This window comes from Tamandua tetradactyla, chromosome 2, assembly GCF_023851605.1.
Source record: "Tamandua tetradactyla isolate mTamTet1 chromosome 2, mTamTet1.pri, whole genome shotgun sequence".
NCBI classification, from domain to species: Eukaryota; Metazoa; Chordata; class Mammalia; order Pilosa; family Myrmecophagidae; genus Tamandua; species Tamandua tetradactyla.
In genome coordinates this window covers 209,805,160-209,874,269 of record NC_135328.1, presented here as the reverse complement: position 1 = coordinate 209,874,269, position 69,110 = coordinate 209,805,160, and the positions used below count along the sequence as shown (strand labels likewise).

Here is a 69,110-nt window from a genome sequence, read left to right as displayed (position 1 = left end):
TGAGAGATTCAGAGAGAGAAAAACTACAAAGCAGAGAGTCCACAAGCCAGCGACCTTTGGAGATGAAGAAGGAAAATACCTCCCGGGGTGCTTCATGAAACAGGAAGCCAGGAGAGAAAGCTAGCAGATGATGCCTTGCTCGCCATGTGCCCTTCCAGCCGAGAGAGAAGCCCTGACTGTGTTCGCCATGTGCCTTCTCACTTGAGAGAGAAACCCTGAACTTCATCGGCCTTCTTGAACCAAGGTATCTTTCCCTGGATGCCTCAGATTGGACATTTCTATAGACTTGTTTTAATTGGGACATTTTCTCGGCCTTAGAACTGTAACTTAGCAACTCATTAAATTCCCCTTGTTAAAAAACCGTTCCTTTTCAGGGATATTGCATTCTGGCAGCTAGCAAACTAGAACACCCAACAACTTACTTTTCAGAAATAGAAAAACCAATAACCAAATTTATCTGGAAGGGTAGGGTGCCCCGAATAGCTAACAGTATCCTGAGAGAAAAAAAAATGAAGTTGCAGTTCTTACTCTGACTTTAAGGCATATTATGATGCTACATTGATCAAAACAGCATGGTACTGGCATAAAGATAGATATACTGACCAATGGAATAGAATAGAGTGTTCATATATAGACCCTTTCATCTATGGACAATTGATCTTTGATAAGGCAATCAAACCAACTCATCAGAGACAGAACAGTCTCTTCAATAAATGGTGCCTAGAGAACTGGATATCCATATGCAAAAGAATGAAAGAGGACCCATATCTCACACCCTATACAAAAGTTAACTCAAAATGGATCAAAGACCCAAACATTAGATCTAACATCTAGATCATAAAACTGTTAGAAGAAAATGTAGGGAAATATCTGATAAATCTTATACTAGGAGGCGGTTTCCTAGACCTTACACCCAAAGCAAGAGCATTGAAGAAAGAAAGAAATGGAAACTCCTCAAAGTTAAACACTTTTGCACATCAAAGAATTTCGTCAAGAAAGTTAAAAGACAGCTGTGGGAGACAATATTTGGAAGCAATATATCAGATAAAGGTCTGGTATCCAGAATTTATAAAGAGGTTTTTCAACTCAACACAAAAAGACAGCCAATCCAATTACAAAATGGGCAAAAACTTGAACAGACACTTCTTAGAAGAGGAAATACAAATGGCCAAAAGGCACATGAAGAGATGCTCAACTTCCCTGGCTATTAGAGAAATGCAAATCAAAACCACAATGAGATAGCATCTCATACCCACCAGAATGGCCATTATCAATAAAACAGAAAATGACAAATGCTGGAGAGGATGTGGAGAAAGAGGCACACTTATCCACTGCTGGTGGGAATGTCAAATGGTACAACTGCTGTGGAAGGCAGTTTGGTGGTTCCTCAAAAAGCTAAATATAGAATTGCCATATGACCTGGTAATACCATTGCTAGGTATCTACTCAGAGGACATGAGGGCAAAGACACAAACAGACATTTGCACACCAATGTTTATAGTAGTATTATTTACAATTGCAAAGAGATGGAAACAGCCAAAATGTCCATCAACAGACAAGTGGCTGAACAAACTGTGGTATATACGTACAATGGAATATTATGCAGCTGTAAGACAGAGTAAAGTTATGAAGTATGTAACAACATGGATGGACCTTAAGAACATTATGCTGAGTGAGATTAGCCAGAAACAAAAGGACAAATACTGTATGGTCTTACTGATATGAACTGACATTAGTGAATAAACTTGGAGAATTTCTGGTAACAGACTATCAGGAGGTAGAGATAGAGTAAGATATTGGGTAATTTGAGCTGAAAGGATACAGATTGTGCAACAGGACTGAATGTAAAAACTCAGAAATGGATAGCACAATACTACCTAACTGTAACTGTAGTACAATTATGTTTAAACACTGAATGAAGCTGAATTTGAGAATGATAGAGGGAGGAGGCCTGGGGGCACAAATGAAATCACAAAGAAAGATAGACGATGAAGACTGAGATGGTGTAATCTGGGAATCGTGGGGTTTGTTCTTATGAAACTTAACCCCACAAAGGATAGGTCAAGTCTACTTAAAATTTAGGCCTAAGAGTCACCCCCAAGAGAACCTCTTTTGTTGCTCAGATGTGGCCTCTCTCTCCAGCCAACACAACAAGCAAACTCACCACCCTTCCCCTGTCTATATGGGACATGACTCCCAGGGGTGTGGACCTTCCTGGCCACGTGGGACAGAAATCCTAGAATGAGCTGAGACCCAGCATCAAGGAATTGAGAAAACCTTCTCAACCAAAAGGGGGAAGAGTGAAATGAGACAAATTAAGTGTCAATGGCTGAGAGATTCCAAACAGGGTTGAGAGGTTATCATAGAGGTTATTCTTACGCATTAAATAGATATCACCTTGTTATTCAAGATGTAGTGGAGAGGCTGGAGGGAACTGCCTGAAAATGTGGAGCTGTGTTCCAGTAGCCATGTTTCTTGATGATGATTGTATAATGATATAGCTTTCACAGTGTGACTGTGTGAATGTGAAAACCTTGTGTCTGATGCTTCTTTTATCTACTTTATCAACAGATGAGTAAAACGTATGGAAAAAGATGAATAATAGAGGGAACAAATGTTAAAATAAATTTAGACTGAAATGCTGGTGATCAGTGAGGGGGAGGGGTGGGGATAATGGTATGTATGAATTTTTTTCTGTTTTCTTCTTATTTCTTTTTCTGAATAGATGCAAATGTTCCAACAAATGATCATGGTGATGAATATGCAACTATGTGATGATATTGTGAATTACTGATTATATATGTAGAACGGAATGATCAAAAGTTACGAATATTTGCTTTTGGTGTTTTTTGGTATTTTAGAAAAATTAATAAAATAAAAAGGAATTTAGGGCAAGCAATGGTGGCACAGTGGCAGAGTTCTTGCCTGCCATGCTGAAGACCCACAGGTTTGATTCCCAGTGCCTGCTCATGCAAAAAAAAAAAAGAGAGAACGTTTTAAAAACAAATAAAAAGGGAATTTAATAAGTTACAAATTTTCAGTTCTAAGGCAGTGAAAATGTCCAAATTGAGGCACCAACAAGAGGTTACCTTCACTCAAGAAAGCCTGATGCCATCTGGAGCACCTCTGGCAGCTGGGAAGACACGTGGCTGGCATCTCCTGGCCCTTGTTCCTGGTTCCATTACTTCCAGCTTCTGATGCCAGTGGTTTCCTCTCTAAGCATCTGTGGGCCTTCACTTAGTTCCTCTGGGACACAACTCTGGGTTCTGGCCTGCTTAATATCTCATGGGAAGGCACATAGTGATGTCTACTGGACTTACCCATGTCTAGGCATCTGCTCTCTCTGTCAGTCCTCCAAGAATCTCCACACATCTGTGTCTCTGTCAGCTCTGAAGCCACTTTTCTCCATGTGTCTGAACCTGAGGTTTCTCCAAAATGTTTCCCTTTTAAAATATTCTAGTAAACTAATCAAGACCCACCCTGAAAATGGATGGACTCACCTCTCCATCTAATCAAAAGGTCACATCAACAATTGGGCATGTCACATCTCCATGTAAGTAATCCAATCAAGGTTTAAACCCTAAACAGTAGGTATGGCCCCATGAGATTGGATTAGGATTAGAACAGGGCTTTTCAGGGGGTACATAATAGTTTCAAATTGGCACACTTGCCCTTTTTGCTATTTCACTACTGCATTAAGATTTTATAACATCATGACGTTTGTATTTCTTAAATAGTTCTTAAACCTATCCCCTAAAATACAATATTATAATATGGAAAAATGCAACTTTAATTGTGGAATGAATCATAAATCCACTTGATGATAAAGGAAAAAAATCAGAGTACCTAAGGAGAGAAAACTACAACAAATTCTGCCATGCAGTAAAATTAATCTAACTATGTACACTTACAAGAATAGTTTTTCCCAAGATTACAAAAGATATGAAATGTACTCCAGTAGGAAGAGATCACTGTCTTTCTTGCAGAAGTTTCAAAAGTTTTGAAGACATAAGTGTTCCACTGTATTAGGAACAATGTGCTGTCTTGAATACTATGTCCATATATTGTGGACTTTCTTGTACTAAAAGGGTTTTATTGCTTTAATTTGTCACAAATAACAAAAAAACTTTTTCTAACCCCAAACTCAGATTGGGGTTTTAGGAATCAAGGTTTGCCAAAGAGAGTAAGAATGTTTGTAAATGGTAAAGCTTCAATGATCTAGAAGCCATTTGTATATATCCCACTACTTTCATAACCAGGTTATTTTGTTTCAGAATGCCTACCCTGTGCCCCACAAATGTCAGCTTTTAACAGGACTCAGACCTAACTCACTGTTTGCTTTTATCTGGTTAGTGACTTGTGTAATACATGTTTTCATCTTAGTTGCAACCAAATCTTATTTTGTTGCTGTTTTATTATGTTTCCATCAGTTCTAAAGTTGTCATACAGAAGGTGACACTCCCAATTCTCTTTGGAAGTCTGTATCAGAGAGCAACAAGCCACACTAATTTATCTCTGACTCCATTCCCCAGGCTTCTCCAGGTCATACTCAAACCCCTTGACTGAGAATGCCCTGAGGGCAGGTGTGACCTGGACCTGTGCACTGATGCACCCCTGACAGTCCCGATATCAGTGCAAGAAAGACTGAAGGGACAATAGGCATAGAACAATAGGCCTAGAGAGTCTTCTTACCTCTGTGCACACCTCCTGAGGTCTAGATTTTCTTTTAGTTTCTTAATAAAGTCCTTTGATGGACAAAGTTTTAAATTTTGATGAAATCCCATTTATCTATTTTCTTCTTTCATTGTTTGAACTTTTGGTGTAAAGTCTAAGAAACCAGTGCCTTACAAACATTCTGAAAATGTTTCCCTCTATTTTCTTCTAGATATTTTATAGTTTGGGTTCTTATATTTAGACGTCAATTCATCTTCAGGTAACTTTTGTTTTTGTATATGGTATGAGGTAGAAGGTCCATCTTCATTATCTTGCAAATGGTTATTGAATTTTCCCAGCCCCATGTGTTGAAAAGTCTATTCTTTCCCCGACTGAGTGGACTTAGCACCCTTGTCAAAATGAATTGGCCATAGATTTGATGGGTTATTTCTGAACTCTCAATCCTGTTCCATTGATGTATTTGTCAGTCCTTGTACCAGTATTGCACTGTTTTGATTATTGTAGCTTTATAATAAGTTTTTTTATTTTAACTTTTTATTGTATAATATAACATATATACAAAGCAAAGAAAGGAAAAAGCAATAGTTTTCAAAGCACTCTTCAACAAGTAGTTATAGGACAGATCCCAGAGTTTGTCATGGGCTACCATATCATCATCTCAGATTTTTCCTACTAGCTGCTCTAGAATATAGGAGGCTAGAAGGAATAAATATTTTTTTATCATCACAATTGACTTTTTTTCCTTTTTTTTTTTTTTGTGAAGAATAACATATACCAAAAAAAGCAACAAATTTCAAAGCATAGCACAACAATGAGCTGTAGAACAAACCTCAGAGTTTGGCCTGGGTTATAATTCCACAATGTTAGGGCTTTACTTCTAGCTGCTGTAAGATACTGGACACCAAAAGAAACATCAATTTAGTGATTCAGCATTCATATTCATTTGTTAAATTCTACCTTCTCTGTATAACTCCACTATCACCTTTGACCTTTCTATCCCTCTCTTTAGGGGCGTTTGGGCTGTGGCCAGTCTACGTTTTTCATGTTGGAAGGGTCTGTCACTTATTTGGGCTAGGGAGATGGAACTAGCTGATGTTCTGGAGAGGCTGGGCCCTCTAGATTTCAGGACGTATCTGGTCCAGGGACCCATCTGGAGGTTGTAGGTTTCTGGAAAGTTACTCTAGTGCATGGAACCCTTGTGGAATCTTGTATATTGCCCTAGGAGTTCTTTAGGATTAGCTGGAATGGTCCTTATTGGGATTTGGCAAGTTATGACAGGAAGCAAGGTCTAACTGAAGCTTGTGTTGAGTGACCTCCAGAGTAGCCTCTCGACGCTATATGAACTCTCTCAGCCACTGACATTTTATTCGTTATGCTTCTTTTACCCCTTTTGTCAGGGCCGAACTCATCCCTCGGAGTCATCTCCTATGCCACCAAAGAGACTTTTACCCCTGAATGTCATGTCCCATGTAGGGGGGAGGGCAATGATGTCACTTGCAGAATTGGGCCTAGAGAGACTGAGGCCACATCTGAGCAACAACAGAGGTCCTCCAGAGTAACTCTTAGACATAGCTATAGGTAGGCTAAGCTTCACTGCTAACCACATAGGCTTCCCAAGAGTAATCCTCAAGATCAAGGGCTTATAATAAGTTTTTAAATTGGGAAGTGTAAGTCCTCCAATTTTGTTCTTTCATCATGTTAAAATAAGAGTACATTTTTTAAAATGTGGTCTTTACAAAATTTATTTACAAGAAGTCCAACATTTGCAATTATGAGGTCACACACCCTCAGGAATAATTTTGCAATCTTTACTAAACTTATCCCCTCCACAGTTTTTATGTTATGTTTTTTTTAACAATCCAACTGGAAATTTGCTGTAAGTGTCTAACCTAGCATTGGCTGAGATCATTATAATTAACATGTCATTGCCACAGGGACTTCATTGTTGAAAATAATCAAGAGTCTCCACATGATAAGAGATGTGGCGAGGACTCAAATCCCCAGCAACTCCGTCTTTTTTAAGGGATAATCTGGGGAGAATCGTTGGGTTTTTTGTTTATGCAAACACACTATTGGTGCTTCCTGGTCCATTCCTGGCCAAATTTTCCTGTGGTTCTTTGCCCAGGTTACTTCCTCTGCTGGCACACTCTCTCCACACCTCCATCTGGCCATCCTTGGCCTCTCCCACAACCCAGCTGTGTTCACAGTGGCTTTATTTCATTTTCAGTTTCTGAAGCTCTGCTGTTCAATACTGTGGCTGCAGAGCCCTTGAAATGTGGCTAACTTGAATTGCGATGTACTGTAAAAGTCCACGTGGGAATACTTACTACAAAAAGGAAAAGAAAATATTAAGAATTGTTCATAGCAATTGCATGTTGAAACAAGACTACTTTGGATATATATTGCCTTAAATAAAATGTATTATTAAAATTAATTTTAGCTGCTTCCGGAGAAGATGGCAGCTTAGTAAGGTGCACGGGTCTTAGTTCCTCCTCCAAAACAACTACTAAAGAACTAGAAACAGTACAGAACAGCTCCCGGAGCCACGACAGAAACCAAACACACAGCGTACCCCATTCTGGACCGGCTGGACCGGCTAAGAGTTTCCGCTGCGGTGAGGTCCCTGAGAGGCGCGCAATTCCCCGGGCCGCGGCAACTGGCAGCCGGAGCTCCCTCCCTCTTTCCCGGGCCAGCTGGGAGCTTTGAATCGGGTTCCCCAAGCCGCAGTGGCCGGCGCCCCTCCCCACGCGCGGCTTCCCAGGCCAGCTGGGAGCCTTGGAGCGGCGGTCCCCCAACCCACAGTGGCCGGCGACCGGAGCCCCTTCCACACACGTGGCTTCCCGGGCCGGCTGGGAGCCTCGGAAAAGCGGTCCCCCAAGCCGCAGTGGCCAGCGACTGCAGTCACTCCCACACACGCAGCTTCCCGGGCCGGCTGGGAGCATCCGAACAGCGGTTCCCCAAGCTGTGGCATCTGGCGCCCCTCCCCGACAGGCGACTTCCCGGAAGGAAAGGAAAGAGTCTCCAACAGTAGTAGAGACTGAGCCCAACCTAACACCAATAGTGGCATTAATGAACAACTTCTGACTACTAAAAATAGGCCCTCAGCTCAGGCGAAACTGATCAAGGCGGAAATCGCGGATTGGGCTAACTGAAAAAGAGGAAAGGGGGCGAAACAGAGCCTTCTGCGGCTGTTTCTATGGAGGCTTTGTTGCCTCTGGGCTCAGCGCTGGGATTACATAGGTTACAACTGCCCCGAACGCAGAAACAGACTGCTTTCAGGGCTCTCTACCACCTGAACTTTCCCCGCGGGAGGGGTGAAACACAACTCAGGTGGAATTCCTCTCTCAAGGAACTCAGATCCCAGGATCTCACAATTTGAAGCCATTAAAACCAACCTACAACCTCTCCTCTGTCTCCACCACACACCCAGCAGCGAGAGTCTTCCAAAGTTAAAGGAGCCACAACATCTTTTGCTGGTGGGACCCGCCGACAGACAAGCACCACATACTGGGCAGGATAAGAAAAACAGAGCCCAGAGACCTCACAGGAAAGTCGTTCAACCTGCTGGGTCCCACACTCAGGGAAATCTGATTAAATGCTCAGAAGCCAGCAAAAAATAACGAATCACACCAGGAAAATTGAAGATATGGCCCAGTCAAAGGAACAAACCAATAGCTCAAATGAGATACAGGAGCTGAGACAACTAATTCTGAACATACGAACAGAAATGGAAAACCTCTTCAAAAACCAAATCGATAAATTGAGGGAGGACATGAAGAAGGTATTGGATCAACAAAAAGAAGAAATGGAAAGTCTGAAAAAACAAATCACAGAACTTATGGGATTGAAAGACACAGTAGAAGAGATGAAAAAAAAACAATGGAAACCTACAATGGTAGATTTAAAGAGACAGAGAATAGAATTAGTGAACTGGAGGATGGAACATCTGAAATCCAAAAAGAAACAGAAACTATAGGGGAAAGAATGGAAAAATTTGAGCAGGGGCTCAGGGAATTGAATGATAATATGAAGCGCACAAATATACGTGTTGTGGGTGTCCCAGAAGGAGAAGAGAAGGGAAAAGGAGGAGAAAAACTAATGGAAGAAATTATCACTGAAAATTTCCCAACTCTTATGAAAGACCTAAAATTACAGATCCAAGAAGTGCAACGCACCCCAAAGAGAATAGACCCACATAGGCATTCTCCAAGACACTTACTAGTTAGAATGTCAGAGGTCAAAGAGAAAGAGAGGATCTTGAAAGCAGTGAGAGAAAAACAATCCATCACGTACAAGGGAAATCCAATAAGACTATGTGTAGGTTTCTCAGCAGAAACCATGGAAGCTAGAAGACAGTGGGATGATATATTTAAATTACTAAAAGAAAAAAACTGCCAACCAAGACTTCTATATCCAGCAAAATTGTCCTTCAAAAATGAGGGAGAAATTAAAACATTTTCAGACAAAAAGTCATTGAGAATTTGTGACCAAGAGACCAGCTCTGCAAGAAATACTAAAGGGAGCACTAGAGTCAGATACAAAAAGACAGAAGAGAGAGGTATGGAGAATAGTGTAGAAAGAAGGAAAATCAGATATGATATATATAATACAAAAGGCAAAATGGTAGAGGAAAGTATTACCCAAACAGTAATAACACTAAATGTTAATGGACTGAATGCCCCAATCAAAAGACATAGACTGGCAGAATGGATTAAAAAACAGGACCCTTCTATATGCTGTCTACAGGAAACACATCTTAGACCCAAAGATAAACATAGGTTGAAAGTGACGGTTGGGAAAAGATATTTCATGCAAATAACAACCAGAAAAGAGCAGGAGTAGCTACACTAATATCCAACAAATTAGACTTCAAATGTAAAACAGTTAAAAGAGACAAAGAAGGACACTATCTACCAATAAAAGGAACAATTAAACAACAAGACATAACAATCATAAATATTTACGCACCGAATCAGAATGCCCCAAAATACATGAGGAATACACTGCAATCACTGAAAAGGGAAATAGACACATCTACCATAATAGTTGGAGACTTCAATTCGCCACTCTCATCAATGTACAGAACATCTAGACAAAGGATCAATAAAGAAACAGAGAATTTGAATATTACAATAAATGAGCTAGACTTAACAGACATTTATAGGACATTACACCCCACAACAGCAGGATACACCTTTTTCTCAAGTGCTCATGGATCATTCTCAAAGATAGACCATATGCTGGGTCACAAAGCAAATCTCAACAAATTTAAAAAGATTGAAATCATATACAACACTTTCTCGGATCATAAAGGAATGAAGTTGGAAATCAATAATAGGCAGAGTGCCAGAAAATTCACAAATACGTGGAGGCTCAACAACACACTCTTAAACAACGAGTGGGTCAAGGAAGAAATTACAAGAGAAATTAGTAAATATCTCGAGGTGAATGAAAATGAAAACACAACATATCAAAACCTATGGAACGCAGCAAAGGCAGTGCTAAGAGGGAAATTTATTGCCCTAAATGCCTATATCAGAAAAGAAGAAAAGACAAAAATTCAGGAATTAACTGTCCACTTGGAAGAACTGGAGAAAGAACAGCAAACTAACCCCAAAGCAAGCAAAAGGAAAGAAATAACAAAGATTAGAGCAGAAATAAATGAAATTGAGAACATGAAAACAATAGAGAAAATCAATAAGACCAGAAGTTGGTTCTATGAGAAAATCAATAAGATTGATGGGCCCTTAGCAAGATTGACAAAAAGAAGAAGAGAGAGGACGCAAATAAATAAGATCAGAAATGGAAGAGGAGACATAACCACTGACCTCACAGAAATAAAGGAGGTAATAACAGGATACTATGAACAACTTTACGCTAATAAATACAACAATGTAGATGAAATGGACAAGTTCCTAGAAAGGCATGAATAACCAACTTTGACTCAAGAAGAAATAGACGACCTCAACAAACCAATCACAAGTAAAGGAATCGAATCAGTCATTCAAAGGCTTCCCAAAAAGAAAAGTCCAGGACCAGACGGCTTCACATGTGAATTCTACCAAACATTCCAGAAAGAATTAATACCAACTCTCCTCAAATGCTTCAAAAAAATCAAAGTGGAGGGAAAGCTACCTAATTCATTCTATGAAGCCAACATCACCCTCATACCAAAACCAGGCAAAGATATTACAAAAAAAGAAAACTACAGACCAATCTCTCTAATGAATATAGATGCAAAAATCCTCAACAAAATTCTAGCAAATCGAATCCAGCAACACATTAAAAGAATTATATATACATCATGACCAAGTAGGATTCATCCCAGGTATGCAAGGATGGTTCAACATAAGAAAATCAATGAATGTAATACATCATATCAACAAATCAAAGCAGAAAAATCACATGATCATCTCAATTGATGCAGAGAAGGCATTTGACAAGATTCAACATCCTTTCCTGTTGAAAACACTAAAAAGGATAGGAATACAAGGGAACTTCCTTAAAATGATAGAGGGAATATATGAAAAACCCACAGCTAATATCATCCTCAATGGGGAAATATTGAAAACTTTCCCCCTAAGATCAGGAACAAGACAAGGATGTCCATTATCACCACTATTATTCAACATCGTGTTGGAGCTTCTAGCCAGAGCAATTAGACAAGAAAAAGAAATACAAGGCATCAAAATTGGAAAGGAAGAAGTAAAATTATTACTGTTTGCAGACGATATGATACTATACGTCGAAAACCCGGAAAAATCCACAACAAAACTACTAGAGCTAATAAATGTGTACAGCAAAGTGGCAGGTTACAAGATCAACACTCAAAAATCCGTAGTGTTTCTATACACTAGCAATGAACAAGCTGAGGGGGAAATCAAGAAACGAATTCCATTTACAATTGCAACTAAAAGAATAAAGTACTTAGGGATAAATTTAACTAAAGAGACAAAAGACCTATATAAAGAAAACTACAAAAAACTACTAAAAGAAATCACAGAAGACCTAAATAGATGGAAGGGCATACCGTGTTCATGGATTGGAAGACTAAATATAATTAAGATGTCAATCCTACCTAAACTGATCTACAGATTCAATGCAATACCAATCAAAATCCCAACAACTTATTTTTCAGAATTAGAAAAACCAATAAGCAAATTTATCTGGAAGGGCAGGGTGCCCTGAATTGCTAAAAACATCTTGAGGAAAAAAAACGAAGCTGGAGGTCTAGCGATGCCGGACTTTAAGGCATATTATGAAGCCACAGTGGTCAAAACAGCATGGTATTGGCATAAAGATAGATATATTGACCAATGGAATCGAATAGAGTGCTCAGATATAGACCCTCTCATCTATGGACATTTGATCTTTGATAAGGCAGTCAAGCCAATTCACCTGGGACAGAACAGTCTCTTCAATAAATGGTGCCTAGAGAACTGGATATCCATATGCAAAAGAATGAAAGAGGACCCGTATCTCACACCCTATACAAAAGTTAACTCAAAATGGATCAAAGATTTAAACATTAGGTCTAAGACCATAAAACAGTTAGAGGAAAATGTAGGGAGATATCTTATGAACATTACAATTGGAGGCGGTTTTATGGACCTTAAACCTAAAGCAAGAGCACTGAAGAAAGAAATAAATAAATGGGAGCTCCTCAAAATTAAACACTTTTGTGCATCAAAGAACTTCATCAAGAAAGTAGAAAGACAGCCTACACAATGGGAGACAATATTTGGAAACGACATATCAGATAAAGGTCTAGTATCCAGAATTTATAAAGAGATTGTTCAACTCAACAACAAAAAGACAGCCAACCCAATTACAAAATGGGAAAAAGATTTGAACAGACACCTCTCAGAAGAGGAAATACAAATGGCCAAAAGGCACATGAAGAGATGCTCAATGTCCCTGGCCATTAGAGAAATGCAAATCAAAACCACAATGAGATATCATCTCACACCCACCAGAATGGCCATTATCAACAAAACAGAAAATGACAAGTGCTGGAGAGGATGCGGAGAAAGAGGCACACTTATCCACTGTTGGTGGGAATGTCAAATGTTGCAACCACTGTGGAAGGCAGTTTGGTGGTTCCTCAAAAAACTGAATATAGAATTGCCGTACGACCCAGCAATACCATTGCTAGGTATCTACTCAGAGGACTTAAGGGCAAAGACACAAACGGACATTTGCACACCAATGTTTATAGCAGTGTTATTTACAATTGCAAAGAGATGGAAACAGCCAAAATGTCCATCAACAGACGAGTGGCTAAACAAACTGTGGTATATACATACGATGGAATATTATGCAGCTTTAAGACAGAATAATCTTATGAAGCATGTAATAACATGGATGGACCTAGAGAACATTATGCTGAGTGAGTCTAGCCAAAAACTAAAGGGCAAATACTGTATGGTCCCACTGATGTGAACCGACATTAGAGAATAAACTTGGAATATGTCATTGGTAACAGAGACCATCAGGAGTCAGAAACAGGGTAAGATAATGGGTAATTGGAGCTGAAGGGATACAGACTGTGCAACAGGACTAGATACAAAAACTCAAAAATGGACAGCACAATAATACCTAATTGTAAAGTAATCATGTTAAAACACTGAATGAAGCTGCATCCGAGCTATAGGTTTTTGTTTTGTTTTGTTTTGTTCTTACTATTATTACTTTTATTTTTTTCTCTATATTAACATTCTATATCTTTTTCGGTTATATTGCTAGTTCTTCTAAACCGATGCAAATGTACTAAGAAACGATGATCATGCATCTATGTGATGATGTTAAGAATTACTGATTGCATATGTAGAATGGAATGATTTCTAAATGTTGTGTTAGTTTATTTTTTTAATTAATAAAAAAAAATGGACAGCACAATACTACCTAATTGTAATGTAATTATGTTAAAACACTGAATGAAGCTGCATCTGAGCTATAGTTTTTTTTGTTTGTTTGTGTGTTTTTTTATATATATTTTTTGTATTTTTTATTTTTATTTTTTCTCTATATTATCATTTTATTTCTTTTTCTGTTGTTTTGCTATTTCTTTTCCTAAATCGATGCAAATGTACTAAGAAATGATGATCATACATCTATGTGATGATATTAAGAATTACTGATTGCATATGTAGAATGGAATGATTTCTAAATGTTGTGTTAGCTAATCTTTTTTTAATTAATAAAAAATAAATAAATAAATAAATAAATAATAAGGGGAACAAATGTTAAAATAAATTTAGTTTGAAATGCTAGTGGTAAATGAAGGTGAGGGGTAAGGGGTATGGTATGTATAATCTTTTTTTTTCTCTGTTATCGTTTTATTTCTTTTTCTGTTGTCTTTTTATTTCTTTTTCTAAATCGATGCAAATGTTCTAAGAAATGATGAATATGCAACTATGTGATGATACTAAGAATTACTGATTGTATATGTAGAATGGAATGATATCTTAATGTTTTGTTTGTTAATTTTTTTTAATTAATAAAAAAGTTTAAAAAAAATAAAAATAAAAATAAACAGGCTCCCCGGCCCTGGAAAAAAAAATTAATTTTAGCTGTTACTATTTACTTTTTTAAAGTGACTATGAAGCATTTTAATTTACAGTGTGATTCGTATTCTGTCTCCATAGCACTAAGCTGGAATGGTAGAAAATTCCAGGCTCTTTCATACTTCAGGGCCATGGTACTGGCAGGCAACCTTATCTTCTTGCCTTTTCTAATACCTGTCCATCTTTCTGATCTCTGCAAATGCCACCTCTTCAAGAAAAATCTGCCTTGACCCTCCAGCCTAGATCTTTCCACCAAGTAATTCTTCTTTGCAGCACTGACCACCATTGCAGTGGATTACCTGCCTGAAACACTAGATAATTTGAATAACATGTGTCTCCCCCACTAGATTCGAATCTCCCCAAAGACAGAGGCCCCAATGTGTCTTGCTCACTGCCCTATCCCTAGCCAGAAATGGAGTGAACTACAATGTTAAAACTCATTTAATTACTTAAAAACCACTTACAAAGCCCTTACTGCATGCCACACACTGTTTCAAATAATTTACATATGTTAACTCATTTCGTCACCAGAGCAGCCCTATAAAGTAGCTACTATTGTAACAGAAGAGGTAACTGAGTCTCAGAGTGACTCAGGATCCATCCCATGTAACCCAACTGACAGGTGGCTGGTCCAGGGTTCAAATCCCAGGTCCCAGCCCTGCAGTGGCCACTTGGGTAGCCACCAGTTACCTGTGATTATTTAAATTTAAACTTAAATGAATGAAAATAAGCAAAATTTAAATCTCTGTCCATTTGCATTAGCCACATTTCGAGTATGCAGTAGCTCATATGACTAATGACTACCACACAGAACAGCAAAGAAATTTCTACTGAACAACTCTGCTCTAGCCCCCGAGTCCTCTCTTTTTGTACCATCAACTATAAGCCGTAAAGATCAGGGAAGGAGGGAGATGGGCATTCTGTTGGCTCTGGTGGTCTTGTAGGAATATGCAGATATATATGGGGTATTTTGGGGGGATTGAATCATGTTCCCCATAAAAGACATGTTCAAGTCCTAACCCCCAGTCGTGTGGGTGGAAACCCATCCATAAATAGGAACTTTGAAGATGTTACCAGTTAAGGTGTGGCCAAAGTAAATGAGGATGGGCCTTAATCCAAAGAGGCTGAAGTCGTCATAAGCAGAGGAAATGAGACGTGGAAGCTAGGTAAGTACGTCCTTGCTGACGCCTTGATTTGCGCCTTCTGTTCTCCAAAACTGAGCCAAAAGATTCCTGATGCTTAAGCCAGCCAGCGGGCAGTATTTGTCATAGCAGCCCAGGCAAACTAAGACAGTCGTCCAGGGACATTACATTAAACAGCAAGAAACCATATAGTAAAAAAGTTCTTCCCTTGCCAAGTACTGTTAGATCCTTCCAATCAAAGAGAAAGCCTCAGTTTGGGACTCATCTGTCTGCCCTTAATACCTCTCCACTACTTGCAGATTACTCTGTTCACTCCGAGAGCTGGCCTGAGGCTCTGGCCCTAGCCAGATGACAGCAAATAGCTAGGCTTTTATTCTATTGTTTTATTTTCCTTGTAATTTGCATAGTGTATTAGTTTTCCCTTGCTGCTGTAACAAAGCCCTACAAATTGGATGGCTTGCAAAACACACATTTATTATCTGTAGGCCTAGAAGTCCAGCACGGGTCTCTTTGGGCTGACTAACAAGGCAGGGCTGCAGTTACCTAATGCAAGCTCTAGGGAAGAAGCTCTTTCCTTGCTTTTTCCAACTTCTGGAGGCTGCCTGCCTGCCATTTTGGCCTGTGACTGCCTTTTAGCATTGTCAGAGCTGACGAGGGCAGGCTGAATCCTTCTCACGTCACTTCTCTCTCTGACCTTTTCCCCTCGTTGAATCTCTCTCAAGCCCAGTCAGGAAAGGTTCTCCGATTTTTAAGGACTGGTGTGCTTAGATGTGGCCTGTCACTACCTCCTGGGTGGGTGGGGGAGGGCTCACGGCGCGGGGGGTGGTAAGAGCATATCCTTGGCTGCACCAGCAACAGCAGCCCGAGGGTCCCCCCACTTTGTTGGGGTTGCCAACAAAGGCACGACTTCCACAAACATGGATGGAACAACGTTTACTCACCCAGAGGGAAGACCGAGCAAGGTCAGCCTCCCCACCGGGCAGCCCTCTCTGTGGCCAGCAGGTCTCTATCCTCAGGCCATCACCCCTACTTTGTTTGTCCCTCTACCTGCCCGCCAGAAACAGAGAGAATGGCTGGGTTGGGCCAGGTGCCATAAAATTTGCATGCTTTAGCTAGACTGTCTGCAGTAAAAGTTCTGCTCCGGGGCGAAAGGAGGAGTGCCGGCAGACCTGTGCTGACTGCTGCCCTCCCCACTTGGATCACATCTGCAAAGTCCTTGGGCCATGTAAGGTGAGGTATCCCCAAGTTCCAGGAACCAGAGTGTGGACACCTTTGGGGGAGGGGTGTCATGCTGCTTCCCACACCTAGTGAGCTCTTATTTTGCAGACGCGATACTGTTTCCATGGAATGTAGTGATACCAGCTTTCTTTTTAAAGTCATTTATTTTTTTCATTTAAAAACAGGTGGTTTGCCCAGACTGATTTGATCAGTGAGTGGAAAAGTATTTGCAAGCCCTCTTCGGGGAATGGTGAGAGCGAGGAGAAATTCAATTTCCCTAAGTTGAATTCTTGATATTCTCACAAGCAGTGTGGACAACCAAAGTTATAGGCTGAGCCCCCAGTCTTGGGGTTTGTTCATATGAACTTAACCCACAAAGGATAGGTCAAGTCTACTTAAAATTTAGGCCTAAGAGTTACCCCCAAGAGAGTCTCTTTTGTTGCTCAGATGTGGCCTCTCCCTCCAGCCAACACGACAAGCAGTCTTACCACCCTCCCCCTCGCTGCGTGGGACATGACTCCCAGGGGTGTGGACCTTCCTGGCAGCGTGGGACAGAGATCCTGGAATGAGCTGAGACTCAGCATCAAGGGACTGAGAAAAACCCTAGAATGAGCTGAGAATTAACATCAAAGGATTGAGAGAACCTTCTCGACCAAAGGGGGAAGAGTGAAATAAGACTGTCAATGGCTGAGAAATTCCAAACAGAGTCAAGAGGTTATCCTGGAGGTTATTCTTACGCATTAAGGAGATATTACCTTGTTATCCAAGATGTAATGGAGAGGTTGGAGGGAACTGCCTGAAAATGTAGAGCTGTGTTCCAGTAGCCATGTTTCTTGATGATGATTGTATAACGATATAGCTTTCATAATGTGACTGTGTGACTGTGAAAATCTTGTGTCTGATGCTCCTTTTATCTACCTTGTCAACAGATGAGTAGAATATATGGAATAAAAATAAATAATAGGGGGAACAAATGTTAACATAAACTTAGTTTGAAATGCTAGTGAATAATGAAAGCGAGGGGTAAGGGGTATGGTATGTATAATCTTTTTTTTCTTTGTTATCGTTTTATTTCTTTTTCTGTTGTCTTTATTTCTTTTTCTAAATCGATGCAAATGTTCTAAGAAATGATGAATATGCAACTATGTGATGATAGCAAGAATCACTGATTGTATATGTAGAATGGAATGATATCTTAATGTTTCATTTGTTGTTAATTTTTTTAATTAATAAAAAAGAAAAAAAGTAAGAAAAAAAGAACAGGTGGTTTGGGGGTGCAAAGGTAGTTCAGTGGTAGAATTCTCGCCTGCCATGCGGGAGACCCGGGTTCGATTCCCTGCCTGTGCACTTTGTACCACCGCCCCCCCTCAAAAAAAAAATCAACAAATGGTGCTGCCATAATGGGGTAGTCACATGGAAAAAGAATGAAATGTGGCAAACCACCCCACAGCATACAAAAAACCACACAAGTAGTTGATTTAAAGCACATGTACGTGAGGCAGCCAGAAAATAACTGAGGTTTGGGGAACGGAGTTCGTAAGGAGCGGAGCCTGGGGGCCTATTCCCGAGTCAGGCCGCAGAGGGGGTGGGGGTGGGGGTGGGGGCTGGGGGGTGACGAAGCCGCGCGGCCGGGTGGAGGCCTCCCCGCCCGGTCAACAATCCCGGTGTTGACAGAAGATCAAAGCAGTCCCCCAGCTGCCCCAGGCCAGTTCCTGCGGCTCCTGGTGGAATCCGACTGGGCAGATCCGGCAAATATGAAAGTCCTGGCCCCGGGGTGGGGCAGGTACATCCTGGAAGAGGCCCGCGCCCCTTCTGCAGAGCTGGTCCAGGACGCTGCGGTGGTGCCATGGCCGCCCCAGAGGTCCCCGGCAACTCCGAACAAGGAGGCGGGCGAGGCAGCGCACAGAGCAGCGCACAGAGCAGCCCCGGTGAGAGGCGGGCACGGGGCTCAGTAGCCTGGGAGAAAGACCCCCGGGGGGGAGCCGGGGCGCCAGGGCTCAGGCGGCAGGGGCCCTGCTTCCCTTGGGCCTTCATTTGTTTCCTGGCCTAAGCAGCCTCCGGGATTGGGTGCTGCCCACGGGGCAGGGGTCAAGGTTAGGGGCACGGCGAGGAGGAGAGCACTGCAGACTGCGCGGGTAGCTGGAGAAGTTACATTTTTAAGAGCACAGGCGTTAGATTCCGACAGACCTCGGTTCAACTTCTGCTCTGCCACTTGCTTCACAGATGATTTGATTGATTGATTGATTCTTCTACCTTCTGCTGGGCCGTGTGCTGGGTGGGGAAGCTTCGAGTGGACAAAACAGGGGTCCCCAGGTCAGCTGGGAAGGGGTGCCGGTGGTGCTCCCCGGTGAGGTGCCGGTGGTGCACCCTGAGGCCATGGACGAGGTCGTTGGGGAGGCAGGGCAGCAGGTGCTCCCTGGGGAATATCAACATGTGGGCGAGCTGAGCCTCCGTTTCCTCCTCTGAGGATTGCGCTGCTCACAGTGTGCTCTCCAGGCCAGCAGCGGTAGCACGGCCTGGGAGCTTGTTAGAAATGCAGATTCTCAGGCCTCACCCTGGACCCACGCTCCCAGAATCTGCATTTTAATGAGACCCATAGGTGGTTCATGGGCACAGAAAGGTCGGGGAAACCCTGATAGAGTGGACTCGGTTCCTGGGAGGCAGGATTTGAACTCAGGTCTCTCTACTGAAATCCATGCTTGTAAACCCCAGCTGTGTTCCCAGCTTCAGGTGTCAATCAACACTCAGTGTTGAACAAGTGAACAAATGAATGAATGAATGAATGACACCATGCCCCCAACCTTTGGCTCTTTGCTTCCTTCTAGGCGGGAAGCAGGTGTGCCGTGAGAAGGCCATCCCCCCCGCTCACCTAACTTTCGTTATTGACTGTGCCCGTGGGAAGCGGATCTCCCTGGCGACGCCCCCGGCTCCAACCCGAGTCTCCAGCCCCTACCGAGGACCTGTGACCCCCCCCATGAAGACGTTCATCATGTTCTGCGGGGACAGCTGTCCCCAGCTGACTCAGGACGGCCCCCCAGGTCGGGAAGGCCTGGCCCAGCCCAGGCACATCCTGCCACCCCCCGAAGGGGCAGTGGCCCCCGCTTCCTTCCCAGGCAGCCCGCTCTGCCCCCAGGAGGCCCCCAAAGCCAAGGGGAGCCCCTCCAAGACCGGGCCCACGAAGTCTTCAGCTTGGGGAACGGTCAAGGGCTCGCTCAAAGCCCTCTCCTCCTGCGTCTGCGGGCTCGCGGACTGACCGGAGGGCCAGGCCGGGGGTTGGGGGTGGGTGGGAGGGCACGCCGGTCTTGTCCCCCAGAGGCTGTGATTCCCAGGGCCTGCCCCCTGTCCCCAGCCGAGCAGAAGCCTCCCATGCCTGAGCCCCGATCCCTGGATCCACGAAACAATCACCAACTGTACACTCAACGGTGTCCCACCGCCTTCTTCCTCCTTATGTTTTTTGGCCTTTCAGCTGGGGCAGGATGAGGCCCCTCCATGAGAAAACATTAATTCATTCATTCATACAACACTCTCTAATGGAGTGTACTCTACACGCCAGCTCTGCGAAGTGCTAGGGAAGCCACCTGGGGGGGAGGGAGCAGTAAACCAATAACCAACTAAATAAAGATCATTTTGAACAGTGACTAGTCCTGTGAAGGAACTGAAATAAAGGCAGGGTAGAGAGTGTTTGGGACAGAGAGCTTTTCTAAGACATGGAAAGGCCTCTTTAGCAGGTAACAATTAAAATATGATCTTAAAAATGAGAAAGAGTCAGCCCTGCAAAAACCACGCTCCCTATGTGAGGACAACAGTGCCGGCGGCATCTTACCCCACGCCCCAGACCAGGTGGGGTGGTCAGGACACCCCAGCACGATGGGGCAGGGGCAGCGCATCGGCCACCATGATCCCGGATCAGGCGCATGTGCCACCGGGAGGGCCTGGACACAGGTCGGGGAGGCTTGATCTTGTGGCCGTCGGGACGGGGAGGCTCAGGGAAGCTGGCCAGAGGGCAGCCAGGTGGGTCCCGATAGCGAGAGCCAGGAAACAAGGGGAGTCAGCTTCTCGGGAGGGGGTGCCCAGATTTGAACAAATGAAAAGAAAAGATACTTTTAATTGAGCATCTACTGCATGCCAGATCCATGCTGCCCCCTCGGGATACAGGAAGAAACAAAAGAAGGACTTGGTCCCTGCCTTGCAGGACAGCCATATTACACACCAGGGGTGGAAGCCACTGCAGTGGGTGTGAGGTGTGTGTGTAACAGTGGGGGGCTGCAGCACTAGGTGAAACACTAAATCAATTTATCGGAGGAAGTGGGTCTCAAGGCCTCCAGGAAAAAGATGCTGAATGTTCATTTATTCAGTGACTGTTTCATTAGGTTCCAATAAACTTGACATGGCCTGGCCATTTGCTCTGTGCCAGGGAAGCAACATCCTCACAGCAACAGAATAAGGAAGCACTGTTTTTGTACCCATTTCCCAGGTTAGGGAACTGAGACCCGGGAAGGCTGAGGAACTCACTCAAGGTCCCAAAGACTGGTACAGTCTGGAACCAGAGTGGAACCCAGGCAAGCCCAGCACCGAAGCATGTGCTCCTAACTGCATACCAGAAAGTCCCTCATCCTGGCAGGGTCTCTTCTGTGGCATTAGATAGAACAGATGTAACCTTGTCTTGAGGCGACAAAAAAAGGAAGTGAATTATTGTCATAGCTTGTGAGCAGTGTTACAGTGAGCCCAACACAAAGTGACACTGGGGCTCAAGGGAGGAGATCAGGGAGGGCTTCCTGCAGGAAGTGATGCCTAAACTGAGTGAGGACGGCTTCAGGTCAAAGGACCAGCGCATGTGGAGGCCAAAGATGGCGTGGCAAGGGAACGAAGAGCCATTCAGTCTGGCTGGAGTAGTCATTCATTCGTTCACCGAGGATTAATTGAGCACCCACTGTGTGCCAGGTCCTGGGCTGGACCATGAGATATAGCCATGAACAAGACAGACCAGACTCTGTCAGCAAGACGCTTGGCCTTTAGCTGGGGGAGACAAGCAGTGAACACGCAAAGCAAAGAAAGAGATCAGAGAAGTGGCAGGGGAGCCGAACCCGTGAGGCCTTGTAGGCCACGCTAAGGTCTTGAGATGGGAACACTGGAAATTGTGAGCAGAGAGTGACGGGACCAGATCTACCTTCTAAAAGAATCCCTTGGCTCTTGCATTTAGAATGTAGGCAGGCAGGGGAGGAAGCTTGGGGACCGTGATTTGGATTAGAGGTAGTAACAGTGTTTTGGACGACATTTACCCCATCAGGAGAGAGGAGACCACCCACTCCCCTCTCCACCCATCACTGAGAATAAGTGCACTAGAAGAGCCAATGGACTTCGCTGCAATCGGAGTTTGAGACCCTGAAGTAAAGGGGTGAGGCCTGGGGCTGCCCATCCAGCGTTTCACCAGCAGGTGTCGCCCTATCCTCAGACTGGAAGGCACTGGTCCAGGCTGGGCAAGGAGGGTGGGGGACCCGCCAGGACATCCGCCCAGTGGGATCCAGATTTTCAGAAGCCAAATTTTCATTCTAACCAACATCCCTTTCATCTGAGTGATAAGCGCTGAATCCATTGCAGACACAGAGCAAAGCGATGTTTTCAGCATTTAACTTGGGGGGGGGGGGGGGCGTCAGGCACTTGTACCTGTTCAGTAAAGGGAGCTGTCAGCATTGTCATTTATTATGACTGGCCAACATCTGAACTCGCACCACCCATCACATCAGTCTACCTCATGCCAGTCCTGTGAGGTGGGTGCGATTTTATTGCTATAGTTCTTCATAGATGAAGAAACTGAGGCACAGAGAGGTTAAGGCCAGCAGCTAGGAGAGGGCAGAGCCCAAATCCAAACCCCAGGAAGTGCAACTTGAGCTCTTAACCCTGCACCATGTGGTTGGTGCTCTGTTCACGTTTGTTGAATGAGTGATTAAAGGAAGAACAAACCTTTTCCCAGGACCTGGCTGCCTGCGGATGGTCACTGACTGAGTGGGTGAGTGGGGCAAGTGTGCAGGTGGAAAATTCAGGAGGGGACATGCTGTGCATGAGGGGCCTGCGGGATACGGGGTGGAGAAACTGGCAGTGGTGCCCTGCTGGGGCACCAGTTAGAGGCCAAGGCTGGTAAGGGGGGAGCCACTGGGCTAAGGTCTCGTGACCAATGCCAAGCTTTGGATGAGCTAACCTACACCCACTGGTGTGGCGTGAGACCAGGCTGGCAGGCCCAAGGCTCAGGGAGGTGTAAGAAAATCTGGAATAAGACAAAAATATCACTGCATGTCTCCAACAGAGAGAAAGATGGCGAGTGGTTCAAAGGAAAGCATGTTCCAGAAACCAAATGCTCCATGAGCTAAATAACGACGATGAGCCAACACTTACTCTGAGTGTTTCCCATGTACCAAGCACCATGCTGAGCCTTCTCAAAAGAAGAATTCATTTATTTTCACCATAACCCTGTGAGGTTCTAGCCTCATTCTACAGATGAGGAAACTGAGGCTCAAGGCAGTGACATGACTGGCCCAAGGTCACCCACCTAGTCAGTGTCAGGGCTAGAACTGAAATTTGGGTGATCTGATCTCAGAGCTTTTACCCACTGACTATGCTGTAGGGACTCAGTGAGTATCTGTTGAGTGAATGAAACCATGAATGAATGAATCAATCAATGAGTAAGGGAAAGAGTGAACGATGCGTTTCCAGGTTAGCAGCCATACTTAATTCGGGACTCTGTTCCCAGTGCTTTAAAGAGTCTGGCATATAGTAGGTGCTCAAGAAATGTGCGAGAAGGGTGGGTGGAAGGAAGGAAGGGGAATTGTGATCCTGCCCTCTTCTCTATGGCTCCTTGGGGCTGACGGCCCTGGCTTTGTACCCTTCAGAGAGAGTACAAAGGGCTCCCAGAGTCCCCAGTCCAGTACCCCCAGACTTCCCTGGAAGGCTGCCCCTGGGTCCAGGTCCCTGCAGGCCTCAGGGCTTGCACCTGGCCTCCGCTGGCAGCTCGTTGCGCAGTAGGTCAGTGCCGTGCTGGCTGTGGGCCGGCCCAGCTGTGCTAGCTGTAAACAGCACCCCTAGCGCTGCCCACACCCTGCCTCGGGCACCTGTCTGGCAGACTCCACTCACTACCCTGTCCCTAGGACCCTCCTCTGTTTGAGGGCACAGCAAGGGTTGGTGCAAGCTTGTCCTTCCTTGTCCAGAAAACAACCACAATAATTTTAACCAGAGCTTAGCATTTATTGAGCTTTTACAAAAACACCATCTCTTTCTGTTCCTCATAGCAGCCCTGTGAAGGTGGTTTCCATCATTATTTTTGTTTACAGATAAGAAAATTTAGGCTTCTAGAGGTTTCCCCACCCCACTCCCAGCCATGGGGCCCGTATAAATCATCTGAAGGGAGTAGGGGACATTTTAGCTCTGCCCTCGCCTACTTTTCCTGGAGAGAAGACCCCAGGTCCGGGGGCAGATCCTCTGCCTCTCCAGCCCAAGTAGCAGACACCATGGGGCCAGGAGCTGAGGGTGTCAGGATCAAATTGAAATGAAATCACAGTAGCCAACGCCTACTGGGCATTTGCAGTAGAAGGGTGAGCTCCAGTCAGCTACCATGTGCCACACACTTTCCATGCTTTAACAAACTGAATGCACAAAAAACCTTTTGCAGGAAGCTCCTATGAACATCATTTTATAGATGGAGCAACTGAGGCACAGAGAGGTTAAATTGCTTGGTCAAGATCACACAGCGCAGAAGTGGCAGAGCCGAGATTTGAACCTGCTGGTCTGGCTCCTGAGTCTGTAGTTTATCCTGCACTCTTTACTGAGGCTTGTTCACTTTTTTTCTTTTTTAAATCCTACAAACATTTCCTTAACTTCTTTCCCATGCCAGGTTGAGAGCAAGAAGGGCATAAAAAGTCAACTTCTAGCAGAACTGAGATGCAACCGCCTCGGTAAATGTGTGAACAGTGGTAGAAGGGACAGGCATCAGAGCTGTAGGGTGGGGCCAGGCAAAGGGCAATGGGGGAAATGGGATGCGGGGTGGTCTGGTGGAGGAGCCCCGGCCTGAGATTCTGAGATCTTCATCCCACCTTGGCTGTGTGATTCCAAGTGACATTTTCTCCTCTCTGGGCCTAGTCTCCCCATCCTACCACGAAGAGTTGGGACTGACTTCCAGAGTCCCAAGAATGCAGCGGTGGTCACATTTAGGGGAGGAAAAGGACAGGTCAGTTAAGTGGGTGGGCCTCGGGCTCAGCCCCCACTCCCAGGGCAGATGCTACTTTCATCTGAGTTTGAGTTTCCTAAAAGGGGTCTGAACATCTGCAGCCTAGGGCTCTTTGAGTTCTGTCTGTGACTCTTAGCCTGTGGCTCTGGAGGGCTTTCTGGAGGAGGAGGTCTTTGGGTTGGGCCAGATCTTTAAAAGTGAAGGAACCTCTTGGGTTCTCTATGCCCCTCAGGGTCTCCAGCACCACCTGGACTCTCTCACAGGTCTCCAGCCCCCAAGGGCTGCATCTTTTCATCTCCCCAGCCTTGTACCCAACCCACCCCAAACATTACAAGATGTGGGAGTCTCTCCCTGTGGGGCTATAAGAGGCCCTAAGGTCTCAGAGCAGGGTGGGGGTGCAAGCAGGGAGGGAGCTGCCTGGGTCCCCTGGTGCTGGTGGGAGACTGATCTGGGCTGATCCAGCAGAGGCCTGGGCTGTGGATTCAAATCCCAGCTGTGCCACTTCCAAGCTGAGTTACCCTGGGCCAGTTTCTTGACCTCTCTGAACCTCCATGTCCTGCGGGGTACAAGGATAATAAGAGAATCCACCTTGCGGGAATAGTGTGATGAACCGTGAGCCTGGCAGACCCTAGACGCTCAATGAATAGATTGCTATAATTACATTTCACCGGGATGGGGACGCGGCCAGGGGGCTGCAGCCAGTTCTATATTTAGCCTGGAAAGGGGTGAGATGGGGGGCACTAGGAGACAAAAGGCCGCCATGGCCAGTACAGGAACCCAGAGGGTGGAGCCGACCAATGAGACGTCTGTTGTCCCCACCCGCAGCCCTCCCCTTCCGCGGGTCACCTTGGCCGGGATAGCGGCCAAGGGAGCTCTCAGACCGGGCATGTCCAGTCCCCCGCGGCTGCTCAGCCCCTTGCGCAGGGCTCTGGGCTCCGCCCCCACAAATTAGCTCTCGGGAGGGGGCTTCTGGGGCGTGCGGTGTGGAAGGCATTCAGCGCTTCAGAAGCCGGCCGGGGGAGGGGCTTCGCTGGGGTCGGGGAGCCAAGGTGAGCCTGACCCCCAGGAGGGGTGCAGGCTGGGGGGGGGGGGGCGGGGGCGGTGAAGGGGGAGAGGAAGCCGGCCCCACCCCTTCCCCCGCAGCTGAGCTGATGAGTGTCCGGTCGCAAATAGCCGGGTGGAATCAGTGAGTCACAGAGGCTGTAAATACCGTGCCCCCCTCTCCTCCCCTCCTCTCCTCTCCTCCTTCTGTAGCTTGCCAGACCCACACGGGGCAGCTCCTGGTCTCTGATTTCGGTAGTGCCTGGGGGCTTCTTGAACCAGTCTGCCCCCCAGCCAGGTTCCTGATCACTCTGTCCCTGGGGCTGTGTGACCTTGGGCCAGTCACTCAGCCTCTCTGGGCTTTAGATCCCCCCACCCACTTGGCATAAGATAGGCTTCAAGAGGGCAGAGGACCCTGTGCCATCTGCCCTTCCTTGTGGCCCAGAGCCTGGGACAAGGTCTGGCACATATTAGCAGGATGATGACGCTCCCTTCAATGAATGAGTGAATAAAAAGAGAAGGGGCGGGCAGTGGGAAGAGAAGGCACAGGAAGCTCTCCCATTGACAGGGTTCTGGGATGCCTGCCCAGGTGGGCTGGGGAGCCTAAGGAGGAAGTTAAGGCATCCTCGCAATACTGTGAGATGTTGAACTTCAACTTGAGCTACCATCATTGCCCCCAGATCTGAGGCTGACATCCCTTCTCAGGGAAGGTCTTGCTCTTTCCTGTGTTTTCCACCCCGGCTGCTTCCAGCCCCACCCCAAGTTTGAGAACCTCAGGCAGGTGATATCCAGAAGTCTGTGCTTCTGTCATTTATTGTGGGTAGAGGGTACAGTGCCAGGACCTTCCCAGCCCTCCCCCAAGGTCCCCCAACATGGAATAGGTGACAGCACCCTAACAGGACACTGATTGGAAAGGCCCCACTAGCCCCGAGCCATCCCTTCCCCTCACCCCTGCTTCCATAGGTTGGAGACGGAGCCAGAGGCACAGCCAGGATTCCTAGGTTTAAGGCTGATGCAGGGTCCCTGCCCTGGATCAGTAAAACGGTTGTAGGACTTTCCTGTGATCCTGATCCCCAGGAGGAAGATGTGGGGGACCGAGCAGACAGTGAGGGGAAATAGGGCTGAGAGCAGCACTTGGCATCCTGGGTGCAAATCGGACCTTCACCAAGAAAGGCAGCGCCCCCACCTCTCAGAGACTCAGTTTCCCCATTGATAAAATGGAGATTGTGAATCTGCTTTTAGAGTGCTCTGAATTCAGCCTAAACCGATGATAATACTTAGTAAGACAATGATCGGAGGAGTGTGTGTGTGTGTGTTATACACACAACAAGTCTATAGATTAATAGATTAAAGAAGTTTCATAAAGGTTGGGGGAGGCAATTGGCCAGAGGGAAAAGGCTGGCAAGAAGCTGGGGTCCAACCTTGGGGACCCAAAGCCCCTTTCCTCACTGTCTACTGGGTGGCCCCGTCTGTACAGGCGGCAGCCGCAGGCGCCCCGGCATATGGGTGGGAGCCCTCCTCACCCTCCACGCCTTGCCTGGAGGCCCCAGCAGGTACTGCCCTGCAGGACACACACAGTTTCTCACGAACCAACTGTATTGGAAAAACCCCATCTACAGACAGATACGGGGTGAACCTGGCAGGCCCAGCTGGCCGGCTGTGGAATGGCCCCGGGGCTGGGGGCGTGGGCGGGGCGGCAGCCTACTGCTGGCAGGGGGTGGGGGTGGACGGCGGCCGAGGGGGAAGGGCAGGTTCACCTTCATGGCCGGCTCCTCCTGGCCTCCCCGCACCCTCGGGCAGCGCCGCTGGGGCCGGGACCTGTGTCTATGAGTGTCCCTTGGCCTCACCCCTTCCTCTTGGCCAAGGGCCCCAGGCCCCCTGCCCCTGCCCTGCAGAGATACCACCGATCCAAGGATCTGCCTGTCTGTCCTGCAGATTATTTGCCAGATGGCCTGCCTGACCCCATCCCCCTTCCCCAAGGTGGTTCTCTGGGATCGCCCTTTCCCCACCCAACTCCTCTACCTGGGATTAAGTAGAGGCCACATCTGGAAACTGGGGGCCACGGGAGAGGAATGGGGGTCCCAGGCCTGCCCTGGGCAGAGTGGAAGGCCCTGGTTTGGGGGTGACCCACCTGGGGTCTAGGGGGGTGGGGGTGGGGGTCTGGGCAGCATGGAAGCTCGGGGCTGTGCTGAGGGGTTGGGGTGGGAGGGCTGCTCTGGCAGGCCAGAGGGGGCAGATGAGGGGGGCAGGGCAGGGGGCACCCTCAGATCTTTATCTCGGTCCGGAAGGTCTGCTGGACGTGCTCTGGGTGCGGGTGGCGCCGCGCCCGGATGGTGAGACTGCCGTCCTCCCTCAGGGCCGAGGTCACTGACGTGGGGTCCACGTCCTCGGGCAGCTGGCACTTGTGAGCGAAGGTGTTCATGACCGTGCCATCGGCCGCCAGCTGCGGGTGCAGGGTGGGGGGTCAGGGCAGGCTGTCCCCACCGCAGCGCGCTCACAACCAGCCCCAGCTCCCTGCCCAGGAGGCCCCTTGGCGCCACCCTAGCCTGGCCAGATGCTCCCCGCCGGGGGGCTTTACTCTGTATGGAGGGGCTGGCCGGGCAAGGGGAGAGGACTTGGGGAAGGGGCTTAGTGAGGGTCTTAGAACTTCAGATAGGGGAGCGAGGCTCCACGTCAGCCGCTCTGAGTCAGGGGCTGGTGAGCAGAGCAGGAGAGTGTGGCACAGAGGAGCGCTGGGCCCTCCCAGCCACCCGGCACTTGATGTGTGCACTCGCCAGGGGCCAGGCCAGGGCCAGCGGCCCCTCCCCTGTGACTCGGCCAGCACATAGCGTCCAGAGGAGCCCGGGGCAGCTGAGTCACTGGCGGGGCAGCAGAGCAGGCACGTGCCACCCACTGGAACCACAGGCCTTGGCTTTCCTGCCAGGGGTGCCTGAGGGTCCAGCTACCTGTGCCCATCTCTCAGGCCATGGGGGACTGGGGAGGCCTGGGACAGACCCTCTCCTCCTCTGATGAGGCAGCTGTGGCTCTGGCCCCTTGAGCAGCAACCCTGCTCAGGCCTCACCCTCCTCCTGGGCAGAGGCCACAGTGCCACCTGGGGGCTCAGGCGCAGAGACCCCTGTGACCCAGTGACCCAGCACTTGTGGGTAGAGGTTGTGTGGGGTTTGGCATCTGTGTGACCCTGAGCTGCAGGGCCTCTGCCCAGCTTGGGACCCCACTTAGGGGTCCTAGGATGGTGCCTGGGTCTCTGGCTCTGGGAGGGACGAGGGCTTGAAAATGTGTCATGCGGGGAAACCCTGCGTCCTGCTGCCCAAGCCTAACCCGCCCACTGGCCTGCCAGAGGAGTTGTTCTCACCCACCATTGCCATCTCCCTACTCTCACCCCACCCCCATTCCAGGATTCCCTCTGCCTTCATTCCTCCACCCCTCTCCTGTTCCCTGCAGCTCCCACTGATGTCTTGGGTTCCTGGAGGAACGTGAAGAAAATTTGGGGTCCTGGGTGCAGAGAGATGCAGGAAGCAGGGAGTCCCATGGTTCATGAGCAGCAGGGAGCAAGCTCCCCAGTTTGCCTGGGGGAGTTTTCTGGGGTGGGAAGGACCCTGGTGAGGGACTGGGGTCCCAGGATTGGCTGTGGGGGGGGGAGGCCGGTGATGGCAGGCGTGGCCCTCAGAGGATGCAGGGCGGGGCGGGGCCTCACCTTCTCAGCCCGCACCTCGATGTGGTTGTTGGACGTGGTGACAATGATGTCCTCTGGCGAGAAGTCGCTCACATCCACTGCAAACTCGTAGGTATCTCCCAGGGTCTTGATGTTGCCCGGGCCCCCAGGACGGGCTGTGTGTGGGTGGGGGCTGCCATGAGCCGAGCACAGGGCAGGGTTTGCGTGCACAGCCCAGCCTCTGGTTTCTCCACAAAGCTTCCCCCACCACCCGGACCCCGTCCTGCAGCCCACCTCTTCCACGGAGGGAATGGGGCCTCTCCCAACATAGGTGGGGGCTGAGACTGCACGTGACACTTGGTCCGCAGCAACCCTGAGCCTCCCCCCACCCCCTTGGAACCTGGTTCGGCCACTGGAGCCACATCTGACCCCCCGGACCACCCCCGCCCCTTGGAGGCCCACCTGTTCTCATGGCCACATCTGGACCATATCTGTCCCGTGGGCCCCTGTGGCTTCAGGCTGGGCAGCCCCTGTTCCTGGCAGATTGGCGGCCACAGCAGCATTTGGGGGCGCCTTGGCATGGCTGCCCCTGCCCACGCACCTGCCCTCCCCGGAGCCCCGAGCACTTGCCTGGGAAGGCCAGGGGCTCCGAGTGGGGCCGCATGAAGCTGCCAAAATCCTCGGAGAACATGCTCAGGGCCTTCTCCATAGGTGCGTCCTGGGCGGGGAGGGCGCGGGAGGCCGAGGAGGCCGAGGAGGAAGAGGAGGAGGAGGAGGAGGAGTGGAAGCTTCTCTCCGCTCTGTAGGTGGAAGAGGTCCTGTGGCTCATCCACAGGCGGGTGGCCGGGCCCAGCCAGGCAGGCAGGGGCAGACAGGAGAGGGTGCGGGTGTCTGGCCTCTAGGGGCGCGTGCCGGGGCCTGACCGCCCGCGCTTTATAAGGCCCGACTGTCCCTGGGCTCCAGGCCAGCCCCTTGTCTACGAGCTAAATTTAGGCCGCTCCGTGGCCCGGAGGGGGCTGGAAATCTTCTCCACTGAGACGGCACTGCTGACAGTCCAGTGCAGGCCCGCGAGGGCTGAGCTCACCGCTGAGCATTCCAGGCTGATAACACCCGCCCGAGGGGCCTCGGCACCCCTGGGGGAGGCCAGGGTGGGCGGGATTCTGCCCCTTACCACTCAGACCCCCCCCCCCCCCCGCCCGGGCCCAGCCCCAGATCATGCGCTGATTTGGAAGGGGCGGGCTGTTTCTTGTGGCTTCTGTCTCTCCCTCGGTCTGGGGGCTCTCAAAGGAACAGTGTCTCCCCCTTCCGACTGTTTCCCCCAGAGCTGTGCCTCCCCCCCCCCACCCCCGTCAGATTATAAACTCCCTGAGGATGGGTTTTCCTCTCTTCCCTGCCCCCCTCTCCCCCAGTTCCCGCCCTTGGTTCGGGGGCATCTGGGTGGTGGGTGATCAGAGCAGAGGGGCCGTCTCCTGACTCAGACTGCCCTGGAGAGGGCAGGAGATGGCAAGGTCAGAAGGTCAGAGTGGGTGGCAGACCCCAACCTGCTGAGCCTCTGTGTGAGGTGGGGGGCTTCTCCCTCAGGGCAGATCGTGTTTACAGCCCCCCTTGTAGGCAAGGCTGAGTCGGCCCTGGGGTGGGGATGGGGGTAGGCGAGGGGGTAGAATGTGCGGCTGTCCCCCTGCCGGCTCCCACGGGGACCCAGACCCCACACTTGCCCTCTCCTCTCTGACACTCAGAACATTTAGGGACCCTGAGAGGAGAAAGCTGGCGGCTTGAGCAGGGCTAGGGCTGGGCCCAGAAAGTTTGTTGATTGACCTTAAGAATCTAGAAGGCTATGTTTCCAGTAGCTGTCTGCTTGACCTCCAGCTAGAGGAGATGCCTGGGACTGCAGCAAGAGGGGCCTCAGTTCGAGGTAAAGGAGAATTCCAGAGAAGACAGAGATTCCAGCTCTGACTTCTGGAGCGCCGTCTGGGCACCAGCTCCTGGGTGTGTGCTTTACCAGCATGGCCCCATTTGATCCCCAGCCCACTTGGAAAGGAGGAGATTTTATTCCCATTTTATAAACAGGGAAATGGAGCATCACAGAAAGAGAGCATCAGAGCTGGGATTCAAATGTGGATATGTCTGATCCAAAGCTCCCCAGGGTCCTCTCTGCCTGAGAAGCCCCTCTCTGTCCATCTGCCTGCACAGCAGAGCCAGGACTGAAATCGTGGGAGACCAGGTGACGGAAGGTCATTCTAGAAGATGGACAGGTTCTCTGCTGCAGCCCAGGTTGCAGAATGGTGTGTCTATATGTCCTCTCCAAATCCTGTCCTTCCTTCCCAGATTGGCTCTGGGAGGCCTCCTCTCTGATTGCTCCAGTCCTCCTCCTCCATGGAGCCCCCTCTGATTGCTCCGGTCCACCCGGGACCCCTGCTCTCATGCTCACAGCACTGATTGTTGTTGCCACTCCCAGCACCTGGCACTGTGCCATAGTCTTCCTGTACCCTGTGACTTCTCTGGCTGTGTCCTGTCTTTTTCAGACTGGGGCAGGAGTTTGTCTGTCCCCCAACTAGATTGGGGCCCCCAAAGGTGGGGATTGTTTCTCTTTTCTCTGGGTTCCTCAGAGCCCATTCTAGGGCTTCATCCTTGAGGGTGGGGATTCCTTCATCCTTGAGGGTAATTACTGGTGCTGGTGGTCCATTGCTGGAGGCATGGTGCTGGCCGGAGCCAGAGGGGTCAGTCACCCTCACAGGAGATTCCTGCTGGGCCCTTGTTGTCCATCCTGGCCAAGGAGTTTCTCGTCTGTCTGTCCGGCAGTTCCCAGCACTGGTACTCGATGGGAAGAGGATGGGGGCGGGGGTGGGGGACTCAGAAGCCAGCTGCCCGCCAGGGAAACAGGAGCCAGTGGCTAAATGCAGACACACTGTCATGGTGTCGAGGGCCTGAGTCACTGCTCCTGGACGCCAGATCCCATTACCCACCTGCCCACCATCCCTCTGCACACACACCCCCCCACCCCATCCCTGAGACTTCACCCACACGGGATTCACTAGGTTCGGTGGCCAGGAGGGCCCTCAAAGGTCATCAAGGCCATCCCCCTGTTTCTGGACATGCCCCCCCATCCCCCCGCATCAGAATCACAAGGGTAGGGACTTCAGAGATCATCCATTCCCCTGAATCCCAAATCTGCTGGGACATCCCAATCACCTGGAGGAGCTTCCAACAGATTCTTTGTCCTGCACCCTGAGATTCTGATTTAGGAGTCTTGGAAAGGGACCAGGTTCCATTTCTATTAGCTCCCCACACAGCCCACAGGCCAGTGTTCAGAAACCCTTCATCATTCAGCAGATATTTATCCAATACCTATTGTGTGCTAGACACTATTCCAGGCTCTGGAAGACTTGGTGATACAGGAAGCAAAGAGAGACCTCTGCTCCATGGAGCTCCCAGGTTCTTCTAATTGGACTGAAGAGGAAACTGAGGGTCCAAGTGGGGAAGGAACAGTTAGGGGTAGCAAAGCTGCTCTGGCTTCAAGCTTGGGATCACCTTACTGAGCTATCTCTCTGCTGCTGGGGGCTAGATGCAGAGGAGGAAGAAACTGGAGCTGGGCAGGTGGGGAGAGCGGCTCTGGGAGAGTCTTGCCATGGGCTCTGTGCCCTGCCACCCTCACCCAAGTTTTCCAGGGCCAGGTGGGTGTGGGTGTGGACATGCAGTGCTGGCTGGCTGGCAGTTGTCAGCTGTGGGACCATGACCAGTGGCTGCCGGAGAACCAAAGGTTAAGGTTTGGGATGTGAACAGGATACAGCCCACAGATCAGGGTGACCAGGGCAAGGGTGGGCTGAGGTCTACACAGGGCGGCAAGCCCCCACCCCACTCTCCAAAACACACACACTTCGTTTTGAATTGATGGCCGGGCATCTAGGGGCAGGGGGTAGCTCAGGGTGTCAGGATTTTAGCAAATCATTGAAGGGCAGTCATAATTTTCAGAAGGGGACTTTGTTGGGGATGGGAGATGGGCAGTGATCGCCTCAGACCCAAACCTTCTGCTTTGTGCCTGACCATTGCCTTGAGTGATTAAGCCACCGTAGCTGGAAAAGTGCTGGCTAGGGGGAAAGCCTCTCGGTCTAGGTCTGGGGGTTTAATCCCTGCTGTGTGACTTTAGATGAGTGACTGCATCTCTCTGATCCTCCATTTATCATCTGCAAAATAGTGGTGCTACCCTGGACTCACAGGGTAGCACCTGTGAATTGAGTCGCAGATAGACAGTGCCTGGCACGCAGCTGGCATGTAGCTCGTTCTCTTGCCATGGCCCCTGATGCCCAGGCTCCTGCCCTCTGTTGCCTATGGCATTTCCCTGCAGCCCCCAGCTAGGGCAGTTGCCTGAGCTCCTCACCAGGCCCCCGGAGTTCCAGAAGCCCCAGCTCACTGCCTTGCTCCAGGCCTCACCACCATCCTTGAACAAGACCACTGTCAAGATGGGGAGGCAGGGCACAGGGGCCGGGTTTTGGAGTTGGGCAAACCTGGGTGGGAGTCCCGGCTCTGCCCCCCTGTGCCCTCTGTGACCTTGGACAAGCTTGCCTCGCTGACACTCTATTTCTTTAAAACAAGGTGACACTGCCCACCTCATTGGGTTTCCATGAGCATTCACACTAATTTGGGGAAGGCTTGAGTGTAGCACGAGGGTGCCGTGATGGCAGCCCCCACTTACCTTCACCTGCGTCGTTTCTCCTGCTCGGGTGGGGCCCTCTCCTTTCCCTTGTCCTTTCAAACCCCTCCAGTCCCCACTCGGAGAATGCAGAGCCCTGACCCTCTGCTGCCAGCAGCTGGCCCTTCCCTGCCCTGCTGTATGCATGAGCTTCCCCCTCCCTGGCCCTGCCCCCAGCCCCCCACCCCCGGCGCTGTGGGGGCCTGCAGCGCATTGGGGCACCCCCGTCCCCCACCACAGCCAGGCTCTGATGGGTGGGAGAAGCCCTTGCCCTGGCTCCTTCTTGGCTGCTGTGCACTGCGCCGCTCGGCCGGCCGGGGCAGTTCTGGTTGGTTTGTCAAGGACGTCCTTATGGCCACGGTAAACCCCGGGCCTGGGCGAGCGGGCGGGGGCAGGGCGGGGGAGGGTGTTGATTGGTGGAGTACACACCTGTCCAGGTGCACCTGGACCGAAGGCAAGGAACCTCTGTTAGAGGAGGGCCGGCGGGAGCCGCTGCTGGGTAGACGGGCAGAGGTGAGGAGCTACGGTGGACCAAGGCCAGGAGAGGCAGGAGGGGCAGGCGGGCAAGGGGTGGGGAACCTGTGTTCACTTTAGCATTCATGGGGTCCCCTCCTTTCTTCCCTTGCAAACTGGCGGGAGGGGCGGAGCTCAGGGGTGGGCCTGGGAATCAGAGTGGCCCATGGGGACCCGCAGTGAGAGAGTGACTGCTCCGGGCCTCCTGGGAGAGTGGTGGCAGTGGTTGCAGAAGGCGAAGGGACTCTAAGGCTTGAGATCCTACTGGGACCAGCGCGGGGCAGCGCAGACACGCCAAGGAGTCCCGCCCCCCCCCACATTAACACACACACGTGCTCACACCCTCGGTGATGAGTGCACACCCAGGCCCATGGCCCCTCTGGATAGCTCTACACACACGCCGTACACACACACACGGAAATCCGACCTTTCTATTATTTGAGAAGCAGCAGTATTGGAAGAGGCAAGTGGCAGAATAAGGGATTTGGAGCGGTTCACCGGGGGTCCACCCATCTGTCCTCTCTGAAGTCCCTACTGATGGAAGAGCTGGTGGGGCTGCACCAGGGGTCCTCGAGGAACCCCGTGACTCTGCAGGAGCTCTGGGGCCCGTGCCCCCGCATCCGCCGAGGCATCCGAGGTGAGAGCTGGTCCCCTTCTCTTCCCCTACCCAGGCCCTCCTCCCCCACCCCCCACCCCCGGAAGCCCAAGAGCCATCCTTCTTCTTCCTTTGTGCCGGGACATCACTGCACGGAGTCTCTCGGTGGCAAGGAGGGCAGGGCTCTGTTTGCCTGCCCATCGGATGCGCCAGGCTGTCTGTCTTTTGGGAGATGCGGCTCAAGATCTGGTCACTAAGCCCACCCTCTACCCAGACCCCCACTCTCACCTGCCTGTGCCAACGACGAGCCCGAGGGGACATGCCCAGGTCTGCCCGTGGACAGTGGGTGCCACAGCAGGTGGCTGGGAGGGGATGTGAACTTGGCCACTTTCCTTGGAGTTCCAAGTGCATCGGTCACTTTAGCTGGGGGGTAAAGTAGATGGGGACCCCAAAAAGAGGCTTTGTGCAGCCCCTGGGCCGGGGACCCAGTTCCTAGGCTAGGCTGGCAAACAGCAGCCAGGGCCATTCCTGGGGGCCAGCGAGGGCTCTCTGGCTTGGCACCCACAGGGCCTGTAGGGCAGTCACACAGGTCCTGGGACAACGGAGGAGCCGTTCTAAACCCTCATGCTCTCTAAGCAAGGCCCTTCTGAGAGAGGGTTGAAAGCTGTAGTCCCCAGGCTCCCAGCCGCACCCCTGCCCCTAGATCATTCTAATACCCAGATGGTCGGCAGAGCGGGCAGGTGGGTTGGAGGCCTCCTGGTGGGGCAACAGGCATGGCACCTACTGTGCTGCCACCTTCACCTGCCACAAATCCTGCTGCGTTGAGCTTTCTTGGAGGGGACCACCTGGCCCTAACCCCAGTCACCTCCCTGCCCTGAGCCAGAGCAGCCTCCAGGGAAGGGGTTATCCATGGCCCCCAGCCTTCCCCCACCCGTGACCCTGCTGTCCCTGCCAGGTGGCCTGGAGTGGCTGAAGCAGAAGCTGTTCCTCGTGGGGGAGGACTGGTACTTCCTGATGACCCTCGGGGTGCTCATGGCCCTCATCAGCTATGCCATGAACTTTGTCGTCGGGCGTGTGGTCCGAGGTAGCCCCCCCTGGCACACATGCCCTGCCCCAGACAAGGGCTTCTGTGCTTCCTCTTGGGGGTGCCAGTTTGGGTTACCAGTTACAGCAGTGGGGAGGGCTTTGGGCTGGGAGGAGGCCCGAGTCAGATCCCGGAATTGCTGCTCCCTTGCTGTGTGACATTGGGCAATCTCCTTCCCCTCTCTGGGCCTTGGTCTCCCCATCTACACAATGAGTGAGAGAGACCAGAATGTTCCCAAGAGCTCCATACCCACCTCTTCATGCGTCCCGGCCCCTTCTCCTTCTCCCTCCTTGGGGAGGGCAACTGCTCAAGACCACCAGACAGAGAGCTTCCTTTCCCTTGGCTTCAACAGTCTCTTTCCACCCTGAGGGCTCTCTGGAAGAGGGGGCATGGGGAAGGAAGAGTCTAAGACTCTTTCTCTGGAAAACCAGCATAGCTGCCTTAATGGGCATCTACTATGCATCAGCCACCGCTGGAGGGGCTTCACACCACATTTAATTCCCACAGGGCCACACACACATGGGAGGTTCCATCACTAGCCCATTTGACTGATAGGGAGACAGAGGCTCAGAGAGGTTGAGTTGCTTGCCCAAGTTCCCCCAGCTAAGAAGGGGCGAAATTGGATAGGGACCCAGGGTCCCACCTGCCACCTCCACTTGGGGAGGTTTGCTGCTCACGGTGGCCTGGGCCTCCCTCTCTGCGCCTCCATTTTCTGCTCGGTCACCGGGCAGCACAGCACCTATGGGTGGTCTCTTGACTCCTTGCTGCCCCCAGCGCACAAATGGCTGTATCGGGAGATTGAGGACAGTCACCTGCTCCGGTATCTCTCCTGGACCGTGTACCCCGTGGCCCTTGCCTCATTCTCCTCAGGCTTCTCTCAAAGCATCACGCCCTTCTCTGGAGGTGAGCCCACAGCTGCTACATTCTGCCTGTGTGCCTCATGCTGTGCTCCCCACTGACCAAGATTTGCATGTTCCAAGGGCCTCTGTGGGCGGGGGCTGGGGCAGGAGGCCCTCCATCTTACAGAGACCCATTTCAGAGAAGTTGAGTCACTTGACCGAAGTCACACAGCAAGACACCAGCTCCAGGTCCTGGGTTGCTGCTGGTGCTGCTCACTTTCTAAGGGCTCTTGTGGTCTGTGATGAGGACTGGTGGCAGGTCCCCTGCAGGGCCAGTGCCCAGGGCATCCCCAAGGGGGCGGGGTAAAGGAGAGGCACAACGCCCCCAGCCCTTCAGCTCTGCCTCCAGCTCCAGGCCAGTAGAGAAGAGCTCCAAGGGTACGTCCAGGGATGGCCTGGGCACCCCACCCCCCCATCACAGCCAACAGCCAGGCCCTCCAGGAGGATGTGGACAACTCATGTCCCCACTCTGACCCTTGGGATTCTCATCTGTAAATGGGTTTATGCATCCTAGCATCATAGGGTTTGTGAGGACCTAACAAGATCGGCATCCCCAACCACTTGGGCAGGGTCAATCTCTCTCTCTTTCTCTCTCATTGTCTAATTTTTATTATGATATGTACAACACAAAACTTCCCACTTTAACCACTCTCATATATAAAATCCAGTGGTAGTAATTACATTCGCAGTACTGTTTTCTCTTCACCACTCCATTACCGAAAGGTTTTCATCACCACAAGAAGAAACTCTGTTTCCATTAACTCCCCATTCCCTCCCCACCCCCAGTAACCTGTAATCTATTTTCTGACACTTGAATTTGCTTATTCTAGGTGTTTCATTTAAGTGAAATAATACTATATACATGTGTGGGTATATATATATATATATTTGACTTACTCACTCAACATTGTGTCTTCATGGCTAATCCGTGTTGGAGCATATCCTTTTTTATGGCTGAATAGTATTCCATTGTATTCATACGTACATGTACATACATATGCACCACTTTTGCATTAAACTTTTGATTTTGAAATACTTTCAAACTTACAGGACAGTTGCAAAAATAATACAAATCTCAGAGAGAGAATTCCAACATGCCCTCACACACTCCCCACGCCTGACACTCAACTCTATACCACATTTTGTTTATCCATTCATCCGTTGGTGGACACTCGACTTGCTTCCACGTTTTGGCTCTTGTGAAAAATGGGGTGGATGAACATGGTGTACAGGTGTCTGCTGGAGTCCCTGCTCTCAATTCTTTGTGGGTATACCCAGGAGTGGAATTGCTGGGTCAGGCGGCAGTTCTGTATTTTCAGGGTTCAGCTTTAAGAGTTTAACTAAAAGCTACCCCTCCTCTTGCCCCTGCCCCGCCCCTGCTGAGGTTCTGGAATTCCCGAGCTGAAGACCATCCTGTCGGGCGTGGTCTTGGAGGATTACCTGGATATCAAGAACTTCGGGGCCAAGGTGGTGGGTCTCACCTGCACCCTGGCCACCGGCAGCACCATCTTCTTGGGCAAAGTGGTAGGGGAGGGCGCGCGAGCCGCACCCCACCCTCCCTCCACCCTCCAGCCCTCCCTCCACCCTCCAGCCCTCCCTCCACCCTCCAGCCCTCCCTCCACCCTCCACCCTCCCTCCACCCTCCAGCCCTCCCTGCCCTCCCTCTGCTTTTTATCATCACCCTGACGAACAGCGGGGTATCGGGGGACTCTGGCCAGTCTCCAACCTCGGGGAGCCTTCTGTTTTGGGGGGAGGCAAGCCTGGTCCCCAGAGTGTGACAAAGGCCGTTGTGGGAATGGAGGGGATGGGGGGAGGGACGCGTGGGGCAGTCATGCCGTTACTGCTTGAGGATCCACCCCCCCGCCCTTCCCTGGGATGCCCACCCTGTGCCCCCCCCCCCCCGCAGGGTCCCTTTGTGCACCTGTCTGTGATGATAGCTGCCTATCTGGGCCGCGTGCGCACCAAGACCATTGGCGAGTCCGAGGTAAGGGGTGCAGGGTGGGCCCCCCATGGTGAAATGCTCCCCACCCCCAGCCCCGCCGGCCAGTGCTCCAAGGGACGGGAGGGCAGAGGCTGGCTCTGAGCCCGGGACCCCCGATCCCCGCAGAACAAGAGCAAGCAAAACGAAATGTTGGTGGCGGGGGCCGCCGTGGGCGTGGCCACAGTCTTCGCGGCGCCCTTCAGCGGTGAGGCCCGCCCCCTGCACCCTCGGCTCCCACGCGCCTCCCTTCCCTGGCCCGCAGCCAGCCGATCCCTCCCCTGCCCTCCTGAGGGGCCTGGAGGAGGTCTGGGGCCTGTTCCCGTCTCCGCTCCTGCTGGGGGCGGCCACCCCAAGGTGGGGCGCTGTGCCCGGCACAACGAGACGTCCCACGGCTGGGCGTGTCCCCTGGTCGGGGGTCCCCGACACCCCGAGGCCGGTGGGAGTGGCGGCCCTGTCTGTCCGGGCTGTAGGAGAGCAGGGCGGGAGGCTCAGGGAGGAGGGGGCGCCATGGGATGGGGCTGCCTGAGCTGGGCGTCGCCCCCAGGCGTCCTGTTCAGCATCGAGGTGATGTCCTCCCATTTCTCCGTCTGGGATTACTGGAGGGGCTTCTTCGCCGCCACGTGCGGGGCCTTCTTGTTCCGCCTCCTGGCGGTCTTCAACAGCGAGCAGGGTGAGCCCCCACGGGACCGCCGGACCCCCCAGCCTGCCGGGCGCCTGGGCTCCTGGGGGCGGGGCCACCCTCCTCCCCACCCTCCTCTTCCCTCCTTCTCTCCCTCCTCCCACCCTCCCCCCCACCCTCCTCCTCCCCTCTTCTCCCCTCCCTCCTGTTCCCCCTCCTCCCCACCCTCCTCTCCCTCCTCCCACCCTCCTCCCCACCCTCCTCCCCCTCTCCCCTCCCTCCATTTCCCCCTCCTCCCCACCCTCCTCTTCCCTCCTTCTCTCCCTCCTCCCCACCCTCCTCCCCTCCCTCTTCTTTCTCTACTTTCCCCTTTCTTTTTCCTTCTTTTCCTTTCACTCCTCTGTCTTTCCTTCCTCCTCTGCTCCTTCTTTCTTCCTCTCCTTCCCTCCTCCTCCTCTCCCTTCTGTCCTCTCCTGCCTTCTCCTCTTTCTGCCTCCTCCCTCTTCCCACAGTCCCTCCAGGAGGAACAACCTTTATTGGGCATGAAGGATGGGGGCCCTGAGGAGCGGAGGGCGGGTAAAGCTGGGCAGGGAGGGAGGGGCCAGGCGGTGGGGGCCTTGAATGCCAGGAAAAAAGTACTGGGGGCACCCCACCCCCACTGTAGCTTGTTGATTCTGGCCTTGGGTTTGGGTGAGGGTGGGGCCTGACCACTGCCCTCCCCCTCCCCCTCCCCCAGAGACCATCACCTCCCTCTTCAAGACCAGTTTTCGGGTGGAAGTCCCCTTTGACCTGCCAGAGATCTTCTTTTTTGTGGCTCTGGGGTAAGTGGGTGCCTTGGACCCCTTGAGAGCCCAGTTGGGGGTCCCCCGACACCCCGCAATCGCTGGTGCCAGGGAGGGGCTCTGGACTCACTCCCCTCTCCCCAGGGCGATCTGCGGTATCCTGGGCTGTGCTTACCTCTACTGCCAGCGAACTTTCCTCGGCTTTGTCAGGACCAACCCGGCCACCTCCAAACTGCTGGCCACCAGGTAGTCCCCCCACGCTCCCACACTCTGAGCCCATGGCTCACGTCCGTGGAGACCCACCACCTCACCGAGTCGCCACCCTCCTGCTGAACCTCCAAGCCCTCCCTGAGCCCACGCCCTACCCACAGAGACCTACTCCTTCCCTGACACCTCTGCCCTCCCCACATACCAGGGGACCATCCCTCACTTACCCCCTCCACCTTGAACCCTCTCCCCTCACTGAACCCCAGACTCTCACAGAAACCCCTCCCCCACCAGCCTTGTCTGCCCATCTGCGTGGCATTTCAAGGTCAGCCCTCCTGCCCTGGGGGAGTGCGCGGAAGGGGACTAAGAGATGTTTCTTCCTCTGGGGGGTGGGGCTGGCCCCTGTCCCCACTTCATCCCTCCTCCCTGACCCAGCCTTGGGGTCTGCCCCCCAGGGCTGGTGGCCCTGCCCTTGCCCAGGCCCTGCCCCCACCCCCCACCCCTGGCGGAGCAGGAGTGGCGCTGGCCCCGGGGCTAACCCCTCCCCACCCCAACAGCAAGCCCGTGTACTCGGCCCTGGCAGCCCTGATTCTCGCCTCCATCACCTACCCCCCCGGCGTGGGCCGCTTCATGGCTGCTCGGGTAAGGGGTGCTGCGCTGGGGGCGGCGGAGGCCGGAAGGCGGGGGGGGGCGTCAGCGGGGGCCCACTTGGCGTGCGATGTCTTTTTTGTTGTCGTTGAGAAATAGTCACACACTCACATTTCATACATGGTATACAACCAACGGCCCACAATATCATCACATTGTTGTGTGTTCATCACCAGGGTCTTTTTATTTTCAGAACATTTCCATCACTCCAGAAAAGAAATTAAAAGAAAAAAGAAAAAAATGATAGCATACCATATCCCTTACCCTTCCCTCCAGTGTTTCCATCTACCCAATTTATTTTACCCTTTGTTTCCCCCTATTACTTATTTATTTTTATCCATATTTTTTACTCATCTGTCCATACCGTGGATATAAGTAGCATCAGACACGAGGTTCTCACAATCCCCGAGTCACATTGTAAACGTTTTATCTTTATACATTCATCTTCAAGAATCTAGGCTACTGGAACACAGCTCAACAGTTTCAGCAGCTTCCCTTCAGCCGCTTCAATACACCATAAACTAAAAAGGGATATATGTATAATGCGTAAGAATAACCTCCGGGCTCCACTCTGTTTGTGCTCTCTCAGCCACCGAGGCTTTATTTTGTCTCATTTCTCGTTGTGTGCAACTTTAACCCTCACGACCCCCTGGAAGGGAGATGCCTGTGTCCCAGGTCCCAGCTGGGGCGGCCGCAGCGGGCGGAGGGGAAGCCAGGTGGGCGAAGGGGGCGCGGGGCCGGCTGGGGGCTGCCCTGGGCCCCATCGCGCCGCGCCACCCCTGTCCCCGCCCAGCTGTCCATGAGTGAGCACCTGGACTCGCTGTTCGACAACAACTCGTGGGCGCTGATGACCCGGAACGTGTCCCCGCCGTGGCCTGCAGAGCCCGACCCCCAGAACCTGTGGTTCGAGTGGTGCCACCCGCAGTTCACCATCTTTGGGACCCTCACCTTCTTCCTGGTTATGAAGGTGGGTCCCCAGGGCTGCACAGAGCGGGGACTGGCCTCGGGTGGCAGGGGTGCCTGCTCCCCGCATGCAGCACAGAGCCTGGGCCTTCCACCCAGACCCCCTGATATGATCCCTGCCCTGGGCACATCACCTCTGCTCTTGGCCTCAGTTTCCCCATCCATAAAATGGGAATGGCTGAGAAGGAAGAAAAGGCAGCTGGTACAGTGCCAGGCCCGCAGTAGGCACTTTACCGAGAGGTTCCTCCCCTTGGCCAGTGCCTCCCTAAGGCCTGCTCTGTAAGCAGGGCACCTGCCTGGGCACCTTGGGTCTCTCCGGGAAACCCCTGTCTCCTGCCCAGCCCCTCCCTGGGGGCCGCCCGGGGCCGCTCACTCTGAGCCTTTGGGGCCCTGCTGCCCGCAGTTCTGGATGCTGATTCTGGCCACCACAATCCCCATGCCCGCTGGGTACTTCATGCCCATTTTCATCTTCGGTGAGTCTGGGAAGCCGAGCTGGGGCTCTGGGTCCTTGGGGGGAGACCGCGGTCCACTCCCTCCCTCCCCGGCGTGGTCCTGGGGGTGATCCCCACGCGTGGACGGCTGTAGGGCTGGGCCAGCCCCGCTGCCCACACCTCAGCCCGAGTCTGCGGCCAGGAGCTGCCATCGGACGCCTCCTGGGGGAGGCCCTCTCCCTCGCCTTCCCTGAGGGCATCACGGCCGGAGGGGTCACCAATCCCATCATGCCCGGGGGCTATGCCCTGGCAGGTGAGTGGCCAGGTCCCGGCTTGGCGGGGGAGCCAACCTCGTGGGGTGGGGCTGTACCTGGGGCACCTGCCTGTGGTTCCACACGACACAGGGTTGTCACTGAACCTCCCAGTGGGTCCCCCGTCCATCCCCTGAGCCCCCCTGTTACCCTCTAACTCCATTCTTGCCCCCACCCCCCACCGTCTCCCTTCCCTCCCCCCTCACCAAGCCCAGGCTTTGGGTCAGTTTCAACAGTAGCCAGCGCGTGGCCTCTGGTCAAGAGACCTCTGGACAATCCCCAAGCTCTCTGGTGGCCAGATCCATGCCCGCCCCCCAGCCTGAGCTGCTGCGCCCCGACTCTGCCCCCGGCAGGTGCTGCGGCCTTCTCTGGGGCAGTGACCCACACCATCTCCACGGCGCTGCTGGTCTTTGAGATGACAGGCCAGATCGTGCATGCGCTGCCTGTGCTGATGGCCGTGCTGGCAGCCAACGCCATCGCCCAGAGCTGCCAGCCCTCCTTCTACGACGGCACCATCATCGTCAAGAAGCTGCCGTACCTGCCGCGGGTTCGGGGCCGCCGCATCCGGTAGGCGGCACCCGCCTGACACTGGCTGATGGGGGGATGGCTTCTGGGGCGCACTAGGGCTGGCCCACCACGCACCGAATACCCCCGTTCTGGCTGACCTTGGACATGGGTGGGCTTGGAGGGGCAGACACAGCGTCTTGTCTCCACTCTCCCCAGCTCCCTGCGTGACGTTGGGCAAGTTCCCGGCCTCCCCGGGCCTCCCCGATGCAGCCTCATAACAGGACAGATAATGCCCCATTGGTGGATGAGGCATCTGGGGCTGAGAGGGGTGCCGTGTCTTGCTCCAGGTCACAGCAGCCCTGGGAGGTCCCTCCTGTCTCCTCACGCCTGCTGGGAACTTGGGAGCCAGAGGTGGGACTAGAGAGGAAAGGAGCTTTGAGGTCCTCTTGTGACCAGACAATAGGGGCAGCCCCTGCCCCGGGAGAAGCAGGGCTAAGGCAGGCCCGAGAGGCTCTGAGAGTCCTGGGTCCAAGGCCCAGCCAAGCAGGAGCGAGTTGCCCCCTTGCACTGAACCTGTTTCCCCATCTGTAAAATGGGGGTGATAACTCCAGTAGTTTTCAGATTTTAAAAGTTTTTTTCTGGTGGTGGGGTGGGGGTGAGGCATGAAACTTTTCTTCAACTGAAATAAGCCTGCAAAGTGGAGCTGGTTTGGGGGAAGACAGGACTCCAGGGGTCTGGGGGTCCAAAGCCAGGCTGTTAGGTGGGAAAGTCCTCGTGTTGCCTCCCACACTGGGGTTCCAGGAGTCGTTCATTCCAGGGACCCCTTGGTCCCTCATGGTCAAGAACCGGGGGTTCCTCATTCCAGCAAAGCTCCCCAGCTGCCCCTGCCTTGTCCGGGGGTCTACAGACCCCCCATTCCAGGAACCTGATGGGCACCTCCCTCTGCCCGCAGCTCACACGGCGTGATTGTGGAACACTTCATGAACTGTGCCATCACCACGCTGGCCCTGGACATGCCGCTGGGGGAGGTGGTCAAGGTCATAACTTCCACAGTTGTGGCTGAGTACCCCGTGGTGGAGAGCACAGGTGCCCTGCAGGAGGGGGGCAGGTGCTAGCTGGGGAGGTGGGCACTGTCTCCAAGGGTCAGGCCCAGGAAAGGGTAAACAGGGCAGCAGTGCTCTCAAGTAGACCTGAATCCAAAGCCTGACTCTGAGGCTTAGTGGCTGTGTGACCTTGGGCAGGTCACTACCCCTCTCTGAGCCTCAGATTCCTTATCGGTAGCATGGAGATAATAACCACCCTACTTCTGGGAGGTCAACATGTTTAACAGAGAGGGTGCTTGTAAAGTGCTCCATGAACAGCTCTCAGTTATGATTGTCATCCCAGGTGATTTCTAGGACCCAGGCCTGGCGTGTGTGAGGAGTGGAGTGGGATAATGGGGAAACTACTGGAAGCCCCCAGAAGACTTCCCCCTTCAGGCTCCCCTTCTAGTACCCCCTGCTGAGTCTCCTGCCCCAATCCCTGCTGCCATGAGGAAAGCATCTTTTTAAAGACAAAAAAACTGGTGGCCCTTGTTAAAAGACACATAAACCGAACTGTGGGGAGGATGTAGCTAGGGTATTATTTCCTGCCTGGGATAAGTACGGTATCTGAGTGGGGAAGACAAGCCAGGGCAGGGGCAGCCAAGGCCACTGAGGGCCACATCGGCCCAAATGTCCCCTTTGTGCAAAGTGCACACTTGGCAAGTCTGCTGGCTGGACTTTGGCCTCCACTTGTCCTTTGGGCAGGTAACTTGTGCAGTCAGCAACCTGACAACCAGAGGGATCGACCCCATGCCCGCCCCACAGGGAATAAGGCCACTTAGAAGCTGCACAACCTTGGACAAAACACTTAAACTCTACAAACTTCGGTGTCCTCATCCGGAAATAGGGATCAATCCAACCTAGGGTTGCCAGAGGTTCTCACCCCAAATGCCTCGCTCTCCTCCCTACTCAAGTTGGGACACCTTTAACATTATGCCACAGAACACACCAAAACCCTATTTGAAAATATCTGCAGGCTTAACCTGCAGCACAGAAAGAATTGGCTTCAAAGACAGTTCACCAGGAAGCAAAGAGCCCCCAATCAGTGCAGGCCCAGACTGTGAGATGCTTCTCTTGACTAAATAATAGCTTTAATTGTTTTAAAACAGTATGTGTGTGTGTGTGTGTGTGTGTGTGTGTGTGTCTGTGTGTGAGAGAGAGATTTACATGTCTAGTTGTAAGTTTTGTATTTAACTGGACAAGAAGTTACAATACCAAGCTGGCCCCTCAAAATAAATACCTGCAAATTCCAGCGCTACCCTAGGGCTAGGATGAGGCTTGTCAAGTCCCCAGCACATAGTAGGACTTCAAAACAGGGTCCCCCCACCACCCAGGTTCACCCCTCAACGTCTCAGCCCATGGGAAAGGAGGGAAAAGTCCAACCTTGATCCAAAGACCTCCTCATGCAGGGGTCTCGGGTGGGCCCCTGCCTTGAAGCCCAGCGTGGTGGGCAATCTCGGTGGCCAGCTGGTCCCCCCAGCCCCTGGCAGCCTGACCCAGCCACCCCCAGCTCCCAGGCCCCCTGCCAGAAGCTGGCTGACCATGGGCAAGACAGTGAACCCCTCTGTGCCTCTGAGCCCAGGTGCCTCTTCTGCAAATAGCTCCTGACCCATCTGGCTGTGTAGGAGACATGTGAACACCCAACACAGGTCTCAGCACATAGTAGGTGCTGCGTGAGCGAGTCCCTCCTCTCTCCCTCTCCCTCCTTCTCAACATGCCCAGAGTCCCGGATCCTGGTGGGTGTTGCGCAAAGGGCCCAGCTGACGCAGGCCCTCCAGGCTGAGCCGTCTTCCTGGGCTCCAGGACACCAGGTGGCCATTAGGGGGGGTCTCGGGAGGGCCAAGGGGGCAAGAGCAGAGGTGTGAGGGGAGGGGCTGGATAACCGCCCCATGGGAGAGGTTTTCTGAGAGGGGCAGCCTGGAGGGGGATGACTGACACGGCATCATAACCCTCTTTCCCATCCCCCACCCCCAGCGGACTCTCCAGGACATCTTGGCTGGGGGCTGCCCCATGGAGCCAGTGACCCTTCAGCTGTCCCCGGAGACCACCCTGCACCAGGTAATGGGAAGATGTGGGAGCACAAGGGCAGACGAGGCCCCTGGGGGAGCAGGGAAGAAGGCTGGCAGGGAAGCTAGGGCCTAAGCTCTACCTGGCACTTGCTAGATTGCTCTCTGTTCCTCCTGGGCCCATTTTCTCACCCGCAGAATGGGCATCGAATGGGCATCGCAGTTCCTGCCTGTCTGTCCCTCTCTCCCAGGGTTGTTGGGATAATGCAGAGAGACGAGGGAAGTGGGAGGGCTGGGAAAACAGAGGCCGCTGGGTGAGAGAGGTGGTGGCTAAAGTATGGCCTTGGTATTGAGGAACACGTGGGTATCAATTTAAGTTTGCCACAGTCTCCCTTTGTGACCTTGGGCGAGTGACTTAACCCCACTCAGGGCCCTGCAGGCAAGGAGCCTGGAGCACGGTGCTGGGGGAGGGGCAGAGGCAGGCTGAGCCCCCCGGGGGCCCCAACCCCTCTCTGGGTGGTGCTGGATGAATGGGCCTCCCACCCGACCACTTGCACGGACTCTGGTGACCCCTGGTGGTCACACTGGGCACTGCAGGTCCAGGTCCCTGGTCTTCCAGGGAGCTGCGGGCGCGGCACCACCATCTCTGCTCAAAGCCCCCAGGCTGGGAGACACTGAGGCCAGAGGGGTGAGGTGGGTGGCCCCCCACAGCGCTTCCTGACATCCCTGTCCAGGCACACAACCTCTTTGAGCTGTTGAACCTCCAGTCCCTCTTCGTGACGTCACGGGGCAGAGCTGTGGGCTCCGTGTCCTGGACGGAGGTACCAGGGCCCCAAGGGTGGACCCTGAGCAGGCTGCAGGGTCACTGACGCCCTCCAGCCCAAATGTGGGGGGTAGGGCTCATGGGGGGGGCTCATGGGTTCTGCTGATTCCTCCCCTCCCACCCCCACTCTGGCCCAGTCTTCCCATTGGTCCCCAGAACAGCCAGCTGTGTGGCCAGTGGCCTCCATGATCCCATCTGTGCAATGGGGAGGAACTGACTCTACCATTATGCCAAGCATCAACCCTTAGAGAACTCAAACCAAACTGGAGCCCCCCACTCTCCACCTCCCCTACATCCTCCTGCCTTCCCAAACCCCCTTTCTCCTCTTTTCTAGCTGAAGAAAGCAATTTCCAACCTGACAAACCCACCAACCCCAAAGTGAACCAGCCTGGCAAGATGAAACTGGGCACCTCAGCTGCCCTGGTGACTGAGGCTGGGCAGGGACTCTGCCTCTCTTTTCCCCATCACAGCATGCCCCCTCCCCTCCAGCCCAGCTCAACCACTTGGCAGAGCCAGCAGCTCTAACCCAGCCCCAAGAGGGCTGCATCCCCACCACATCCTGTCCTGGATGGGACAGCTGTTACAAGCTTGGAAGGACAAAACCTTCTCCACACAGAGTGCAGAATGCAAGATAGCAGAGAACCAGGCCGGGATTCATTGGGTGCTCAAAGAATGTGCCTAGAGCTCATGAATGAATGACACTTGGAGACTGGCGTATGCCGTCACCAAGGGCAGGCACGGATGCCCTCTGGGGAGTCTGTCGCCCAACCAAAGGCTCCTGAGAAAAATAAAGCTGATCCCAGAGCTGCTGTTTGTCCCTCATCTTAGCCGCAAGGGCACCAACTTGGCACCCTACCTCTCCGGCCCCTTGAGTGAGCCCTTGGGGCCCCTGGTAGTCATGTGGGCTTGACGGCGCCGAGCCCCTGCTCTCCTACTCCTTCTTATGTCCCCCTCTCCTGATAGGGAGCTGTTGGGGAGAGTGGCTCCTTTGGGCAGGGCTCCGCAGGTCTCCCCACCAGATCTCGGGACACTTGTCCTTGTGGATAAGCAGGACCCTGTGGTTCAGTTACCCTCACCCAGCCCCAGTGTCCCCCTTGGCTGAGCCAGAGCTGGTAAAGCAGAGCCCGGGTGTGGCTCCTCAGGGAGTCTGCAGAGCCTTGGGCACCCTCCGTGGGTGCGTGCTGACCAGCTGTATGTGCGCTGGAGGGAATGGGACCTCCCCTAAGTCCTTTTATAGCCACCCTCCACCTGCCTCCAAGGGCCCAAGGACGAGCCATTACCAGCAGAGACCAGACCAAGTTCAACCAGGATGAGCCCGCCACTTTAATGTCTTCAGAGAACCTTCAGGGAGATGGGAGGAGGGGGAGTAGTCTCCCAGGGGTGGGAATCAGAGGCACCCAGGAGGCAGGTTCAGAGTAGACGGGGGGCACACACACTCCAATAGGAGCCACGGAGACCCTGTGAGGAGAGCTGAGGAGGGGATCCTTACCAGCCAGAAGAGGCTGCCCCAGCTTTGACGGGGGTGGGGGGTGGGCAGAAGCACAGAGGGAGTGAGAGAGGGATTGAGCCCCCGAGGTCGAGGCAGGGTCCCCAGGCCCCACCCCGAGTGGGTCTCCCACCCTCTCCCCTGCTTTGTCTGTCTGGGGTCCTGACTGTCAGCTCCCCTGGGCGGGCTGCCCGGTGTCTGCCGAGAGTCTGTGAGCTCACTGATGGCGCTAACCTGGCAGGCACAGGTGCCCACCTGAGCCAGGTAGAGAAGGGAGAAGGGGGATTCTGGCTCCACAGAGGCACAGAGTGGTCCACAGGATGTGCCGGCCCCCCACCCCCGCTGCACCCACCCCGGCCTGCCCCGATGGGTCAAGGGAGGCCCAGCCCTGGACCCCGCATCCTGGCGTTCCCAGGCTACTTGCTGGACCGAGCCCTGGGTGTGGGCAGGGCTAGGCCAGCACGGCCCCCACCTCAGTTATAGAACACCTCGTCCTCCCCTGATAGGGAGCCGCTGTCCACCGAAGGGAGGGAGCCCTGAAGGCGGGCCCCCCCTTCGGGCCCCGGATCCCCCGGCAGCCGCCGCCGGTGCTGCTGTTCGGGGCTGGGGGCTCGCGGGCCGGCAGCTGTGCTGGGGGGCTCCTCAGGTGAGGGCCAGCCGTCGGGGGAGAGGCCCGGGGAGGAGAAGGCCAGAAGGCTGTCATCCAGCGAGGGGCCGCTCAGCAGGCTGTCCTGCAGGTAGAAGGTCTCCAGGTCTGGAAAACCAATGGGGGAGGGGGAGGAAGAGGGGAGGGGAGGGAGAGGGGGAGGGGATGGAGTCCCGGGTGTTGCTTCTCTCTTACTACTGTGTGTGAGGGAGGGCAAGGAATAGGAGATTCGGCTCTCAATCCTGGCTTTGTCACTGCTGAGCTGTGTGACCTTGGGCAAGTCTCTAGACCTCTCTGAACTCCTGTTTCCACCCCGGGGGGATACAGGGGCGGTGGTGGCAGTGAGAGGGGGCACCTAGGACACATGTGTTCTGAGAATTGGGACAGGTGGTTCCCCTCCCCAGGTCTCTGCCCTTACCCTCTTCTCACTATGGGAGGGGGCACTAAATGAGATTTGCATGGACCGGATTCACCCAGACTCAGGCTCCTTGAAGCCCTCAATAGCTACCCAGGGTTCTAGAAAGGTGCTTGGTCATGCCTAGTTTTAAGGTTCAGATGCTGGCTCCGACACCTCTAGCTGTGTAATCTGGCGTGGGTTTCTGAACCTCCCGGTGCCTCAGTTTCCTTATAATTACCTGGATTATAATTACAGGACCTACTTCCTAGGGCTGTCCTGAGAATTCAGTGAAATGGTGCATGTAAAGCACTTAGCAGAGTGCTGTCCGTTGTTATTATTATCATTATTATTATTATTATTCTCTCCTTTATGCTCCTGGCATGCCTCCAGGCTCACAGGCAGCCCAGGGATACTTGGTCCCATTTTACAGATAAAGAAACTAAGGCTGAGGGAAGGAGGGGGCTGTCTGAGGGCACACCTCATTTGGTGGCAGATCAGAGCTGGAGCCAGGCATCCAGACACGCTGAGCCCCACCCACCGCACCCTGGCGCCCGCCCGGGCTGTACCCTGGAGCTGGACGACGTCCTGGGGACTGTCCTTGCGGTGCAGCTCCTCATCATCCAACGAGGACCAGGCGCTCAGCGTGGCCTCTGTGATGGCAAACTGCTCGGCCACCCCTGGGAGGGGACAGCAGGGGCAGGGGCAGAGGATGGGGGTGTGGGCAGGAGGTGGGGGCGGGTCTCAGTTCCAGGCTGGGCTGGACTGAGTTGCCAATCCATGCCCTGGGCCCCCTCCACACCCCACACCCACCAGCTTCCTGCCCAGCCAGTGCCCAGGCGGTGGTGACCGCAGGCCCCTGAATTCCCCAGCTCCACACCGCAGAGCCCTGGCCCGTCCCCACCGGGGCCCCCTTGCTGACCTGCAGCAAAGCGGGCCTCGCGCAGCTCATCCGGGAGGCAGCAGTAGCGCTCGTCCTCGGCCGGCGACAGCTCCCAGCCCGAGCGCTGGGCGCTCCAGCCCTTCCACTCGATGAGGTGGGCCACGCGGCCACGCGCCATGGCCGTGGGCTTTGTGATGTGGTCCTTGATACTCTGCACCACCCCTGAGAGCGTTGAGGGCCTGTCGGGTGGCTGCCCCACCCCCAATACCCAGACCCCCCAGGACCCTAGATCCCCCCAGTACCTCAATACCCCAAGCCCCTGGTATCCCAGGCCCCCAGTACCCTAGACCCTTAGTACCCCAGGCCCCCAGTACCCTAGATGCCCCCAGTACCCCAGGCCCCAAGTATCCCAAACCCTCCCAATGGCCTGTACTGGGCCTGTCTCTTTCCTCTTGCCCACTCACTGCCCTGTGCTTCCCTGCCCACCCACATGCCCCATTCCCTCCCAAGGTCCTGCTCCAGGTCAGTGTCCCTCCCCCGAGACTGCCAGTCCTGATCAAGTTTCTGATCAAATTCAGACCTTTCTACCCAAGGTGATCCCCGTGCAGCCCTCCCCACTTATCCTCTAATTAACAAGTTCTAAGACAGCTCTTCTCGCACCTAGGCTGGTGCCGGCTCTGCTGAGGGTGAGACCTGTGAGGGGTGGAGCAGGCAGGGAAGACTTCCTGGAAGAGCTGGGACTAGAGTTGGGCTTTGCAGGACAGGTTGGGTTTGGAGAGATGGAAGCAAGACTGGATGTGAGGAGAATGCAGGTGGGGAGGGTTTAGTGTGATTTCAGGACTGTCGGAGGGAGATCTGGGGGCAAGGCCAGGACTGGGCTGGCAGAAGGGGCTGGGGAGGCAATCGGGGGCCAGCCTGAGGCCTGGAAAAGGGCTCAAGTGTTCTCCCTGTAGCAATGGGGAGCCACAGGGGGTTGGCGAGCAGGAGAGTGTCAGGTTAGATCTGCTGATGAGAAAGAACCTCCCAATCAGGGGAATAGGGGGCCGAGGGTGGAGGCCGGGAGGCCAGCCAGGACCACTGCTGTGGTTCAGCAAGAGGCAGGACAAGGGCTGGGTGGACGGAGAGGAAGACGGGATAGTTGTTGCCAGTAGACCAGACGGATATGGAAAGTGATGGAGAGAGGGTTGTCAAGAATGATTCAGCACAAATCTGGGTCACCAGGTGTTCCCAAAGCCATGGCATGAGGAGCAGCAGGATTTAAGAAAGACAAGAAAAAAAACAAAAAAAAAAAAAAAAAAAAAAAGAAAAAAAAAAAAAAAAAACAAAAAAAAAAAAAAAAGAAAGACAAGATATCACAGAAGATGCTGGGAAATGGGAAAGGTGGGGGGAGGAAGGAAGAGGAGATGCCCCCTCAAGCTGGGGAGTGCGGGAAATCAGAGAAGGTGTTTTGGAGGAGGTGGTATTTGAAGGGCAGGTGAGGTGGAGAGAAGGTGTTTCAGGGATGGAAACAGCCACCGTGGGAGGCAGGAAAGAGAGGCGCATTCTGGGGAAGCATGTGGATCGAATGGAATGGCAGCCTGAGGTGCCCGGAGCGAGGCTCCGAGTGAAGAAGCTGACATGCTAAGAAGGGGGGGGCGGCCGGGAGCCACGGTGGAAGCTGGGTTCCTTGCCGAGAACCCCCTTCCCGGCCTGTGCATCCCCCTGCTGCTTCAGGCTGCTCTTGGCTCAGGCCCGCAGCCTCCTTACACCAGTTCCCATCTCAGGCTCTGCTTCTAGGACCCCAACCTAAGGTCACCTGGCTGGCGGATTCCACCTGTGGCAGAGAGGCAGGGAACCTCAGCAGGCAGAACTTGGGAAAGCCTGGGCCATCCCTCCGAGCTTCCTGAGAACTCTGACAATTTAATCCGTGGGAACCTCCACTGAGTCACCAACTCTCCCCAGAGCCCAGCATGGAACCTGATGTTTTGGAACCGTGGGCTCCACGCGGTTGCAATCCCTCCAGCGGCAGTTCAGCCTCACCCTCCCACAGCTAGGGCTGCATGAGCTGCAAGGGCAGGAGCGGAGCAGCTGGCACCTACCCACAAGGGACGAGGTGGCCAGGGCTGCCACGTTGTAGTTGCTGGAGCAGGATCTGGAGTCAGACAGGTAGCCGTTGGTGGTCTGGAAGCACCTCTGCAGGAAGGTGGGGGGGGGTGAGCAAGGGGTACCTGAGGACCCCCCCCCCTAAAATTACCACCCCCACGACCCAGCACACTCCAGGTCCCCTGAGCAATGGGCAGGCTCAGGGCAGGTAAAAGCCAGGGAGATCCTCCCAATTCCCACGGGACCCATCCCCACCCCACTGTTGTCATCAGATGCCCTGGCTCTCAGGGCTGGCAGGATGGTGTGCAGAGAGGAGGGGGCAGGGGGCAATGGGGTCACCTGTGGCTGGTTAGACTGGGAGACTGGAAAGTCCACTGACCTGCCAAGGATCCCAACAGAAATCCATCTGTTTGTCCTGAAACAAGAGGAGAACGAGGGTCAGGCAGGACCCAGCTCCCTGAGCCAGCAGGTGGCACAGAGTCCTGAAGTCCTGGGATCCTGGGTGCAGCGGGGGTCGGCCTTCTGGTGCTCCGGGGGGCATGGTGGTGCCCTAATGTCCCCTGGTGTGTAGAGAAAGGGGAGGGAGGCGCAGGGCTGCTGCCAGGGGAGGGAGTGGATGCAGGGAATCAAAACTGGGGTCGAGTTTTGATTCTGCCATTTCCTAGTGGGGAGTCCTTAGACTATTGGCTTAGCACCTTGGTTTCTTCTGTAAAGTGTGGACAATGCCACTTACCTCATAGGCTATGGTGAAGCATAAATGACAAAAAGTAGGCCAAGTGCCTACTCAGCACGGTGCTTAGCATGTGGTATGTGCTCAAAATGGAAAAAAAAAAGGGTAATTATATCAACTGGTAAGTCCCAGATATAACCCCTAAGGCAAGGGTGGCAATGATGCACTGGGATTTGGTTCCCTTAGCAGAATCTTCCTAATCTATCTGGACGGAGAATTCCAGTCCTTTTACTCTACAGAGGGCAGTATAGGCTGCTAAGAAGTCACTGGCTGGTAGCAGAACTTGTTATCTGCAAGACTGAGTTAATTTGGGTGGGGTGGACCTTCAGGGTGAAAACTCTCTTTTCTAAACAAGTCTTATTTATTCCCTGGATGCCCAGCTCAATTTAGACCAATCTTAGGGTCCCTGACCCCACAGCCTAGTTTGTCAGGGAAGGAAGGGAACGGGAATCATTTCTTCTCCCTGTGGGGAGCTGTAAGGGAACAGGGGAGGAAAGGGATCAGTGGTGGAAGTGGGGATGAAGAGTAACCAGCTACCCGCGACAAGCAAACTCACCACCCTCCCCCTGTCTACCTGGGACATGACTCCCAGGGCTGTGGACCTTCCTGGCAACGTGGGACAGAAATCCTAGAATGAGCTGAGACTCAGCATCAGGGGACTGAGAAAACCCCTAGAATGAGCTGAGATTCAGCATCAAGGGATTGAGAAAACCTTCTAGACTGAAAGGGGGAAGAGCAAAATGAGACAAAATAAAGTGTCAATGGCTGAGAGACTCCAAACAGAGTTGAGAGGTTATCCTGGAGGTTATTCTTATGCATTAAATAGATATCACCATGTTATCCAAGATGTAATGGAGAGGCTGGAGGGAACTGCTGAAAATGTAGAGCCGTGTTCTAGTAGCCATGTTTCTTGAAGATGATTGTCTAATGATATAGCTTTTGCAATGTGACTGTGTGATTGTGAAAACCTTGTGCCTGATGCATCTTTTTTTTTTTTTTTTTTTTTACATGGGCAGGCACCGGGAATCGAATCCGGGTCCTCAGGCATGGCAAGCAAGCACTCTTACCTGCTGAGCCACCGTGGCTCGCCCTGATGCTTCTTTTATCTATCTTATGGACAGACGAGTAAAACATACGGATTAAAAATAAATAAATAAAAAGGGGAGAAATATTTAAACAAATTTAGTAGATTGAAATGCTACTGATCAATGAAAGGGAGGGGTAAAGGGTATGGTATGTATGAATTTTTTTCTGTTTTCTTTTTATTTCTTTTTCTAAATTGATGCAAATGTTCTAAGAAATGATCATGATGATGAATATACAACTATGTGATGGGGAAAAAAAAAGAATGTGCCTATTGTATATTGATTGGTTTTATTAATAAAAATTGAAAGAAAAAAAAAAAGAGTAACCAGTTACCTTGCCAGTGACATGGCCTGGAGCAGTGGCGGGTGGGCGGCTGGAGGGCAGGCCTGGGTTCAGGGGGTCTGAGCCCTGGGGCATGGGGCAGTCCTTGGGGGCACTTGTGAACAGTTCTGGAAATAAGAACGACAGGACGAATTTACAAAAGTCCGGCACTCTACTGCTTATGAAGCTTCTTCAAAGCAGCCTGGTGAGATGGATGTCACTTTAGTATTACCCGTGGACATTTGATAGAAGAGAAAGCAGACACTGGAGTCCACAGCAGGAGAGGGCTCGCCCAGATCTCCCGCTGGTCCCCGTGGAGGGAGTTACTCTTTCTGCTCTTTACTCCATTTTCTCTAATTCTATACCCGCCCTCCAGCACTTCCTGGACTCATGGAGACACACCTCTAGTCCATCGACCCTACTGGTTTCCCACCAGCGCCTCCTGTCCTCCCTTCCTCCTTGCCAGCTAAGGTTCCCAGGCCCATCTGCTTAGCTCTCAACTCTCTCAGTCCTGATTTAATCTAGCCCTCCACCCGCTCTGTGCCTGGAGCTGAGTGTTCCCGGAGAAACATGCTCCCCGAACTCATGTGAACTTGGGGACCACCAGGCTGAGACAGGACGCTGCCCAGAGATCCTTCCATGTTTCCCGCTAAGTCTGCTTTCCAGCAGGTCAGCTCTCTCACCCTGGCTTTCCTTTGCAGAACTCCCACCAGCGCCCCCAGCTCCGCACCCTGCCGCTGGTGCCCCTGCACCCAAGAAATCTAGGAGCCTTCAGAGGGCTTCACCCTGATCCGCCCACTCCAAATCACTGTCCTGCCTGCGTTTCTGCCAGCTCCTCTAAATGCCCTCGTGCGGCCAAGGAAGAGCTGCCCCCACTCTGAGCCAAGGCCAGCTGCCCCCGGACCCCGCCTCCCGTCCCTGCCCCCACCCAGGGGCTCGGCTCTCTCTCCTGCATCACCAGTGTTTCCTTTTCTCCCGAATCATTCGCACATGCTGGAATGCCTGCTCTCCTCTACTCAGGGGCGTTCCCTTGACATTTCCCCTCCTCTCCGGCTCACCATGTCCTTTGCCACCAGGCTAGGCCATCAGCATCCCAGAAGCCCCAACATCTCCCTTCTTTTTCAAGCCTTCCCTTGACGACCGTTTTCCTCCAGCTACGTCCCTATTCCCTGGTCCTTATTCACAGCCAGACACACAGAGGGAGCAAAGAGCACCTCTCCTTCCTCATCTCCCTCTTCCTCCTCCATCTGTTCTAAGAAGGCTTAGAGAGCCCTTGTCAAGCTGCCAGCAACTTCCATGTGCCCAAGGCCAATGGTCACTTCTCCGTTTTCATCCTCCTTGGTCTCTCAGCAGCGCATGTACATGGCCCATCCCTCCCTCCTGTAATGTTTTTTATTGTGACAACATATGTATATATAACACACAATTTTTCATTTTAACCATTTTTAAGTGTACAATTAAGTAGCGTAAATCACACACGCAAGGTTGTGTCACCATCATCCGTATCCATTACCAAAACTTTTCCATCACCCCCAAAACCAAACTCTATCCATTATACGGTAACTCCCTTTTATATGGGTACTCCCTGCCCCCTGCCCCCGGCCCCTGGTCACCTCTAATTTATTTTCTATCTCTATGAGTTTTTATATTCTAGACATTTCCTGTGAGTGGAATATACACTATTTGTCCTTTTGTCTCTGGCTTATTTTACATAGCATGTCTTCAAGTTTCATCCGTGTTGAAGCATGCGTCACAACATCATTCCTTTTTATGGCTGAATAATATTCCATTGTATGCATGAATCGGATTTTGTTTATCCATTCATCAGTAGATGGACACTTGGGTTGTTTCCACCTTCTGGCTATTGTGAAGAATTCTGCTGTGGACATCAGTGTACAGGCATCCATTTGAGCCCCTGCTTTCAATTCTTGGGGATATACCTAGAAGTGGAACTTTCAGGTCTTATGGTAATTCCATATTCAACTTTTTGAGCAATCACTACCTGCCTCCCTTTCTATAAAAAAGTTGTGGGGTTTTTTTTGGCATGGGCAGCCTCCAGGAGCCCCGAACCCAGGCCTCCAACATGGCAGGTGAGAACTCTGCTACTGAGTCACTGTTGCCCACCCTTTTAAAAGTTTTTTTATTTGCTAATATTTTATTTAACATTTTAGCATCTTTATTTATAAATGTAACTGGTTTCTGACTTTTGTCTCTTTAAAAAAAAATATTTTTATTGAGATATCTTCATGTACCATGGAGTCCATCCAAAGTATATAATCAATAGCTCACAATTTCATCACATAGATGTGTATTCATCACCATGACCATTTTTAGAACATTTGCATCACTACAAAAAAAGAAATAAAAAGGAAAAATATATATATCTCATACCCCTTACCCCTTTCTCATTGACAACTAGTTTTGCAATCTACCTAATTTTTTTTACCCCTTGTCCCCCTCCATTATATATATATATTTTTTGTCCTTATTTTTTACTCACCTATCCATACGTTGGATAAAGGGAGCATCAGACACAAGGCTTTTACAAGCATATGGTCACATTGTAAAAGTTACATAGTTACACAGCTGTCCTCAAGAATCAAGGCTACTGGAACACAGCTCAACAGTTTCAGGCACTTTTCTCCAGCCTCTCCAATAAACCATAAACTAAAAAGGGATATCTACATAATGCATAAGAATAACTTCCAGGATAACCTCTCAACTCTGAAATCTCTCAGTCACTGAAACTTTATCTTGTCTCATTTTCTCTTCCCGCTTTGGTCAAGAATGCTTTCTCAATCCCATGATGCCGGGTCCCAACTCATCCCTGGGAGTCAGGTCCCACGTTGCCAGGGAGATGTATACCCTTGGGAGTCATGTCCCAGGTAGAGGGGAGGGCAGTGAGTTCACCCGCTGAGTTGGCTTAGAGAGAGAGGCCACATCTGAGCAACAAAAGAGGTTCTCTGGGGGTAACTCTTAGGTATAATTTTAAGTAGGCTTAGCTTCTCCTTTGCAGGAATACGTTTCACATGGGGAAACTCCAAGATCAGGGGCTCAGCCTATTAAATTGGTTATCCCCAATGTTTGTGAGAAGATTAGGAATTCCCCAGGTGGGGAAGTTTAATATTTCTTCCTTTCTCCCCAGTCCCCCCAGGGAGCTTTGCAGATACTTTTTTATTCTCTGGCCAAATTACTCTGGGATGTATTGGGACATCAAACTGACCTGTACAAACCAACAAGATCTCACTCCCTATTCAAGATTGCATGCAATTGTGGTGTTCAAATAAATTGATCATACAATTTAAATTAGATATTGTGCTACTAAAAATATAATTTCGGGGGGAGGTGCATGGTCCCCAAAATATAACTTTTGCACCAAATAAACATCTCTTCCTTTGGTCTCATACAGAAGTTGAAGTTTTAAAATATAGACCATATCATCCTTTACCCTGCTTTCTGGCTTACCCTAGTCCTAGCCAGATTAGCTTCATTCAGATCTCTAGGTGAAGGCTGATCGGTTTTTCAACCTTTTTAACAGTTGCTGTATGGGGTACTGCTGACTTCCATAGCTTCAGAGCTCTGACTCTGAGTCTCACAGAAATACCCAAAGTTTCAGGGAACGACCAGGTTATACACAAATAGCTCAATATCTCAGAATTTAGAAATAACACTTACAACTCTGGAATAGATGTGGCTGCTGTGAGAGCTGACAATCTAGGACCCTTCCCAATCGGCACCTCACACAAACTCGGGCAAAACAGAATTCCCAAGCCCATGTCCACCCTCTGGCTCTCCAATTTTAGAAAATGATGCAACTGCCCACCCGAAGTCCTGCCCTTCCCCCCATCGCTCCCCAACCCCATCCAATCAACAGCAAGTCCTGTGGGCTTTTCTCTCCAACGTCTACTCCAGATGTATCCATCTCTGCTGTGGTCCCCTGGTCCGAGCCACCACTGTGACAGCCTCCTGCTAGCCACCACACATCCCCCAGCCTCAGTTCCTTCCCTCTCCCCCTGGCTCACTCCGTTCCAGGCACACTGGCCTCCTTGCTGCTCCTCAAGTGGGCCGGGCTTGCTCTGGTCTCCCAGCCTTTGCTCTTGCTGTTCCCTCTGCCTGGAACATTCGTGCCCCAGATCCTCTGAACATCATCCTTTAGATCTCAGCTCAAGGTTGCCTCCTCCGAGAGGCCCTCCCTGACTACCCTATTCAGTGCTGCTCTGCCTGTCCCCATGCCACTAGAGTCACCCCACACTCATGTCACCCTGCTTAACTTGCTTTAAGTTTTTATGTCACCACTCTGACATGTCTGGTTTATTTAAATGTCCACACATACCCCCACCCTCCAGGGTGACTGTAAGCACCATGACAACAGAGACTGTGGCCCCAGAACCCAGAATGCTCCTTGGCACACAGTAGGTGCTCTGTAAACATTTGCTTAATGACTACTCCTCAGTTACAGCAATTAGCACAGGCCATTTTGGTAGAAGTATGTGAGTGGGAGCTCCTAGAGGGCAGGGGCTGCCTCCTGTTCACTGATGCACCCTCAGCCTCTGCACACAGTAGATGTGCAGTCATTATCGAGAGAATGAACAAACGAGCATCTTTCTTTCTAACTGGGATTCCTGGACTGCACTGACGAGGATATTCCCAGAGGGTAGCTGGGAATAACCTTAACCTTTATTTGATCAGTGCATTCATTCACGTTTTTAGTCATTAAAAAATATTAGCTGAGCACTACTGCGTGCCAGCATTGTTCTGGTGCTGGGGACACAGCAGAGACCAAGACAGAGATGGTTTCAGCCTTCATGGAGTTGACAATCTAGGGGGACTGAGAACACTTAACCAAAGATTCACAAGCGAATAAGACCCTTTAGCTGTTAGAAATAGCCACAAAAGAGATGAATGAGGTGATGCTAAAGTGGGACAAGGTGGCGACTTCATAGAGGGCTTCTTGGAGCTGAGGCCAAGATCCTGAGGCCCAAGGATCAAGAAAGACCCAGTTATGTAAAGACCAGGAGAATGACTGTTCATCCATCCATCCATCCATCCATCCATCCATCCATCCATCCATCCATCCATCCATCCATTGAGTGTCCAGCTACTGCAGCTCTGCACTGTGTAAATGCCCGGGGACAAGGTGTAGTTAAGGCTCTCTCCCTGTCCTCAGGAAACGCTCAGTCTGATGGGAAAACCAGCACAAAAACTCCCCATGGACACAAGCAGGGGGAACGGGAGGTCCAGGGAGCACCCTTCCCACATACACTGCCTTTCCCTGGTATGATGGCACTGAAGCCTCATGCTAACCTAGAGAGGACAGAATTTGTAGCTTGTCTTTACAGATGAGGAAACTGAGGCATAGGCAGGGTGATGGGAGTCACTTCCCAGGCCAAATGGCCTGTCTGCCCAGCTCCAAGGTTCACACTCTCTCTACCAAAGCACAAAGGGAGCAATAAGTGCCCGCTGGGGTCAGGATGCACAGGAAATTTGAGGGTGGGAGCTAAGGCAGGAGGAGGGGTTCTAGGCTCCCTGCCAAGTGACAGGGTCTGGAAGGGAGATGCAAGGAGTCAGAGTCTTGTCCGAGGCTCCAGCCTCAGCCCTGCCCTGGGTGCCAATTCCCACCACCCCCTACCAGCCTGGGTGGCAAAGGAAAACACTGCAGGGCTTGCTTGAAGAAGCTGAATCGGGGAGGTTCTGAGAATGAGAGATGGGAGTGTCAGGCCATCCCAGAGGCAGAGCTAATGGAGGGCAGAGGGTGGGCTGAGTGGGGACCAGGGAAGGATAATGTGGGGGCTCCAATTCATCTTCTAGGATCCCTTTCGATCTTTTTTCTGTTTTAGTGCTTCCCACCCTCACCCCCATCCCAGGCCATGTGCCTTGCTCCCAACAGGCAGCCCTTGTGGCTTTTTCTGGAAACCCCTGAGAATTGACCTGCCACTGTGGATAGGGGACCCTGGCTACAAGACACAACTTACACTCCAGAGTCCCTCGCTTGACCTCCTTTCTGCTCCCCTCCTTCCCCGGACTCTCCTGGAAGAATTTCTCATATCCTCGTTGCAGGGTCTGCTTCAGGGGAGCTACACCTAAGACAAGCAGGTCAGCTGGGGGCCAGGCTCTCCGAGCGAATCCCCGCTCTGCCCCTCGCTACCTGCGGGACCTCGAGCAGGGGACTTCACCTCTCTGAGCCTCCATCTCCTTGTCCGGTAGCTGAGGCGGACTTGTCTTGTTTTGTCAAGAGTTGTTCTCTAAGATGCTAAGCTGAGAACAAAGAGACTTTGAGGACACACCATTTTACAGAAAGCCACCGTAGGGATGGGGCAGGGAGGTCTGTGGTTGGGAGTTTTCAAACAGCTTCCTAAGGGGGGAGCTAAACTGAATATGAGATTAAGGTTTTCATCCAAACTGGACTGGACTTAGTATCTGGAAGTGACTAGAGAGCTTTAGGAACTCCCTAAAGTCTGTAAACAGATGGGTGGGAGAGATAAAGTGGAGCGAGCCTGTCTGAAGGCAGAGACTGGAGAAAAGGAAGGCACCGTGATGCTAACTTGCCCCCCTCAGTGGGCGAGGGAGTGGGAACAGGCAGGACGCCTGGACTGTGGGGGCGGAACCCTGAGCTGGGGTCTCTGCAGCTCTCAACGCCTGCTCCACTACTGTGTGACCCTGCGCTAGTCCTGCCCCTCTCTGGGCTTCAGAGTCTCCATCTGTACAAAGGGCATCTGGTCCAGATTCCTCAAAAGTGGCATTCAAGGCCTGGGGCAGCCCCTTCAGTGGGTCATGCAATTGGTTCGCTAGGTTGTATTTTTTAAAAACGAAATACAATAGAATGGAAAGTAGCACACCCTGTGCAGTCAGGGTAGGTATTGTCTCACGGAGCTGCTGTCTAGATTACAGAGACATGCACAAACACACACACGGTAAGAACTTTCAGTGCGCGCCTACTGGGTCATGATGCAAAATGTATTTGTTCCTATGGGCTCCAGTCAGAGAAGTTCCAGTCATCGTGCCTCAGCTTCCAGAAATTCTGCCTGTCACATGCACAAGTGGTGCCTGCTAAGGGTGGCTGTGGCTGCAGGTTGCCCCTGGGAGCTTTGAGAGGTGCTGGAATATTTCTAGGGCCCCTGGTGGCTCCTGGAAGCTGTTTTAAAACTCTCCAACTGAAGAGCAGGGAGTGAGACTGGTGGGTGATTCCAAAGGCCAGGGAGGGGACGGGACTTGAATAAGGTCATTCATTGAGCTGAAAGTGGAGCTGGAGGACTTCCGGCCCCTAGCCCCCCCAGACTGCCTGGCCCCTACCTCAGTTGGGGTACAGAGGCCTCTGCCAAAGCGGCCTCCACCCCCCTGAGGACTTTGGCCCCGTGATGTCACAGGCTGGTTGCCATGGGGACGTCAGGTAATGAACCAGCCCAGGGTGAAATCACAGGCTGCTCTTTGCCCAGCTGGGACCGGCGGCCACGTCACTACCAGCAACTGGAAAAACACAGCCTTTCACATGGCGTGGGGGTTGGGGGAGAGCCTGAGGGGCTCCCTAGCCTCAGCTACTGCAGTCACCACCTCCCATCTCCCAAGGGAGCTGTGGAGGGCACCTCCTTCCTTTCCCAGTTCACATCCTACTCCCCTGGCCTCAAGATCTCAGGGCCCTCTCTGAGACCTGTTCCCTCCCCCACCTCCCCTGGCCACAGAGGTGACAGGCTTCTGGCTGCCATGGCAACCTGGAGGTGGCCATCTTGATCCTTAGAGGAGAGGGGTGTCATCTAGATGTCTCCTCCATACCTCTGTCTCCAACCAGACCTTCTCCTGTGCTTGTGCAGGATGATTCCTGCTCTCCTCTGCCGGCTCCTCAATCTGCTTTAGAGTCTAACCACCCAGACAGTTCCTCCTGAAGTCTAACTTATACCCCTCTTGCTGCAAAGCTCACACACTGGTTTGTTCATTAGGGAAGTCTGCAGCACAACTCCTCAGGTTCCTCTCACCCACTTCAGAGCCAAGGCTCTTTTAGCTGCTCTTTGGAGCTCCATGTCCCAGCCCATTAGTCATCTTGGCTGCCAACTCCCCCCAGAATGTCTCCTGGGGCTCTACAGCCCAGGAGGGCAGGGAGGGCCCATGCTTAACCCTGCTTTTTCCCAGGAGCCCAGAGAGGGCCAACTTCCTCTTGAAATCAAACAGTAACTGAGCAGCAACCTGGGGCCAAAGTCCCTTGCCACCAATTGCAGGCCTCTTCTCCAAGCTTCTCAGAAGGTTCCTGGGGCTCTACGCAGGATGGACTCCCTCTAGCTGGCCACTGCCCAGGTGCGTATCGCCATCGCCCAACGGCGAGGTGCCGGCACTATCTTTGCTCTGACGATAACACAGTGGACCAGGCGTGACACGCACAATCCCTGCCCTGGATTTAAATCCTAACTTTTTACCGCCAGCTCTGGGGCTGTGGGCATGCGACGAAACTCCTTGTGAGCCTCAAGTTTCTCAACTGCGAGTTCATCTGGAAAGGCCTGCCTGCCACAGGGAGCTCTCCACAGACGGCAGCTGCTCTGCTCCCTGCCACCACTTATGCCTAGAGCTCAGTTTCCCTTTCTGGACAATGGGACAGATCTTGGTCAGTCACTTGTCTGGTCCTGTCCCCAGAGCTGGACCTGGCCAGGGCCTCTGCAGAGGGAGGCCACTGAGGACGGGCCCTCGGACTCTGCCTGGTGAGTCCCTGCCCCTGCAGCAGGCCACAGAGCTTGGTGGAGGCTGAGCCTCAAGTGGACCAAGTGTCTTCAATCCCTAGCACATTTTGTTTACAGGACACCAGGGCCACAGGGGCTGGGGGCATCTTCACTGGAGGGTGGGCACAGCTCAGAGCTGCCCAAGGGGACATCTTTGCATCCCCAAGCAAGGATGGAGGGTGACAATGGGCTCCTCTCCAGGACCTTCCTCACACCCCAGCCCCTTTCTACCTCCCTCTGCCACCTCTTTAAACACTTGGACTGGCCTCATCTCCTCCAGGCACCCTGCACAGATTGGTCTTAGCTGTATTAGGTTATGTCTCACCAGCGGCCCTAACGAGCACTTGGCCTGCAGTGATTTGCGGCTCCCGTTTATTGGGCACCTGCTGTGTGTCAGGTACACTCTTAGTTTTGTTTTTATCCATTATCTCTTATGTAACCCTCACAACAATGCTGCAGAGTAGGAATTATGCCCATTTTATAGATGGGGAAACTGAGGCTCAGAGAGTTTAAATCACTTATGCAAGGCTGACCAGCTAGTACGTGACAGAGCTGGGGTTCATACCCAGAATGGCCTTAAACCCCAAAGCTTTTGTGCTTTAAGTACTAACTAGTGCTGATATCCCGAGAGGGTCCTCAGGTCATTTCTGTGTGCATGTGTGTGCGTTCAGCCTTCCCCATTAGACTACTCCAGAAGCAAGCCTGTCACCCTCATCAGGCTGCTCTCCGAGGGCGAGACCCCTTCTCCCCTTCCTGGGTCTCCCCACAATGTCTGGTCTAAGGTCACTGCTGGGTCATGGTGGAAAAGCGCCGGGGAGCTGGCACGGGGGGCACGGTGAGTGGGTGCTGGCTGCTGAGGGCTGTGCCAACTCAGTGTTATCAGATATCTGGCCTTCTTAAGAAAACCCTCAATTTCTAACTTCTGTTCTCACATCTCCACAGTGTCCAGCTCTCCGACTGGCCTGGGGGAGGACAGGGCTGGGACAGGAGGGCATAGACAGGGAGGTTACAATTCAAGGGCATGGGGTGGGCACTGGGAGACCTGGAGATGGAGAGAACGTGGTTGGTTCGAACATCCCCTCTGCCCCACGCAACTGTCCTCATCAGCAGAGCCCAAACCAAACAGGAGCAACTTGGACTAACCCAGAGGGTTGTTCTTTAAAGACCAGGCCGTGCTCAGGGCCTCTGCCTACTGGGAGGGGCATGAGGCAGTGAAGGGCAGGGGGTTACAGATGTAGGCTCTGGGGCCGTGCACACCTGCATCCGAATTGCAGATCCTGGCTGTGTGACCTTGGCTAAGAGCCTTCCTGTCTCTGAGCCCCATTTCCTGCCCCACAGGGTTGAATGAAGACTGTATCAGGGGAGGAAAGGCTCAGCCTAGCTTAGCACGTAACAAACAGTAGCTTAAATATAGATAACACAAAACAGCTCCTGAAAACAGCATCTGTGGCCTTAATCTGGTCCCAATCACTTTCCCGATGTCCTCAGCATCACAGATGTCTGCCACCCACTTCTTTTCCAACGAGACAAGCTGGGGCCTGAAGCCTCTGTTGCTTCCCCTTTCCCAGCCAAGATGGTCTGGATTGGCTGTCTGCACAGAAGAGTGAATATAAAAATTTAAAACAAAACAGCTAACAGGTTGGAGTAGCTTGCTGCATGAGTGCTGGACCAAGGCATTTAACTCCCCCAACAACCTGTTAGTATTCCCATTGTAGAGATGAGGACACCGAGGTTAAGAAACTTTTGAGGTCCCACAGCTAGTGAAGGGTGGGGACTCAAACCCAGGCTGGCCGGCTCCAGAGCCTGCCTCCTAACCTCCCGGGCCTGGTGTAGAAGCTAACTGCTGCCTGGTGCTGGGACAGGCTAAGGTCTCCCAGGTGTGACTTGTACCTAAATTTCGGCTGGGATGGCCCCACTGGGTGCACACGTGGGGCTCAGTACGAGCATCAGCCTGATAAGGCTCACAAGCCTAGGCCTGGGCTTTGGGCTGCGTACCTGACTCAGGGAAGTACTTGCAGCAGGGAGGCTGGGGTTGGCCACTGGCACCAAGGTGTGGCGCGGAGGTGTGGGGCACAGAAGCCCAGGGAAGCCTGCAGCTGGACGGGAGCAGGACAAGTGCCAGCGGTGGGGTCAGGGTTGGCTGTGGCTGGGGGTCCTGGCTCTGCTGTTAGCATACCTGGGTTCAAATCCTGGCTCAGCTATTTCCTAGATCTGACTTGTGAGAAGTTCCTCAACTGCCCTCTGCTCAGTTTCTCCATCTGTAAAATGGGGATAGTGATAGTTGATCTTCTGCTAGTTGTATCTAGAACTGTCAGAACAGTACCTGGTAAGCTGTAAACACTCAAAAAGTACTAGTAATTATTAGAGGGGTGGGTCTGGGTCTGGGTCACGCAGACTGTAGAGGACAATGTCCCAGCAGCTCCTTGTACCTCCTTTGACCTTTGTCCAGATGGCCTGGTGCATATTGGGACTATAAGTGGTCCCATCCTCTCCACAGGGAGATGAGGTTGGAATTCACAGCTAGGTCTGGGAGTGGGCCAGGCTGCAGGAAGAAGGGTGGAGAGTGCATGTGGGGCTGGTGAGACCCCAAACAGGCCTGGCAGAGGGTGCTGTGCAGGGAGGGAGCACCGGGCAGGGGGCCCAGCCCCGGCTGGACACTGTCTTGGCAGGCATCCCTTCCCCTGTGGCCTGTCTGTAGTGCCCAGTGGGTCCACAGCTCACAGGGATATTCATTGGGGGCTGGGTCTCCACGGTGCTGGCACAGAAGGCCAAGTGACGGAGAAGGGACAGTTACCAAGGAAACACCAGATCCCAGACCCCCACCACCTGGAAACAGTCTCAGACAGAGACCACCCAGCGCTTTCGGGGTTTCTGGAGACAATGAGCCTGTGACTCCTAAACAACCCTAAACCCTTTTCACTCTTAAAACTACCTTCCCCTCTGGCTGGGCTGTGGTGGGATGCTCAGGTGGAGCACGTGCCTGGCACACAGTAGGTACCATGTTATACCATGTTACTATCAACTTAATGAAAGAATAAATGAAGCTCAAAAAGCCTGACCCTGTTCCTTCCCACCCCACCCACAATCCCATCCCAACACCCTCAAGAGGTATCTTGAGCCATTCACCCAAATGGTCCCCATGACACCTTTAGTGTGAGCAGAGCCCCTTAGAGCACAGAGGAAGGCGGGAGGGCTGGGCTCCCCCTGCCAGGACACAGTCCCCTCCAGGGCCTGCCCGACCCCTCCCCAAGGCCTATTCATCTCACATGAGAAGGCGATTGGGGTGATGGGTGGGGTGGTTGGGGTCAGCGGGTTTGGCCTCAGGCTGCAGAGCCCAAGCCAAGGCCGCAGCCACCCCCAGCCCCGCGCCCCTGGCCCCACCGTGGGGTGAAGTGCTCCAGGTGGGAGAGTGGCCCAGCTCTAGCTTTTTGCTAAAATGTTGCTCAGCAGCCTGAGGTTCCCCTGGGAAGCCGGGACTGGGGGAGTGGGGGTGGGGGCTCCAAAGACCAATCTGCCCATCCCCCAGCCTCTGAGAAAGGCTCCTTGGCCCCCACTTCCATGCCTGCCCTGGTCCCCCAGGCAAGGGCAGTGCACTCCAGCTCCACGGGTGCTACCCTGGGGAAAATGGGGAGGGTGGGTGTCAGGGGCAGGAGGAGTGCCCAGCCAGGACTGGAGCAGAGGGTGAGGGGCTCAGAGACAGAGGGACAGACCCAGGGGTTCCTGGAAACCCAGCTGCTCTCTGTCCTTCTTCTCCCCTGACCAGAACTAGGATGAAGGAAGGCGGGCCAAGGGTGTGGGATGGCAAACCTTTACCACCTGTTCACCTCCCTTAACCCCTTCCTGCCAGGGGGGTTCAGGGACTCTAAAGATAAGATTTGAGCATGAGGGAGAGGAGGGAAGGAGCTGGGGGGAGGAGGGGGTGCTGGGGGCCTGGCCTGGGTGTGTGTGTGTGGGGGGGTCTGCTTGTTCCCTGGTGCCCCCTCAGTTCCTCCACAAAGCTGGGTCAGAAACCCCCTCCCCTCCAAGGCACACCTCAGGGGGTGTGTGGCTGTCGGCGAGGAAGCATGGCACAGGGACCCAGCTTCCTGCCAACTGCCCACGAGCCGGGAGGGGGCCGCGGATGCGGTGACCTCCGGGCGCTCTCTCCCTGGACCCCGGCCAGCCCGTCGCGCACCCTGTCCGTCTCCCAGCTCCGCGACCCTGGGGTCCGGCTGCTTTAGGGGCAGGGGTCGCCTCCCCCATTCCTCCCCCCTCCCCACCCCCAGCTCCCGGAGCGCGCACGCGTCCTCAGCGCGGGGACCCAGCCTCCCGCCCACCCCCGGCCCGCGGTGCCCTCACCTCGCGACACGCAGGAGCCCATCACGGGGCCGCGGGGCCGGGCCGCTGCGCCTTGGGTGCGTCGCGCCGCGGGGCGCTCATGTCTCCGCGGGCCGGGGGCTGCACGCGCGGCGCGGGCGCCCTGGCGGGAGGGCGGCGGGCGGACAGCGAGGCAGGGGCGGCTGGGCTCGGCCTCCGCTCCCGCCCCGTGGCCGCCGCCTCCTGCGCCGCGCCCGCTCCTGCCGGTCGCCGGTGGTACCGCGGGGCGGGGCGCGGCGGGACGGGGCGGGGCGGGGGGCCCCGGGGGACCCGAGCGTGCGGGGCTGCGCGGGGCTGGGTGGGGCGGGAGTCGCGCCCGCAGGTCCTGTCCGTCCCCCAACCGCCACCCCCCGCCACCTCTCACCCACGCACCTGTACCGCCGTCCCCCCACTCCCCCCCGCTGGAGGACTCGGGGATGAGAGGGGGACCTCTGCCCTCAGACCCCCCGCGCCACCTGCTGACTTGGGCTGAAGGTCAGGGAAAGGGATATGGGGGGGCGGGGAGGGGGCGGAGAGAGTTCTGGCATATGAGGCATAAAGGAAATAGCATTAATTTAATAATCATAATAATAACGTTGAGGACACCAGGCATCTGGCACAATAACTATAACTCCATTATCTCCATTTTGCAGAGAAAGAAACTGAGGCTCACAGATGTCAGATGCTTTGCCCAGTTCCCTTAGCTGCAGAGGGACAGGGACTTCTGACCAGTCAGCCCCTCCTTTGGGGGACGCTGGTCCAGGGTAGGCACATGCACTAGTGGCCTCGCTGCTGAGAGACA

The 69,110-nt window shown here is 52.7% G+C and overlaps 4 protein-coding genes across 4 annotated transcripts; 2 read left to right on the top strand and 2 right to left on the bottom strand.

Annotated features, from left to right (window-relative positions):
- The first annotated feature begins 18,259 nt into the window (after nt 1-18,259).
- On the top strand, nt 18,260-19,864 carry SRARP (steroid receptor associated and regulated protein). The gene is made up of 2 exons (XM_077138048.1): nt 18,260-18,528; nt 19,426-19,864. The coding sequence occupies exons 1-2, from the start codon at nt 18,447-18,449 to the stop codon at nt 19,851-19,853; spliced, it is 510 nt and encodes a 169-aa protein (XP_076994163.1). The 5' UTR covers nt 18,260-18,446; the 3' UTR covers nt 19,854-19,864.
- A 6,774-nt stretch (nt 19,865-26,638) lies between these two features.
- On the bottom strand, nt 26,639-30,425 carry HSPB7 (heat shock protein family B (small) member 7). Its single transcript, XM_077151168.1, has 3 exons — nt 30,139-30,425; nt 29,551-29,684; nt 26,639-28,299 (listed from the first exon to the last, which is right to left on the bottom strand). Exons 1-3 carry the CDS (start codon nt 30,335-30,337, stop codon nt 28,120-28,122), a joined length of 513 nt encoding a protein of 170 aa, XP_077007283.1. The 5' UTR covers nt 30,338-30,425; the 3' UTR covers nt 26,639-28,119.
- A 4,248-nt stretch (nt 30,426-34,673) lies between these two features.
- Nucleotides 34,674-48,450, top strand: CLCNKB (chloride voltage-gated channel Kb). The gene is made up of 20 exons (XM_077138041.1): nt 34,674-34,708; nt 35,155-35,345; nt 36,259-36,387; nt 37,162-37,290; nt 38,671-38,810; nt 39,193-39,270; nt 39,394-39,472; nt 39,812-39,937; nt 40,623-40,707; nt 40,813-40,914; nt 41,433-41,517; nt 42,317-42,490; nt 42,890-42,959; nt 43,120-43,230; nt 43,582-43,795; nt 44,688-44,821; nt 46,540-46,628; nt 46,792-46,875; nt 47,558-47,644; nt 47,981-48,450. The coding sequence occupies exons 2-20, from the start codon at nt 35,246-35,248 to the stop codon at nt 48,026-48,028; spliced, it is 2,064 nt and encodes a 687-aa protein (XP_076994156.1). The 5' UTR covers nt 34,674-34,708; nt 35,155-35,245; the 3' UTR covers nt 48,029-48,450.
- A 501-nt stretch (nt 48,451-48,951) lies between these two features.
- FAM131C (family with sequence similarity 131 member C) lies at nt 48,952-68,365 on the bottom strand. Its single transcript, XM_077138036.1, has 7 exons — nt 68,312-68,365; nt 55,287-55,402; nt 53,517-53,552; nt 53,134-53,227; nt 51,095-51,277; nt 50,742-50,852; nt 48,952-49,886 (listed from the first exon to the last, which is right to left on the bottom strand). The coding sequence occupies exons 1-7, from the start codon at nt 68,331-68,333 to the stop codon at nt 49,606-49,608; spliced, it is 843 nt and encodes a 280-aa protein (XP_076994151.1). The 5' UTR covers nt 68,334-68,365; the 3' UTR covers nt 48,952-49,605.
- Nucleotides 68,366-69,110: the final 745 nt, after the last annotated feature.

Coding starts and splice junctions, on each gene's coding strand:
- SRARP (XM_077138048.1), top strand. CDS start 18,447: ATGGCCGCCCCAGAGGTCCCCGGCAACTCCGAACAAGGAGGCGGGCGA. Junction 18,529..19,425: donor CAGCGCACAGAGCAGCCCCG/GTGAGAGGCGGG, acceptor GCTTCCTTCTAG/GCGGGAAGCAGGTGTGCCGT.
- HSPB7 (XM_077151168.1), bottom strand. CDS start 30,337: ATGAGCCACAGGACCTCTTCCACCTACAGAGCGGAGAGAAGCTTCCAC. Junction 29,685..30,138: donor GGAGCCCCTGGCCTTCCCAG/GCAAGTGCTCGG, acceptor ACCCACACACAG/CCCGTCCTGGGGGCCCGGGC. Junction 28,300..29,550: donor TCGAGGTGCGGGCTGAGAAG/GTGAGGCCCCGC, acceptor CTGCACCCGCAG/CTGGCGGCCGATGGCACGGT.
- CLCNKB (XM_077138041.1), top strand. CDS start 35,246: ATGGAAGAGCTGGTGGGGCTGCACCAGGGGTCCTCGAGGAACCCCGTG. Junction 39,473..39,811: donor CTTCGCGGCGCCCTTCAGCG/GTGAGGCCCGCC, acceptor CGTCGCCCCCAG/GCGTCCTGTTCAGCATCGAG. Junction 40,708..40,812: donor TTCTTTTTTGTGGCTCTGGG/GTAAGTGGGTGC, acceptor CCCTCTCCCCAG/GGCGATCTGCGGTATCCTGG.
- FAM131C (XM_077138036.1), bottom strand. CDS start 68,333: ATGGGCTCCTGCGTGTCGCGAG. Junction 53,553..55,286: donor CAGGCCATGTCACTGGCAAG/GTAACTGGTTAC, acceptor CTCTTGTTTCAG/GACAAACAGATGGATTTCTG. Junction 51,278..53,133: donor GGCCACCTCGTCCCTTGTGG/GTAGGTGCCAGC, acceptor CAACGCTCTCAG/GGGTGGTGCAGAGTATCAAG.